At 38.2% G+C, this 72089-nt stretch overlaps 1 protein-coding gene across 1 annotated transcript; it reads left to right on the top strand.

The window, feature by feature from the left end:
* Positions 1–23085: 23085 nt before the first annotated feature.
* On the top strand, positions 23086–62713 carry TUBA1A (tubulin alpha 1a). Its single transcript, XM_020966139.2, has 6 exons — positions 23086–23167; positions 36945–37067; positions 58162–58354; positions 60413–60635; positions 60936–61084; positions 61536–62713. Exons 3-6 carry the CDS (start codon positions 58352–58354, stop codon positions 62514–62516), a joined length of 1356 nt encoding a protein of 451 aa, XP_020821798.1. The 5' UTR covers positions 23086–23167; positions 36945–37067; positions 58162–58351; the 3' UTR covers positions 62517–62713.
* Positions 62714–72089: the final 9376 nt, after the last annotated feature.

The raw sequence follows: 72089 nt of genomic DNA, 5'->3' as shown, positions 1-72089 counted from the left end.
TAGAACACATGGGTTTATATCTCAGATTTTTGAATTTTTTTTCTTTTCCCATAGTTATATCTTACAGAATTATATATGCAAAGTGCCTTAAAGGCTACTGACAATTCATAACAGAAACTCATCAGTTTTATTCTTTTATTTGGTACAACTTAATTGCATATAATTATTTAATTGCTCATTATTGTGTAGATTATATGTACACAGTACAATGAATATAGCCCTGGACTTAGAATCAAGAAGACCTAAGTTCAAATCCAGTCTCAGACATTTACTAGGTGTATGACCCTGGGCAAGTCACTTAACCTCTGTCCACATCTGTAAAATGGGGATAATAATAAATTCTACCCCCCCAGAGTTGTTGTGAGGATACAATGAGATAATATTTGTAAGATACTTTGCAAATCTTAAAGCACTACATAAATTCTATATTCTTCTTATTTTTAATGAATAATTTAGCATCATTATTTGTCAAATATAGATTTATTATCACTATTTAAAAGATATTGATATGTTTAATATGTATTATAATGTTTTGGGGCTGTAAATTCAAAAGGATGTCCTCAGGAGTGGACTCAGAGAATGAAAATAAGGACATTATAAGAAGAAAAGAAAGGGGGGAAAATTGGGAGGTCACCATAGCAAGGTCAGGGCTGGGAAAGCCAGAGTCAGTACTCTGTGAATAACCTTATCTACTGGATTATTCAAAAATATCAAATACCTTAACAATAAGGAACAGTCCTAGAAACTGAATTATATACTCCCTTCTGAGCAGGAGGAGGAATTGGTCAAGAACATAGAGGTCTAAAAGGGAAAAGGACTGACAGAAAGAAGACTGGAAAAATGTTTGGGGCAGATAGCGATAGCTATGACAAACACATCAAAGATATCTACCCTGCATCAGAAAGGTAGGGCTAAAGCTGGGTCCTGTGGCAGAGATCTCATGTGTACACAAAGACTGGACTAGTTCCAGGAGTGTGTGTGAGGGAGTCGGCTCATATTGGCTCAAGAAAGCTAATTGTTAAATTTTCAGCATGAATGTTTACCTCAGAAATCAGCAAATCCTCTACAAATTTGGATCTGATTTATTGTTTTGCTGATTATTTAGACTTTAAAAATGAAGGAGAAAATATTAATAATGAAGATTAAACTTAAAAGTGTGTCCTGCATACATTTACCTTCCTCTTCCCCAACCAGCCAGTTGTTAAACATTTCCCAGCACATTCCTGCCTCCTTCTCTTGAGTGTCCTGGGTTGTACAAAGAAGTCTCATCTGTGAGTAGGCCTCAGATAAAATACTTCGTTGCAAACAGCAGAGATAAATAAGTGCAAGAAAGGAACTTTTTCAGGAAAGTATTTTTGCTCTCCTGAGGGAGACTGTAGAAGTCTCTGCTGACTGTACAAAAGACCATCTACAGGGCTAGAGCACTTTTGACTGGCTGACTACATAAATAAATGAATGAAGCATTTATTAAGTACTTACTTTGTACAAAGCACAGCCAGGTCCTGATTAGTATGAATAATTAATCCCCTGAAGTGGTCCCATATATTCCAATTCACACTATATGGAATTATAATTATGTAAAATATGGAAATTGGTTCCAGCACAATGGAAATATGCAGAATAACATGATCATGTCAAAGGATTCATTGTTTGTACCACTGAGAACCTACCTGTGCTTCACTAATTGCTGGGGATACAAAAGGAAAAGTATGACAGTCCTTGCTCTTAAGGAGCTCACTTCTGTTTTTTTCAGGGAGGGAGTTTGGGGTTTTTTTGTTTTTTGTTTTTTTGCTTTTTGGTGAGGCAGTTGGGGTTAAGTGACTTGCTCAGGGTCACCCAGCTAGTGTCAAGTGTCTGAGGCTGAGTTTGAACTCAGGCCCTCCTGACTCCATGGCCAGAGCTCTATTCATGTACCACCTAGCTGCTCAAAGGAGCTCACTTCTAATGGTGGAGACAGCACAATGGAAGATTCAGTTGCAAGTCAAATGGAATGGTCCCATGGTCTTTATGGTGCAGAGGCAAAGCAGGTCATGTCTCTTCTTTAACGTCATTTCAACACGTAAAAATCATATCCGTTTCTATTGTTAAACCATTTGACAATGCCCAAGATTTTGGTGACAAGAACTTTCTTTTCTGGATCTTCAGTAGATGTGGTTGTAGAACCAATAGGAGTAGGTTGCATCTTCCATAGGCACTGGAGTTACCGTCATTCCCAAGGTTCTTGAGTTAATGGTTCTGGGCTATCTGCACCAGGGTCTGAAGGGAGATGGTGGATGGTTAGGTTCTTGATAGATTTTAATTGATATTTTGAGAAGACTCCTGGTGTTGGGACTGTGTTCCCAGAAGTGAGGAGAAGTCAGCTGCTTTTATATTGATGTTTGAGAGATGACTCTAGCTGTGCAAATATTTATCTATGTTTTTGTGTTATTATATATTACATTGTTAATAAATTATATATTAATAACTTTTATATTCATTTAAAATAGATTAAGGGATTTAATATAGAGAGATATGAGTACTACTAGGAAAGGAGTTTTTTCCAGTTTATTCAATAAATAATATTTAAAGAAGTAGCATGGAGTTTGAACCAACCAATTAATGAGGAAGAGGTTACAGTTTTATTAATTAATGAGGAAATATCTAAATACACTCCTGGGTTACTCTAAAATTTGTGATGATAAGATTAAATGTTAAATACAAGTCAAGTAGCAGGCTATGGGGAGACCTGCAAGTGACTGAGTTGACCCAGATCTATAAATCTTTCTACAATAGGATGATAAGATTTAGAGCTTTAAGAGACTTTAGCAGTCATCTAGTCCAACTCCTTTATTTTATAGATGGCAGTGAGGTTCAGATGTGTTAGGTGACTTGAATATTAAGTGGCAGAATCCAGGTTCTCTAACTCCCAATCCAGTACATTTTCCATAGAGAGAGAGATGGAAAATATTCATTCTGGGAAGTCTGGCATTACTAAACTGTATTGCCACTGTACAGCTCCAGGCCTATTGCTTACTTTCTTCTATATTAATTAGATTTGGTAGATAACTCTAGCACACTTTTTTCTAAGAGTAGAAGGGAAAGTAAAGGACCTGGGAAGCACCTTGTTATTATTCTACCACCAACCTAAATATGACCCCAGCAGTTTCAAAACCCTGTTCCTCCTGATTCTCCATCTTCCCTTTTATATACTCTGTAGACTTCTGAGCAAAATTAACTTCTTATAATAATTTAAAATTCAAAGCTTTAGAATGTTGTGAGCATGGAATAAGCAATGCTTCTATGGTGCATAACAATGAAAGTAACAACTGATTTTTTTCTCTCAGGATGGCAATCGATAAATTGGCAGAAAATAACAATACAATTGCTAAAAAGAAATAAATAACAACTCTTTTTTTAAGGAATGTTTTTATTCTGTCTTTTTCTCAGTTACATGTAAAAACAATTTTAACATTCATTTTTTAAGATTTTGAGTTCCAAAATTCCTCCCTCGTTCCCTTCTCTCCTCCTTGAGAAGGCAAGGACTTTTATATAGATTATGTATGTGCACAAAACATATTTTCAAATTAGCCATGGTGAAAAAGAGAACATAGGCCCAAAAAAAGGGGAGGCAAAAAAAAAATTTTTAAGTTAAAAAAAAAGTATGCTTTGATCTGCTTCAGACTCCATCAGTTCTTTCTCTAGAGGTGGATAACATTTTTCATAATAAATCCTTTGAAACTGTCTTGGATCATTGTTATATAGCAACTCCTAATGAAGGGCAATATCACTTTTTGTTTAATAATAGAACAAAATGCCTGTAGCAGAAAGAAGTCCAGGTTTGAATTCTGGCTCAACCACCAAATAGCTATTCTTTCTCCTGGTTTTCATAACTATAAAATGTGAAAGGAAGCATGGAATAGTAAAGGTACAGTTGACCTCAAAGAACTAGGTTCAAGTCCTACCTGAAACATACTGGCCATGTGCTTTTAACCTTTCAGTGCTCCAAGCAAAACTTTAAGACTAGAAGTTACAGAGAAGTAGACTTCTGTATTGGTGGATGTCTCCATTGGTAGAGGATGATCCTCCTAGAAATCACATTCCAGGGGTGGGGAACCTGCAGCCTCAAGGCCACACATATACCTCTAGGTCCTCAAGTATGGCCTTTTGACTGAATCCAAACTTCACAGAACAAATCCCCTTAATAAAAGGCTTTGTTCTGTAAAACTTGGACTCACTCAAAAGGCCACATTTGAGGACCTAGAGGACCATGTATCTACAGGGTACCCACCCTCTGATTTAAACCAATGAATTCATAGGTCTTGTTGTTTTGCTTTTTAAGATACTTTCATTTTTACTACTTCAAAAAAATGTTGTTTCTATTGTGCTATAAGAAATGATGAGCAGACAGATTTCAGAAAAACCTGGAAAGACTTAAATGAACTGACGCTGAGTGAAGTGAATAGAACCAGGAGCACATTGTACATAGTAATAGCAACATTGGGCAATGATCAACAACGATTGACTTAGTTCTTCTCAGCAATACAATGATCCAAGACAATTCCAAAAGACTCATGATGGAAAATGCTAACCACATCCAGAGAAAGCACTATGGAGTCTGAATGCAGATTGAAGCATAGTATTTTCACTTTTTGCCTTTGTTTTTGTTTTTTATGGTTTTTCCCTTTTGTCCTGTTTCTTGACTTGACTTGACAACTTGACAGCATGACTAATGTGGAAATGTGTTTAACATGATTGCAAATGTATAACTTATACTGGATTGCTTACTGTCTTGGGGAAGAGAAAAGAGAGAGAGGGAGGGAGAAAATTTTGGAACTCAAAATCTTATTAAAAATGAATGTCAAAAAGATGTTATTTGAAAAATAGTTGAATAAGTTGAAAAAGCATTGTAATGGGACTTGGGAAACGTGGGAGATTCTAATTTTCACTTTGCAAGCAAATCTTGCATCTTCACATTGGTGGACCACAGGATTGGACTAGATTATCTCTAAGGTCTGAGCTCAAGATAAAATGTGTAAAGCACTTGGATCACCTAGTTAAATTATAAGAGATTACTTACAGTGCTCAGGCCCCTTTCACATATCGGAAGCTACTTTAGGCCCCAGGCATTTTCTAAGTCAGTATTCTCCGAAAACTTAACTCAAAAGCACCCATCAATATATTTATTTTACTATGTCAATCTTGAGAACACATTAGTTTGAAGTAAAATAAATTTAATAGCATAGCAAAATGAGTGACAAGAAAGATCCATGCCACCATCCATCCTACTACCAGTGGAGGAGAGCACACATAAAAGTAATACAGATGATGAAAATATTCTCAGAAGGGCACATGTATGACCAGGGAACATGTAGCTAGACAAACATGTGAGAACATACTTGGCCAGAACAACTAACACTCTTGATGTTGTAGAACTAACAGCAATATCATTATGTTGTTCTCTGTTACCTATCATTTCTGATGCAGCTTTTCCATTGGCCAAGAGTCTGCAGCTCTTTAGTTCCATGGTCTCAAAATTTTTGGACAATGCACCCAAATCAGGAAAACACTCCTATATATTTACTAATAAATTTATATGTGTAATTATACTAATATATTGTATTAATTATAAAATGTACACAAAATAATTTTGGATAAGTATGAAATAAACATTTTAAAGCTGTATTTTATTCATTAGTGATATTTTTAAAAGGATTTTTGGTTTTGAAAGCAATGTGACTGAATATTCTACATTAAAAAAAAATCTGAGTGTTGACTTCTGGGACCCAAGATGGAGGAGAAAGCAGCAAATCACTGTAACTCCCACATATTCCCCTCCAAACAACCATAAAATAGCACCCCAAAACAAATCCTGCAACAGCAGAACCAGGAGAAAGACAGGGTGAAACAATCTTTTAGCCCAAGAAACTTGTAAGATTGGCAATAAAGGTCTATCTCACTCCAGTAAGAGGGGAGCACAATTCAGGATAGGAAGTGTCTCAGCAAGCCAACAGCAAGTCCCACCTCAGCAAACCAGCAGGAGATCCCGAGCCCCAGTGTGGTAGAGTAGGCAAACACCAACACCAGGAACCCCCACATACCTCGGCATAGCCAGGAGAACTGACAGACTCCAACTCCAAGAACCACCACATGTATCAACACAGCCCTGGGCAAACAGTAGATGCCAATCCTACCGGTGCCTAAACAAACAGGCAGCCACCAGCACCCAGTCACCACCACAGTGTAGCCCCAGGCAAATAGGCAGCTGCCAGGGGCCAGACCTCCATGTGCTTCCATGTAGCCCTGGGGAAGCACAGAAACACCCCCACCAGCCTTGCCACATGCCAGACACCAGCACTAGGACCCCAGCTCAGTACCAGATAAGCTGCCAGAACCCTACCCACCCCACCTCTTCAGCATAGCACCAGACAGCAAAGTCCCCTGTAGGCCTCAGGGCAACATCAGTGTAGCACCAGGTAAACTGCCAGGGCCTGCAGCCACTGACATAAGAAGCCTGAGACAGTGCCCCTTCCACCCTGAGAACAGAGCTTAAATTTAAAAGACAGGAAAAAAGGCCAAAAAAAGATAAGCAAAAAAACAAAACAAAAAAAAAAGAATCTGACCATAGAAAGTTTTTATGGTGACAGGGAAAACCAAGACACAAACTCAGAAGAAGACAACAATGTCAAAACACCTATGGGCAAAACCCCAAAGAAAAATAGGAAGTGATCTCAGGGTCTCAAAAAGAATTCATGGAAGAGCTCAAAAGGGAGCTTAAAAATCATATAAGAAAGGTAGAAAAAAAATTGGGAAAATGAGAGTAATGCAAGAGAATTATGAAAAAGGAGTCAACAGCTTAGAAAAAGAAAACAACTGCATAAAAAGTAGAATTGGCCAAATGGAAAAGGAGATACAAAAATTCACCAAAGAAAACAGCTCCTTAAAAAATAATTGTGCATATCCTCCAATCCAGCATTACTACTACTAGGTCTGTATCCCAAAGAGATCATAAAAAAGGGAAAAGGACCTACATGTAGAAAAATTTTAATAGCAGCCCTTTTTGTGGTTACAGAATGTTGGAAGTTGAAGAGATGCCCATCAATTGGTGAATGGCTGAACAAGCTGTGGTATATGAATGTAATGGAATACTGTTGTGCAATAAGAAATGAGAAGATTTCAGAAAAACCTGGTAAGACCTGTATGAACTGATGCAAAGTGAAATGAGCAGAACCAGGAAAACACTGTACCCATATCAGCAACATTGCGTGATGATCAACTATGAATGACTCAGTTCTTCTCAGCCACACAATGATCCAGAACAAGTACAAAGGACTTATGAAGGACTTATCTCTACATCCAGATAAAGAACTGATGGGCTCTGAATGCCGATTGAAGCATACTTTTTTCACTTACTTTATTCTTTTTCATGTTTTTTTCCCTTTTAATCTGTTTCTTTTTTCACAACTATGGCTAATATGGAAATATGTTTTACATGATAGCACATGCATAACCTATATCAAATTGCCTACCATTTTTGGAAGAGGGAAAGGAAAGGGAGGGGAAGGAGAAAAATTTGGAACTCAAAATCTTGTAAAAACGAATTTTAAAAATTGTCCAGACATGTAATTGGGAAAAAATAAAATACTATTAAAAAGAAAAAAAATGGGGGAAAAAGAAACAAATCAGGGTGAGACAGGAAGAAAACAAAAACAAAAATCCCTGTGTGTATTCTAGGGGCTAGAGCAAACTTCTAAATAATTATTTGTTAGTAATTAATCCTTTAGTTCATTTGATTAATGTAGTAAATTTTTTATAGTTCTGGATTGGAAGATATACACTTCAACAATTCAGTAATAAGTCAGTGAACATGATAAATTTTAGTTAGAAGTAGTATTTCTCTGTGTTTCTAGATACTTACCATGCACAATGCAAAAATAAGTACAAGCAAAAATGAATTATCTCTGATTTCAATTGAGCAGAAAGTTTTCAATATAAATATATTCCTCTTTGTTTATCTGGTTCTAATTAATAGATAATGTTATTCCTTTTTTCCTATTTGCATATTTTAGCTGTAGCTTGTGAACTTCTCTAAATCCTGTTGCTTCTCAGACCTCTCAGCCTAAACTGTTACGAAATCCAAAATTCCTTTTAACTCCTGTCATATCCCTTAGTCGCTAAAGTTGGTTCCTTTCAAAGCATTCTGGGAAGTCCTTTCAGCAAAACTGCCAAGAAACTGGGTGGAGATGTAGTGACGAGATTCTTTTAAATCTCTGTAATGAAGGTCTGGCACATGCCCTGAGTGCTTCAGATGGCTTCTCCATGTGGATGAAACTAGGGAGAAGATGGCTTCATTACACATGGAGAATGCTAGGAAGCTGTTTCTAGGAGAGTCATAATGATATATTTAAAAAAGCTTCAAACTGTGGAGCATGCGTACATGTTCTAAGACTGGTTCTGGTCATTTAACATGTTGCAGTGGAGGCTCTTGGATCAGCTCCAATTAAGGTCTCTTTAGGGCCTCTTTGCTCTTAGTAGAGGTTGATGATTATTGAAGCCTATGACTGTGGATTCAAAAGGCCCAGATGACTCCTCTGTATCCTTTTGTTCCAGAGTTTTGGTTTGTAGCCAGTGCAGCATCAATGCTTCAAAGAGGAAGGAGAGTCCTTCAGGACCCCTCATTTGGCATATCCAATAACCCCTCATTGGATGAACTTGGGGAGGTAATAGAAAGTTGAGGTTGTAATGGAAAGTATGCCCCCAAGGTGTGTGTGGGGTGTCAGATAATGTTTATACATTTATTCTGCCTATGTTTTTGAAGTAAATATCCTTTTGTGAAAGCTACTTGATGTTAAGTGATCACATGGAAGTTAAGAGCTAGTTACTGACCCTCTAAGAAATTGGGGAAAACAGCTGGCAGATACTTGAGTTGACTGCAGTGGAGAGAAGAGATATCTTCCAAGTTCCTCAGGTTACATGAGAACCCTAAGGAGGAAATGTAGCCATGAGAGTGGGGTCAGAGCACAGTCTACAATCCTGTAATACTCTTGATCGCCATGCAAATCAACCCATGAGTAAGACTGAAAAGGGCTGATTTAAGCTGGTGAAGCTAATTAAATTTGCTCTGCTTCCCCCAGGAACCAAAATCACTCCCTCTATATTAAAAGTCATACAGAATTTAAGAAGTTTACTAAATGTTGTGAGTTAACAAGGCTTTGAGTTAAGGGGTGCTAGACAGTAAAAATTTGTTTCCGGCATTCACTTTAAAACCATTCTTCATATGATAAAAAAGGTTTCTTTTATTATTAATCTATCAACATTATTAACAGCTACTTATTGAATGCACATAATTTAAATGACCCTATATTTGGGGGTGGGGTTCCTGGTTTTGGGGAATTTACAGCTGAAAGGAGTGTTCGGGGTCAGCCCTCATTAAAGGTCAGTCCAGTTGTTTAGCCTCAGGAATGGAACTGAGATACCCATGTAACATATGTCTTTTTACAAAAAGGAAGTTTACTTAATAATAGATATTCAGCAAAGATACAGCATTGGTTTAGATCGGGGTGAGGAACCTGCGGCCTCGAGGCCACATGTGGCCCTCTCGGTCAAGGGCCACACTTGAGGACCTAGGGGGCCACATGTGGCCTCGAGGCCGCAGGTTCCCCACCCCTGGTAGTTGGACGCAGATCCCCTTTTTTCTCCACATGCACATGCACTCAGACAGGACGATGTACTGACTCACACGACAGCACAAAATCCTTTGAGTCTGAGCCCCCAACTCCCTGCACACTGGGCTTTTATATTTAGGCAGCCAGAAAGTTATGCCAATGGTTTGAGTCTTAGGCTCCTGAACAAATTAAACATCAAGGATGGTTGCATTGCCTTTTAAGGCAAAAATTAACCTAGCCTGTATTTTCAGTTCCAAAGTCTCTCCCTCCTTCTTCCCCCTCTCCTACCCACTGAGAAAGTAAGAAAAACAAAACCCATTACAAATATATATAGTCATGCAAAGCAAATTCCTGCTTTAGCCATGTCCAAAAGAAAAGAAAAGAAAAATATGCTTCAGTCTGTACTATCTATATTGTGAGTTCATCAGCTATGTGGCAGTCACGAGTCCTTTGGAACTGTGACTGGTCATTGTGTTGATCAGAATTAATAAAGCTTTTAAAGTTAGTTGTCTTCACAACTTTGTTGTTATCGCACAAATTGTTCTCTTGGTTCTAGCAGGGACTTTCTAGGCTTAGCAGATAGTGCTCCTATAACAGGGAAACAATATGGATAAATACAAATTTATCAGTGGCATATACAATAATTCTATACATGATCTTTTTATTATTTTTTATAAGCAACATTTACTAAACAAGGTAAGAAATTTGATTCAATAGACATTTATTAAGCAATATACAGAGGCAAAAACAAACAAAAAAGTGGTTGTCCTGAAGCACCTCACATTATACTAGGGGTTATAACATGTAAATAGGTCAATAAATACAAGATAATTTGAGCAGGAAGAAAGCATTGATAACTAGGGGAGTCTGGAAAGACTTCCCTTACATAGGAATGTTTCTTTTTCTTTCTTCTCTCCTTCCCTCCTTCCTTCCTTCCTCTTTCTTTCTTTCTTTTCTTTGCCTCTAACATAATCTAAATCTGTGATTTTGTCAATGACATAGGCATAAAACACATGCTTATCAAATTTGCACACAACACAAATCTGTGAGACTTAGCCAACATACTGCATGTCAGGATCAGGATCTAAAAAGATCTTGACTCCAAATTGAAGCTAATTCTATGACATTTAATAGGGATAAATGTAAAGCCATACGATGGGTTAAAAAATAAACTTCAGAAGTGCCGCAAAGATACGACAAAAGGAATAGTTTCAAAAAAACCTGGGAAGACTTGTGTGAACTAAGAGTAAAGTGAACAGAACTAGGAAAACAATTTATACAAGGACAATACCATCGTAAAGAAAAACAATTTTGAACGATTTAAGAACTCTGATCTTTAGAATGACCAACCACAACTCCAGAGGCCCCATGATGAAGCATGCGACCCACCTTCTGACAGAGAGGTGCACAATGGGACATATATTTTGGGCACAGCAGATGTATAGATTTGCTTCACTTGACTTTACTTATTTGTTACAAGGACTTTGTCTTTTTTTAGTTTGAGTAGGAGAAAGGAGCTAGTGGTAGTTTGCAAAAACAAAAAAGAATAGGTAAAAAAAGGTCATTGAAGCATTTTTAAATGCTTAAAAGCACAGAAGAAAAGGAAGTTCAGAAAGAAACAAACAGGACAGCTTTGAAAATAGCAGGTTGAATTTATTGCATACTTTTATAGCAAATACTCTTTCGGACCTTACAGTTTTAAAGCCAGGCCAGGTACCTCTCCCTGTCAGGGTTTCAAAGGCAGTCCACAGGCTCAAGCCCTTGTTCCAGGTATGTTTCCCCTGCCGATAGTTGCCAGACATGAGATGCCCAGTTCCATTTAACCAATTAACATGAGTTAGCTTTTACAAAGGGATATTTATTTCAAAGATATAGACAGAAGTACAAACATTCCTCCCCCCAAATCTCAGGGGCAGATTCTCCCCTATCCCACCTTAGTCTCTGGGGAGAATAGACTCAAACCTAACATAGTTTTTACATAGAAGGAGTCCCACCACATTTGGATCCAAATTCAACATTCCTGCCAAATGATTCTTCATCTTACATACTACCAGGCTGGATCCCCAAGGTTTCTCCTGCTTTTAACTGCTCTAGCCATTGATGCTGGTCTGAGTGTAAAACCTGACATGGATTCAACTTGGAAACATACAGACTGGTGGGCTCCTTAACTCCTGGAGGCTCACTCACCTGACCTTTTGAAACTCAAAGGTGGGGGCATTCAGATTAATCACCTTCACCTAAAATGAAAGAACAAATGCAGAAGTAGACAAAGAACTGAGTCCCATATTCATGGGGCCTTAGAGCAATATCCCTCATCAGACATCATCAGCAGAGGAGTCAGACCAAGAGCAGAGGTATAATCAAGAAAGGAAAGGGCTGAGGTCAACAACACCTTTTGACAGCACTCCAAATTCCATTTCCATAACTACAGCCAATTAAAGAATCTACTGTCCACCATGTGGATGTGGTGGCTAGACTAGAATGAGTTATGCAATGTCTTCACATGCTCAAAAATCTCTATAAGGCATTTTATTATATGTTATCATGACTCTCCTTGAAGCTGGGTCCCCAGCCTTTAACTGTATAAATGTGTGTATGTTAATGCACTCTGTGTAAGCTCATAAGGATCATTGGCTGACCCCCATTACACTTTTTTTTTTAAAGCAAGCTTTATGTAGTCATGATTCCTGGCTTCATGTGTAATACTCTTTTTTGTTCTACTTTGTATGTGGAAATATACTCCTTTTGGGGGGATAGTTATTAAATTTAGAATTAAGTACAAGATGAGGAGGGCATAGTTAGCAGTTTTTCCTCAAAAAGAGCTGGGAGTTTTAGTGGATTGCAGCTCACTATGAAGTGTGTGTGTGTGTGTGTGTGTGTGTGTGTGTGTGTGTAGGAGCCAGAAAAAGTAATTCAATCTTGGGCTGCATTAGGAGCCATGTGGCTTCTAGGAATAAAGAGGTAATGATCGTTGTGTACTCTGCCTCAGTCAGAACATATTGGGAGAATTACTTAGTTTAGGTCTAGGTGCCACATTTTATGAAGGGCATTGATAAGGTTTCCATTGTTCTTTCCTGGTTTTCTTCCAACCTGTCCAGCTGCTCCTTGGTCTCATTTGCTGGTTTTTCATCCAGATCATGTCCCGTAACTGTGAATGAACCCCAAGTCTCTGTGCTCCATCTTTTTCACTTTTCTCTTTATACTATGTCATTTGGTGATCTCATTATCTTCCATGGGATCAATTAGCATCTCTATGCAGATGATTCTCAGATCTATTTATCCAGCCATAACCTCTCTCCCATCTCAAACTACCTATTGGATGTTTCAAACCGGACATCCAACAGACAACTTAAACTCAACATGTGCAAAACGGAACTAATCATCATTTAAAAATTTTTATTCTAAATTGAGACCTGAAGAAAGCTAAAGATTCTAAGAGGCAGATTTGGGTATGGAGGGCATTCCAGGCATGAGAATGAGGAGGGGAAGTAGGAGATGGAATGTCAAGTTTAGGGACCAGCAGATAAGCAGATTGGTTGGAAAACAAGGTACATGAAAGAGAACAATGTGAAATAAGTCTGGAAAAGTAGACTACTAAATTGTTAAAGGATTTAAAGAACTAAGGAGTTTGTAATTTCACCTAGAGAAAACAGAGAGCCACTGAAGGTTTTCAGGAAAGGGAGCATGGTCAGACCTGTTCTTAAGGAAAATTATTTTGTCAGCTAGGTGGAGAAGGGATTAGAGAGCAGAGAGATTGAAAGTTTTACACAAGTGATGAAGGCATGCACCAAGGTGATGTCTGTACAAGTAGAGATAATAGGTGTAGTTGTGAGATGTTATGAAGGCAAAATCAACAAAGCTTGGCAGCCAATTGGATATGGTGAGTAAGGTAAAAGGGGAGAGTTGATGATGACTCCAAGGTTGAGAACCTGAATGTCTGGAAGGATGGAGGTGCCCAGAATTAGTGTGGTAGAGGTAAAAGAGCTAGCCTACCACTTACTCTACCACTTACTATCTCTAGGACTGTGAGTTAAGTTACCTGTCCTCCTTAGCCTTCAGTTTCCTCAACTATAAAACGAGAATTGGATTAAATGAATTTGAGGGACCCTCTCAACTCTAAATCTGTGATCCTTTGGTTATGGTAAATAGTAAATGTTTTACATTAGTAAGAAGATAGATTTTGTGGAAGATTTTATGGAAGATAAGAATTTTTTAGTGAATCTGAAGGAAGAAAAAGATATAGGGAACTAGGGGGAGGCAAGCTGTTCAGTTAGAGGACGAAAGTGCAGTATCATGGGATAATTGGATGATTTGTCCGCCTGGAACAGATTGGCAACCTACTGGTAGGCTGGGAGGGTTAGGTGTGAAAATCTTTAGGTAAGGCCAATGGAAATATGTATTGAAACCAGCAGATAAGATTTGTATGGGTGATTAGATGAATGGATAGATTGGCTTCTTAGACTGGCTTTGCCATTGGATATCTATTGTAAAAAAGAAACTGGGAAGCCTCCCTGGGCAAAGAAACCAACCTTTATTAAAAGAAACAAAGGTGGGGTTTACAGATTTCCCAGTATGATCTGAGACCCTGAGATACAGAATTCACAGTTATTTATAGGTCTCTTGATCCATGTGTGGTACAACAAAGTCCCCTAGAAGCTGATTCATGCAAGATTGCATCCTGCAGGTCATTATGTCCTACCTTTGTGATATCCTAAGTTTGTACTTTCCATGATGTCTCAGTTAGCCCTTTGATGTCTCAATTAGTCCTTTACAGGACTTTCTTGCTTTGTCATTTTAATATAAAAATTAATGTATAGGCATGATTATTATGATTACATACTTAAGATACACACTTTATAATGATTAGTTATACTTCTAAGGTTACCTAACACAGGGATTTCCCTGGGATCATATCATAGTTTGGTTACACACAGATTTTTATTGTGTCTGGGACTGTGTTCTTAATATAAATCACACAGTTACTTCTTATCCTAATGGTTATTCCTGATAAGAGATTAGCAAGGCAATACAGAGCAAAGCACTCAAGGCATGATTATTGATCTTTTTCATTTCACCATGTGACCTTGAGCAAGTCACTTTCTTCTTTAAAACTGTTTTCTCATCTATAAAATGAAGGAATTAGAAGAGAAATTCAATTTCAGCTGTAGAAAGTTCTATGATTCCCTGTACGAGGATAAAGTCAAAATGGATACATGATTTAGATATAAAGACTGATACTATAAGCAAACTAGGAGAACAAACTTACCTGCCTGTCAGATTTATGAAGAACAGAAAAATTTATGACCAAACAAGAGATAGAGAACATTATGTAATGCAAAATGGATGATTTTGATTACATTAAATTGAAAAGTTGCTGCACAAAGCCAATGCAACCAAGATTAGAAGGAAAGCAGAAAGCAGGGAAACCATTTTTACAGCCAGCATCTCTGATAAAGGCCTCGTTTCTAAAATATATAGAGAACTGTGTCAAATTTATAAGAATACAAGTCATTCCCCAATTGATAAATGGTCAAAGGATATGAAGAGGCAGTTTTCAGATGAAGAAATTAAAGCCATCTATTGTCATATGAAAAAATGCACTAAATCACCATTGATTAGAGAAATGCAAATCCAGATAACTCTGAGGTACTACATCATACCTATCAGATCAACTAACATGACAAAACAGGAAAATGATAAATGTTGGAGAAATTGCAGGAAAATTGGAACACAAATGCATTGTTGGTGGAGCTGTAAACTGATCCAACCATTCTGGAGAGCAATTTGGGAACTATGCCCAAAGGGCTATAAAAATGTGCATACAATTTGACCCATCGATACCACCTCTAGGTGTGTTTCCCAAAGAGATCATAAAAATGGCAAAAGGACCCACATTTACAAAAATATATAGCAGCTCTTTTTGTGGTGGCCAAGAATTAGAAATTGAGGGAATGCTCATCAACTGGGTAATGGCTGAACAAGTTGTGGTATCTGAATGTAATGGGAGACTATTTTACTATAAAAAATGATGAGCAGGCAGACTTCAGAAAAACCTGGAAAGATTTATATGAACTGATGCTGAGTGAAATGAGCAGAACCAGGAGAACATTGTACACAGTAACAGCCACATTGTACAATAACTAACTTTCATAGACTTGGCTCTTCTCAGCAATACAAGGATCTAAGACAACTCCAAAAGACTCATGATAGAAAATGCTGTCCATATCCAGAGAAAGAATTGTGGAGTCTGAATGCAGACAGAAGCATGCTATTTGCTCACTTTTTTCTTTTGTTGTTTTGTTTTGTTTCTTCTTTCTTGTGGTTTCTCCCATTAGTTCTAATTCTTTTATACAACATGACTATGTGAAAATATGTTTAATATGAATGTGTATGTAGAGCCTATATCAGATTGCATGCCATCTTGGGGAGGAGGGAAGGGAAAGAGGGGAGAAAATGTAAAACTCAAAAGCTTATGGAAATGAATGTTGAAAACTAAAAATAAATAAATAAAATTTAAAATTTCTATAATTCTACTTAATCTGGCAGAAAACTGGTAACCAAGGGTGGGCTTTGAGAAGGCACATATAGTAATTTAGTTTTTTAAAAATAAATTTTTATTAATGTCTTTTGCTTTTTATATCACCATAATTATCACCAAAATGCTTCCCTCTCCCCCTTCCAGGGAGCCATCTTATTGAACAAATAGTATTTTTTAAGGAGGAAAAAAAAATCAGTACAACTGATTGATACATTGAATAAATCTCAAAACATGTGCAATGTGTAACACTTATGGACCTCCATCTCTACAAAGGAGTAAATTGGGAGTGTCCTCTCAAAGCTCTTCATTTGAGTCATGTTTGATCTTTATACTTTTGTTCTATCTACTTTTGAAATTTTGGTATGTGGTTGTTTTTTTCCATTTACATTGTTGTAGTTATTGTGTATATTGTTTTCTTGGCTGTGGTTACTTCACTCTGCATCAGTTCATTTAGATCTTTTCATGCTTTTCTACATTCAACATGTACATAATTTCTTATACCACAGTAATATTCCATTACATTCATGAACCACACTTGGTTTAACCATTCTTCAATGGATGTGCATCTACTTTGTTTCCAATTATTTACTATCACAAAAAGTGCTACTATAAAGTGAATTGAACAGAACCAGATTATAGAGTAACAGATATACTGTACAATAGTAAACTGTGAATGACTTAGCTATTCTTAGCAAAATAATGATCCAAAACAATTCTAAAGGACTTACAATGAAAAATGCCATCCACCTGCAGAAAAAGAACTGATGGAGTATGAGTGCAGATCAAAGCATACTATTTTTTACTTTCTATATTTTTTTCATGTTTTCGTTTCCCCCTTTGGGTTTGTGTCTTCTTTCACACATGACTAGTATGATAATGTTTTACAGGATTGAACATATATATAGCCTATATTAATTTGCTTACCATCTCAAGGACAGGGGAGATGAAGGAGGGAGAGAGAAAGTCTGGAACTCAAAAAATTTAAAAAAGAATGTTAAAATTGTCTTTACATATGACTAGGGGAAAATGATATATTATTTCAAAAATAAAAACAAAAAAATCAAATCTGGCCTTAGATACTTACTAGCTGTGTGACCCTGAGCAAATCACTTTTAAAAAGTGCTGCTATAAATATTGTGCTATATATGGAGACTGTCTTCTAATCAATGGCTTTTTTGGGGTGTAAGCCCAGTAATGGAGTCTCTGGTTCAAAGGAATAGACATTTTGGTCACTTTATGTGCAATCCAAATTGCTTTCCAAAATGGTTGTACTATTTCATAGCTCAACCAACAATGCATTAGTGTATTTATCATTCTATAACCCCTCCAACTTTGAGTATTGGCATTTTTTTCATCAACTTTGCCAATTTGTAGGATGTGAGATGAAACTTCAGAATTGTTTTGATTTGCATTTCTCTTATTACTAGTGATTTAGAGCAGAAGTGTCAAATAGGCAGCATAAGGGCCATACCCAGCTGCTTGACCCAGAATAAAATGTAAGTGGGAAATTTTTAACAAAATAAATAAAAATACAATAGAACATAGATAATGTTAATATGTGGTTTTCTAAGTCAATATGCAGCCCCTGTTTCTATTTGAATTTGACACCACTGATTTAGAACATTCTTTCATGAGGTTGCCATCTTACTTGTGGCCTAGGGCCCTGTCCCCTTGCCCCTACCACCACCTTTAAGGTGGAGTTGAGTAGGGAGAATATTTGAGGCATGGAGGACAACCAGATAAAATGCCAAGAGCTGAGAAATGGAGTGTCTTGTTCAAGGCACAGCAAAGAGGCCAGTGACACTGGTTGAAGAGTACATATCAGGGAGTAAGGTATAAGAAGACTGGAAGGCAGGAGGGGGCTAGGTTATAAAGAGCTTTGAATGCCAAACAGAGGATTTTGTATTTGATCCTGGAAGCAATAGGCAGCCATTGCAGTTTATTGAGTTGACATGGTTGGACTTGTGCTTTAGAAAAATCATTTTGGTGATTGAATGGTGGATGGAATGGGGAGAGCCTTAAGGCAGGCAGACTCACCAGCAGGCTATTGCAATAATCCAAGCGTAAGGTAATGAGGGCAGGTACAAGATGGTGGCAGTGTCAGAAGAGAGAAGGGGGCATATTTGAGAGATGCTGCAAAGGTGAAATCAACAGGCCTTGGCAACAAATTGTATATGGGGGAGTAAGTGATAGTGAGGAATCTGGGATGATTCTTATGTTGTGAGCCTAAGGGACTGAGAGGGTAGTGTTGCCCTTTATGGTAATAGGGTACGCAGGAGATGTGTTGGGTATGGGAAAGATAATAAATTCTGTTTTGAACATGTTTTGTTTAAGATATCTACTAGACATCCAGGTCAAGATTCTAAAGGGCAGTTGGAGATAGGAGATTGGAGGTCAACAGAGAGGTTGGGGCAGATTAGTTAGATTTGAGGATCATCAACATTGAAATGGTAATTAATTAAATCCATGGGAGCTGATAAGATCACCAAATGAAGTAGAAAAAGAGAGAAGAACCTCAAGGGTTAAAGGGTCTGAAAGGACAGTCTCATTCCTCATCATATTAAAGGAGAGGGGAGAGCTGAAATCTCACGAAAACTGAGCAAGCATGCTAAGAGTAGGCCATCCAAGAGTCCCAGCAACATCAGGTGGGAGAAGCTTCACCATGGTCACCATGACCTAGAAGGAAAGTACATGTACAACAGTGTGGAGATGCAGGAGCTACCATCCACCCATGCTACAGTCTCCAAACCAAAGCAATTTCAGCCACAATGCTGTGAGGAGAAAGAAGAGAAGGATGTCAGAGCTGTGTGACTGGGGCTGAATGTAAGCCAGACAGATTGATGCAGATTCCTTTGCCTGTTGTGCTGTGAAGACAGAACCCAGTGAATTTTACACTTCTATCCTCTGCCTCTCCCTCCCAGCCCCCATAAATTTTTTCATTCCCTCTTTAGGGAAAGATAAATCAGGATTAACAATTAAGAACCTGCTTACTTTTGGGTTTTGTCACTTTGTTTAAAATAAACCACTTTCCTTAAGACCACATGGTCATTATTATAATAGATTTTTGTATGTCCTTAGAGGCAGATGAGTGGCTATATATCCTAGGAGAGAGATTTTCATAACCACTAGAACATTACCAGCATGGGGGCTTGCAGCAAGACTGAAAAGAGGTTTTAATGATTTACACTGCATAACTTCTCCAAAGCAGAGAAAGTCCAAAGACCAGAAGAAACCTCTGCACAACATAGCCTTTAGGGTAGAGAGGAGATGGTTGGAATTATCTCCTCTGAAACCAGCAGCTTTAGGTACCATCAATCCCTTTGTCCATGGTTTAATGGAAATCCTTCCCCGGAATGATAGAGCCGAGGGCAGTAACTAGAAAGAAAGTTAGGCTTGAAGGAAAGAGTTGGGAACACCATGCTCTCCTGAAAGTGGAGGCCTGGAAAGAGAGAATAACTATTTCTCTGGTTCACCAACCTTTCACATACCCCACATCCTGCTAGAAGCACACACACCTACTATCAGAAAGTGTTAGATGTAAAACAAAGAGAGACAGTTGTTGCCTCTGTTTTAAAGGAGAGAAAACTGAGGCATAGGGATGTTGTGATTAGCCAAAAGACAACAAATGGGGAATCATAATCATCCTGCTGTAAAAGAATTTATTGAGTCTTAAATGATGTTATACCAGGCATCTTAGAGTAAGTAACATAGGGCCTGTACTATTTGGAGTTTATAATCTAAAATAGATAACACTTGGACAAATCACTCTTGGGATTCAGTTTCATTTTGTAAAATGATGTTGCATGGAGGGATGAGATGGGAGAAAAAAAAAGAAAAAGAAAAAAATTTTAATTAAAAAAAAAAAGATGTTTCATGGTTCCTGCCAACTCTAAAAATCTGCAAATGTAGGATTGTATACAGGAAACGTCATGGTAGAATAAAAACATCAGGCCAAGACACTGACCAGTGACAAACTATGATAGGTAACAGATCTGACCACAACATAGCACATTCTTAACTTTTTATGTTTCTTTCTTGTTCATCGGCCTAAAGATATGTTTATTGATCCAAAAATATTGAATTCGATTAAATAAAGGCTGTTAGTTTTCCTTAGGAGACTTAACACATAAGGGTGTTATGGAATCCAACAGGGAAGTAAAGAACAGCTGTATTTTTTTCTATTTTTCATCCCTCATTTTAGGGATGGAAGACAATAACTGGGTGGAAGTCAGAAAACAGCCTTAGACTTATGTGCTCAAACTGGAAGGCAGTAAAAAGGTTTCAAATCAATGGCCTGACAGAGAGAGAATAGGCAAGGGTGGGAGGCTTGCTGTGTTGGGAAGCCATCCAATGCCACTGCCCCACTACGCTATTTTTACTGATCCCTTAACCAGGAGCAAGACCCTAAGAACCGAGTATAACTGAACTATGAGGAAACTATGCAGTCTTGGAAACCACCAGATGAATCAAGGAAACTGTGACCAATCAGGTTGCATAGTTTTGGGAGGAAGAAGCTGTATCAGAGAAGTTAGGGAAGCCAGGGAAGTTTTGTTAGGAAAATGCTGGTCCTATCTATCACACTATTCCCTATTACTGAGAATAAAAAGTCTTACTTCCTTGTCCTGTATATTGCTCTTTCTCTTACACTAAGCCTCTATTTCTAATATTAATTTGATTAAGGCTCTGTTCACTTTCTGTATTTGGCATGTGTTTTCAAAAGAAATTAGTTTCCTTAAGATATTGCTCATTGTGCATGCATGCATGTGCATGTGTGTCCCTAAAGAATTAAATGTAAAGATGATGAGAAGAAGATTTTGGTAGGCCAAGGACATATAGTAAAAGAGAAAAATAGATTCTCTTTCTAATTGATGAGACTACCAGATGAGACTACAAGTGAGATTATATTAATATATTATTAGAGCTCCCCTGAAACATGGGAAGAATAAGTGAAGCTGGACCATCCTGGACATAGGATGCACCAGCAGTCTTCTGGTGAAAGGAGGTTTGATTAGTGAGTGGGAATTAGCCTTGTCTGAGGCAGTGGTCTCAGTCAACTACCTTTTCCAGTGTCTTCCCCAAAGCAGGTTTGAAAGATCCCCTACCCAGGGGAGTAGTGAAGGTATAGACTAAAGGGAAAGTCATAACCATGGGGATGCTCTAACAGAGAAACCAGGAAAGAGTACAGCTTCCTGCAGAGGAGCTAGAGAGAGGGAGTATCTAGGCCTTTTCCTTAGCCAAACAACTCTATCTCCAATCACTGTTAGAAGTATAAACACAAATAACAGAAACAGATGATCAGCACCTGTGTTTACTCAAAGGTGCCAAATTAAGAACACTGCCAAGTTTATATGACCATGTAATCCCTAGGATCAGATAAATCACAAAACCATTTTAATTCATCCTTAACACAATCCAAAGTGATGGGTCCTTTCTATTTATATTTAATTGTGATTCCTCTACTGCAGCTCTTTACTTTGGTTATGGAGTATGTTGGGAGTATGTTTGGGTGAATTGCCACTCCCTTAATCCCAAATCAGTATTTAACCAAGTGAAAAGGTCTTGCTGGTTCTGTTTCAGAGGAATAGTTTGGACCCAGTGAGATTACCTTGGCACCAAGTGTTGTAGAATTTTTACTCAAGTTACTCTAGATGGAGAGAGAATGACTAAGTGAATGAAAGGCAGGGCAAAAGGAGGAAAAGAAAAGGAGAGGAAGAGGCAGGAAAGAAATTTGAGAAATACTCATTTAAAAAATTTTAGACGTACAATTGAAAAATACACAAAGAACAAAAGATGGTTCATAGAGGGATACAAACAAGCAGGAAAATGTTGGTACTAACAGTAGTAATGAAAGTAAAGGCACATTAAAAGGATAAGCTTTTATCATGGACTCCTGGTTTCATGAACAATTCCCATTTTCTAGCCTTTGTGTCAGGAAATGTTCATGTGTTGATTATTTTCTATTTATAATTTTAAAAATTTAAAAAGAAAAATGTAAAGAAAAGGTAATAGGGCTCTCATTTCCCACGAAAGCGGGCAGGCTAACAATGTATGTCAAATACAGAGCTGGTTTATTTTCATCTAACAGGACACATAGCCAATTCCATAAATAGGCAAACAACTTTTCCCCTCTTTTTGGTGAGCCCTACCTCACCAAAGGAAAAAAAAGGTATCAAGGTAATCTTGCTAGAAGAAATTCAGCTCCTTCTGAACCCAAACTGAAGAATCTCCCTATAAACCTGAATTGTAGAGAAAGCTGCCTGTTATTTCTGAAAGTTTCGTTCGCGGTGTTGATAGGGTATGGTTGCCTTTTAAGTTGTGCTGTGAGTTGGTGGGGGGTTTTCCCCTTGTTGTAAACCTGCTTGACCAAAAGTAGCTTCCATTTTTCCCCCAGCACATAAAGTAGCAACCTATTGCTTTCCTTTGTTTTTACATTTGCGTCTCTCAGGAATCCAATCCTCAGGCTTATAGCATTTTCCCTGTTGTTGAGGCTTCTCCAAAACAGGAAAGAGCTGAGGTTATTGCAGCTGGGGGGGGGGTTGTAAGGAGAAGAGGGAAGGAGATCATTCCCCTTCTCTTGGACCTTCACAATTATTACTGTTAATACTAGAGGGTAAGAGCCCAGTTTGTCCTTCATGTTATGAAACTAGGTCTTTCTGATTTGTGACTCTTGCTTGCTCTGGGAATTTATTATTATGCAAGAACTCCTCTCCTCTCATGGGGCCAAGTGGCTTCTTACTCAGTTACTGTTTCTTATTTCTGCCATCTCTGGAGCTGAGTGTTTTCCTAGGGGAGATATGCTTTGAGAAGCAAGCTGCCCCCACTTTGGGACCTAAGTGTGCCTCTTTGTGTACCTTCTCTCTAATCTGCATCTCTCAGCATTATCTTCAGATCTGTCTGCTTCCTTTTTTATAGGTCAAATTGAAGGGCACAGCTCAGATCTACATCAGCCATGACTCAATCATGCACAGTGCACTAATAAATACCAAAGGTAAGTGTACATTTTTTGGGGGGGAATTTTAAAAAATTTTAAACTTAAATACAAAATAAGGAAAGAAAAACAACATTGCTACATGCACAGCAGACCGTAAGAGAGGATTCAATATAATACAATAAATTTCCATTTCAAGAAAACCTATATAATAAATACTTCACATTGTTTTCAAAGCTGCCCAGCTTTTCTTTGCTTCCTTGTTGATTTTCTTTTGTTCTCTGCTGTGCAATTTTTACTTTTTTTCCCTTCCCCCCACCCTAAAGAAGGCTGCAATTAAGTGTGGATATATATACATATACACAGATATCTATAAACATACACATATAAACACGTATACAGTTGTACTATGTACTATGCTTATTTCCACCTGTTATCTGTTTTTCTGAAGGTGGATAGCATCTTCCTTCATAAGTCCAAGTCTTTCCATGTTTTTCTAAATCAACCAGCTCATCATTTCCTACACCACAGCAATATTCCAACCCAATCACATCTTATCTAAGAGATTATCTATGAAAGTTTTTTTTCCCCCAGTTTTGTGCATTCCTTCTATTCTTGGCCATATAGGTTTTATTTATACAAGAAAATTTTAGTTTGAAATAGTCAAAATTATCCTTTTTACACTTCAACAATGCTCTCCCATATAATATAGTTTAAGGTCTGATACTACTGAATCTACTTCCTTTACATCTTTTTTCCTGGTTTGTTTAAAGTTGCTGACTTTTTGCTCTTCCCAATGAACTTTGTTATTATTTTTTCAAATTCAGTGAAATAGTTTCTTAGTAATTCAATTAGGATGATATTGAATAAATAGATTATTTAGGTAAAATTGTCATTTAAAAAATTATAGTGGCTTTATCTACCCATGAACAATAAATATTACTTCAATTATTTAATTCTGAGTTTATTTGCATGAAGTGTTTTATATTTATGTTCATATAGTTCCTGTGTCTCTTTTGACTCAGTTATTTTATATTGTCTAGGTATTTTAAATGGTCTTAAACAATATTGAATAATATTGCTGAGACGTGGTGTAGTTTCCCTATTTTTCATTTTTTAATTAAATCTACTTTAACTTTGTCTGAGATCATGATTACTATCCCTGCATTTTTATATACTAAATTCTACTCCAGATTTGAACTCAGGATCTTCTGACTTCAGGGCCAGTGCTCTATCCACTGTGCCAACTAGCTGCCCCTAAGACCTCATTTCTAAAATATATAGAGAAATGAGTAGAATTTATAAGAATATAAGTCATTCCCCAACTGATAAATGGTCAAAGGATAAGAATAGGCAGTTTTCAGAGGAAGAATTTAATTGGAACACTAATGCATTGTTGGTGGAGCAGTGAACTGATCTAGCCATTCTGGAGAGCAATTTGGAATTATGATCAAAGGGCTATAAAATTGTGCATACACTTTGACCCAGCAATACCACTTCTAGGTATGTTTCCCAAAGAGATCATAGAAATGAGAAAAGGACCTACATGTACAAAAATATTTATAGCAGCTCTTTTTGCGGTAGCCAAGATTTGGAAGTTGAGGGGATGCCCATCAATTGAGGAATGGCTGAACAAGTTGTGGTATATGAATGTAATGGAATACTACTGTGCTATAAGAAATGATGAGCAGGCAGACTTCAGAAAAACCTGGAAAGACTTCTATGAACTGATGCTGAGTGAAATGAGTAGAACCAGGAGAACATTGTACACAGTAACAGCCACATTGTTTGATGACTGATAACACTTAGCTCTTCTCAGGATTGCAAGGATCTAAGACAACTCCAAAAGACTTGTGATGGAAAATGCTATCCACATCCAGAGAAAGAACCATGGAGTCTGAATGCATATGGAAAGAACCATGGAGTCTGAATGCATATGGAAGCATACTATTTGCTCTCCTTTTCTTTTGTTGGTTGTTCTGTTTCTTCTTTCTTGTGGTTCCTCTCATTAGTTCTAATTCTTCTATACATTATGACTAATGTGAAAATATGCTTAATATGAATATTAAAGTAGCACCTATATCAGATTACATGCTGTTTTGCAGAGGTGGGAGGAGAGAGAGGGGGAGAAAATTTAAAATTCAAAATGTTATGGAAGTGAATGTTGAAAACTAAAAATAAATTATTTTTTAAAAAAGAATTCATCCAATTACTTCCTAAAAAAAAACCCAAAAGCTAACGCTGAATTCACCAAGGAATGTCATGGCCAAAATCCAGAGGAAATTCCTGGGAACTCGTATGACTCAGCACTAGAGTACAGCTTTGAGCCAAATTAATCTCCTTAGTGGCCACTAAGAAGGAAGAGCCACTGATCTGGTGAACCTTGAAAGGGGAATGACTGCGCTCCAATGCTTCAACTCAGCTCACTCCGTGGTCTTCCCCTAAGGGATACAAAGGAGTCACCCTTCCCCAACTCCAATGAAACTGGTGAACTGTGAGCATATATGGTAGCTAAAGTACATGAACTGGCTTAGGCAAGCCTAAGCTTGGGCCTTGGGCCCAATGGATTAGGAATGTATACCTCTTCTGTTTTTTGTTCTTTTCCTGAAAATAGGGCTGAACAATGATCCTGAAATGGACAATTCTAGCCTTGATAACATATTTTGAGTTTAAAAGGTTTGGTGATCCTGAGTCTCTTATTTGGAATTGACTTGATACAAGAGGAGCTTCTACATCTGAGTGAGTTACTACCAAGAGGATAAGCTCAATCCGTGACCTCACTTCACTAGAAGACAGGGATCTGGAGAGAGTTGATCAGACAGTAGAAATCCAGGGTGAAATATAAAATGCCAATTTAACAATCCTAGAAAATGCTTCACATTTAATGTTTTAAGTATCTATCTCCTGGTATGTTTTTAGCATACCTTTTGTGTAGATGAAATAAATAGTTGTCCCCTTCTCTAAAAGACACTTCTAGAAACCAGGAGGAATGGTGATAGGTTCCTTTCATATTATCCAGATAGTGACACTCTTGGTTTTTCAGTCATATTGTTGTGTTAGTCCTTCATTCTCGAAGACGACCAATGCCATCATGAAGATGATGTCTTGACTTGTACATGATTTAGATTTAAGTAAGGCAGAGCTGTGCAAACTCATCAGCCTCACTTCTCCTTTAGAGTCATCAAAATCCAGTGGCAAAACAAAAGTCAAGATGATTGGTGATGGCCAATGATTGATGGCAGTCATATAGCTAGTAAGTAATAGAGCCAAGAATCAAACTCTGATTCCAATCCAGCACCCTTTTCCTTCCATATGTTCCTGCATGACATTATCTTCATTCTCCCAAGTCTACCTTCCTCTGTTCTCATCAGGCTAGTTGCCTCAATTTATTGAAGAGGCCAATGCCTATCCCTACCTCCATTCACTCACTACTCCATTGTTGAGTTAATTAATGCCTTTGCTTCCACCCCTGCTTAAGCTTCTTCCCTTTCATGCCTTCTCCATCCTTCAGTGATCTCAATTACCTCTGGACTCCTTTAAATGTCTATTCCCAAGGTAACATTTGATTTTATTAGTGCCTTATACTACTGGCCATTATTTCATGTGTGTTGGTCATGCTTTTGCACCTACACTGTATACTCTTAGAAGGCAGGGGCCATATCTTATGTTAACTCCATGTTCTTCATACTACTTAGCATGGTGTTGGGCATGGAATGGGTACTCAATAAAAACAGTGCGATCATTTTGCTCTCTTTTAGTTAGTATTTAATATTTGTCTCCAGTGCCACATGAACAACAAACATAATTGACAATCATCTTGCCCTGAGCACAGGTACTTCTTGGTGGAGGTGGCCAGCTGCATACCAAAGTACCACAAAGCAGAGGAGAAGCTCATTAAAAGGCCAACTCCCAGATATAATCTATGATTATCTTCATTTATTTTTGTTATATGCTAAGAAGGAAGGGCTCTGTAGTGGTTAAAAAAGAAAAGAACTGGGAGTCTAGAGACTTGCTCCTCACCTCTGTGACTCCTTCTGAGCATGACTCCATAAGCAAGACTTTGCTTCTACACTAAGGAATAAATACCTACCACTCACTAAGTGGCTTGCCCCCCAGAAACTTTGATCTGATATTCTATTGCCTCCAGTAAAAACTGAATCCACGGCAGAACTCTTAGTAGTCAGATTATTATGGGGATGACCAATGAAAACTCCTTAGTATTGAATATCACTAATGATGATATCCAGAAAATACCCCAGGTACCTCCAGCTCTATCCTGCCACCCAATGTTCATTTCCTCTGAGAAGAGGAAACTTTTAATTCTCCAATGCTGTAAAGGACACATTTGGTGCTTCCCAGACAATTGGGGAATTACTGCTATTGTACACTCTTCTTCCTCCTTCATTCCATCAGTTCTCTCAAATGTAGGCCATTCACACTTGGGAGAAATTCAGTCTCTCTTCTGTTATGTGGGGGTCTTGTTAGTAACAACAATCAGATTCTACCATCTATCTTCTCTGCTCCTGCCAAATGCTTCTGGGAGAAATCATATTGATTGAGCTTACTGGGTCCACTATAAATGTATGTTAGCCAGTCTCATTTGGGCCTTTATTGCCTCATGCCAACCCTCTTTCTCTTTTCTGATTGAGTCTTCCCACAATGACTGTTCCAGTGTTTCTTTTCTCAAGTCACCTATACCACCATTTCCCTTTCCTCTCAGCAGAGGACCTGGCCTCATACTTCACTGAAAATCTCCCATCTTTGCTTCCTTTGCTGCAAGTGCAGAGATGAGGTCATCCTTTTCCTTGGCAATGCCAACTCCTTTACTTGTGCCCTTGTTCTCCTCACCTCCAGGAACTTGCCTTTTTATTTCTCTAATTTTCTTTTTTTTAAAAGATAATTCTTATTGATATATTTTGTTTTTATATCACCCAAATTTTTCTTTGTATTCCTCCTCTACCTCCTCCAAAAAAGCTCTCCTTTATAACAAAGAAGTTTTCTTTCCCTAATTTTTTAACCTCTCCCTATCCACTGGCTCTTTTTCTGCTTCCTATAAAAATGCCCAGACGATCTCCACCCTTAAAAATGTTTAACTTGGCCCTACAAAATCCCTCTTCCTTTTATAGCTAGACTCCTAGAAAAAATTCTACCTATACTCATTAGATACACCACTTCCCATTCACTTCTCAGTCTCATGAAAATCTAACATCTTTCCTTATTATATGACTGAAACTGCTGTCTCCAAGGTCACCAGTGATCTCTTTATTGCTAAATCCAATTATCTTTTTTCAGTCCTCATCCTTTTTGATCTCTCTGCAGTATTTGATACTATAGACCACCCTTTCCTTCTGTATACTGTCTCTTTCCTGGATTTTCTTCACACTGCTCAGTCATGATTTTCTTCCTATATGTACCTTCTCAGCCTCCTTTGCAAATTTTTCATCCACGTCCCATTCTCTACATGTGAATTTACTCAAGGGCTCTGTCCTAGGCTTTTTTTCCATCTCTCTCTTTGATCTCATCAGCTCCCAGAAAGTCATTCAACTATCATCTCGATGCAAATGATTCTCAAACATACGTATACATCCCTTATCTCTCTTCTGAGCTCCACTTCTACATCTCCAACTGCCTGCTTGATGTGTCTATCTAGACATCACGGACATTTTAAATTTAACTTGTCCAAAGCAGAACTCATTATCTTTCTCCCTAAATCTACTCTTCCTCCTAACTTTCCAGTTTCTCTTAAGGGTACCTTAAGAATATCCTTCCAGGGAGCTTGCATATTTGCAACCTACGAGTTATCCTTGTCTCTTCACTCACTCTCAACACCCCACCCCCCCATATCCAGGCAATTACTGAGTCTTGTCAATTCTACCTTCTCAGTATCTCTTACATCTCCCCTGTCTCTACTCACACACAACCATCCCAGTCTAGGTCCTCATCACCATTGGCCTGGTATATTTCAATAGCCAGTTATTAGTGCTTCTTCCTCTATAACTATTATTTATTTTATATATTTATATGTGCTATATGTGTATGTTATATATAACACACACATATGTATATGCTATATGTACACACATATAAGTATGTTGCTTATAACATCTGTATATGTGTATACATACATGCAAATATATACATATATGTGCACATGCTTATTTTATCTATTTGTATATGTGTGTATACATGTACATACACACACATATACATACACAGATCATACCCACATTATTTGTGAACATATTATATCCTTCCCACAGAATGTAAATTCCTTGAGCACAGGGACTGTCTCAACTTTGTATTTGTGTCTCCATCACCTAGCACAGTGCCTGATGCTAGTGCTTAATAAATGCCTATTAATTGCTCAATTTCTCTCTTAGAAAACCCCCTGGCATTTACCTCCAAGTAGAGCTGTGAGTTGAATTGGCTAGTAGGCAAAATGGCAATTAGCAGGGGGACCTAAAACACAATTGGGGATGAGAATCAGTTTCCGTAGTTTGAAGTGGCCATTGCCAATTGTCCTGACTATGTCTTGCCAGTAGACTCCGGATGACTGGAGAAAAAAGTGAGTCTAATGACTTTGCACAGCCCTGCCTCATCTAAATCCAGTTCACTTGCAAGTCAAGACTTCATCCTCCTGATGTCATTGGTCCTCTTCAAGATCAAAGGACAAACAATAACAAAAACCATAGTTTGAAGACCTTTCAGGCTGTTAGGGTATCTAAGGGTCCTAGGCAGAGATGAGTACTCAGTTAAATTTCTGTCCCTTTCACCATAACTAATACTTGATAATGAAAATATTAAAATACTCTCATTTCAAGCCATTCCATGAGAAGGGATCTGTTTGCAACAAGTTCCATTTTACTCCAGAGAAATCTTTGAGACTTCACAATGGAAGATGCAAAGGAGGACTGTAGTGTTATATTCAGAAGAGGGAATACAGGAAAGTGTGTTAAAAATATAAAGAAGGTAATTAATATGGAAGAGTGCTTCCAATTGGTTCTAATCAAGTGAACAGTAAATAAGTATTTATGTATCAAATACCATGTACTAGGTGCTAGGATAGAAAGATAAAAAATTGAAATAGTCTCTGTTTTTATACACACACACACACACACACACACACACACACAATTTTTAAATAGCAAAAACCCATTTTTTTCTCCCCTCCCCCAAACTGGAAAAAACACAAAACCCTTGCAACAAATATGCATAGTCAAGCAAAACAAATTCTTGTACTGGCAACATCCAAAAATGTTGGTCTTATTCTGTACCCTGAGGTGTTCCATCCATTCCCTCTCTGTGGGGAGGATGGGTAGAATGCCTCCTCAGCCACTGATCTTTTGGAAGAAAAAAATCTCTGCTTACATTCTATGAGGGATCTAGGCTGTTGAATTGCATTCCAAACCCATACCACAAGGCCTTTCCCCTCCTGTTACATTTGGATGGGCTCTTTTCCAATTTAAAAAAATTCAAAAAATAAGAGAAATATTAAAAAAATAGGAGTGCTTCTTTTTTCTGCCAGCATGAAGATTTAAGGCAAAAAGATCCAATGAGAAGATTGCCTTGCATCACACCCACCTGGGTTTTTTTTTCCTCTTCTAAAGACTTTTAAAGTATTTACATCATGCACTAAAAATGTTGATTTTCTATTGTTGAGAAGGATCATTTGAGTTTTATTTTAACCTTCCCCTGAAAATACGATGATATCATAATTTTTAAAATATATGCAGCTTTTAAACCCAGAGTGTGGAGCTGCAGCATACCAGAAAATATTACCAAAGTCTAAAAATATTGACCGCAAATAATTTGGTGCATATGCAACATACATAATAACTTTGTGTATGTATTACTTTGGGACACATTTGCCCACTGTTTGCACTCAATTTGGGGGTCTACAAAGAACAAAGACACTGCTCCTGAACAGCTGGCAGGGAGAAGCTCTCCAAGGCAGGCAAAGGGGCACACAGCAGAACAATAGTCCCATACAGAGGCAATGAATATACTGCTTCTCTCTGCTTGCTGTACGTTCCATTTCCCTTTAAATACTTATTCAGAATCAGGATCTCCTGTAAAGTCTCAATAATTCCCCTTTTCTTCAAGGCTGGGTCTCTCAATGTGATCCTCTGATATAATTTCTTGAGCAGGCAGTCAGTATAAAAAAAAAAGGATTGGGTCAGCTTTCTTTTTGCAGCCTTGCTTGGCAGCAAAATTCCTCCGGGATGTGCCTGTTGGCCCTTATTCAGCAGCATTCTCAACAATAAAAGCCTCTCTCCTGGAGGTCAGAAATCAATCTCCCACCTGCTTTCTTAACAGAGTGACTTCCATGTCCTTCATATTTGTGGTGGATTTAAAAAAAGACATCTCTAACAGGTTCACTGCTTCAAAGATGCTCCCCACTATCCTTTTTTAGCTTCCTTAAAGCAATTTTCTCCTCCCTTGCAACCCACATTCACATGGGAAACCTGAGGCACAATAACTTTCAACAGGCCTCTGAACCTGTTACCTACATATAGTCTCCTGTGGATGCTAGCTACCTTTCTCAAATTCCCTTTTCTGGGGGGGCTGGGGAAGCTAGACCTGTGATTCACTTCTCCCGATTCTAGACTTAGAGTTACCTGGGGCACTGAGAGGTTAAGTGACTTGTGCAGAATCGTACAACCCTATATACTGAAGGTGGGACTAGAACCCAGGTCTTTATTATGACTCCTGGGCCAGCTCTTCTATCCACTATACATACCATGCTACCTCTCATGGTTTCTTAACCCCATGGTTTCTAACCCCAGATAAAACACCCATTTCACAAAAACATTTGCTCAAGTCAGAGAATGCTTGTTTTCTCAGAAGCAGGGAGAGGAAGCTTTTGTTAATAGCCCTGGAATCCCACATGATCCAAAGGCAGCCCATGTTTGGATGCTGTCCTGATAAGCAAGAGGAGGACCACAAGCTGCCCAGGGCAGTTCCATGGTACCAAGCAGGTGCTCAAATGGTGACCAAAATAAAGTCAGTTTTCAGTCTGACAGAAACATAGCCAATCTATGTTGCAAAATACAATATCTCATCAATAGTTCTCAAAGTCACTTCAAAAACATTCATTAGCCTAATGTTATTGCTCTGAGGTAGACGTTACTCAATTCCATTTTACAGCAAGGGTATATGAGGTTGAGTGCTGTGTTCCCTGTTGAAGAGGAGTGAGGAGTCCTGAGTCAGTTCTCAGAAACTGCCTAAGCAAGTCCTTCCAGCTGAATCACTCTTGAATTGATTGTTCTGAGAGATCTGTTTCCTCTGGCATCAAAACAGGCCACTGTGGCTCCTTTAATTTATCATCCATCTTTTTTTTGTTGTTGAGAGCCTATAGTTCATAAAGGAGGCCTGGTATGACCACATGACAGATGTTACCTAAGGAAATCTGCTGTATGAACTTTGTCCTTGAAGAGGAAAATAGCTTCCTGTGTTTGTCCAGATTTTTCCTCTGTTGCAATGCCAAATGCTGCTGGAGAGATTTTCTTTATGTTTCCATGATTCTTGCATTTGTTCCTCATCATTTTGCATCTCTCTCCTCCCTCCTCCCTCCAGAACACACACTCTATTGGTAAGGTTTCAACCTATTCCTTTTTAAAAATTTTGTTTCCAATTAGAAACATTTTTTTCTCCTCTCCAACCTTCCACTAGGAAAAGAAAAACCACTGAAGCAAATATTTTTCAATTTTAATTTAATTTTTCAATTAACAAAATATAATAACCTATTAACAAACAGCAAGAACCTATTATATGCCACCAGCATGGTATCATGTTTAGAGAAAGGTATTCACATTCATAAAGAGATCAATACCTTGTGAATGCATTAACATCCCATTACTTCTGTTAACACCTCATTGCCTTATGTAACTACATCAACTATAGCTGCAGAAAGTGAACTAAATATGCCCCCCTTACATATATATTGTACTTTCATTATAGACATAGCAAATGCTCTTTCAGGCCTATGTTGAGAAGTCCAGGTGTTGGAGATAAATGTAAACATGTTGGCAACATAACATGGCTACATCTTAACTTTTCCTCTAGATTTGTGATCTCTTTCAGATATATAAAGAGGTGAGGAGGGTTGATTAGGAGAACCCTTGATGAATTGAATGAACCCTGCACTGCCCTCATCAACTTCATAACATTACAGGGCACAAACCCACTAGAAGGTGATGGATACCTGCCCCCACTAGACATGCTTCCCAACCTTTTGCTCATAGTGAACAGAGAACTCCTTTGATTGACAACAGTGACTGTCTGACTGGGTACTTGGAGTCCCAACATGCCTGTAAATTGCAAGGTGCAAGAGACTTTTGTTAAAAGAATTACCTTTTCCCAAGGATGTGATATAAAAACCAGTGACATCAATGAAAATAAGAAAATGGGTTTTTTGAATAAACAAGTGAGCTGGGATAACTAATTTAATATATATTGAAGGGACCCTAACAGAGTACCATATGGTCTTTTAGCTACAGTGTTCTTCAGGGGACTCAGATACCAGGACCCTTGCAGAGGTCTGAGACCAGAGTAATCTGCAAATACCCAACTGATATCTGTCAGGGCCCCAAAAAGGAACAAAACCAATTCACCATTGAGTATTGTGCAAAAGGATGCAGACGGAGACAGACTGAGGCCATCGTCTACATTGGAACACCTGGAGACTGAGACAGAAGCCAGGGATTTAGGGAAAGTGCGAGGCCTGATATTAGCCACCCCATCCAGAGTAGCAGTGGCAGTCGGAGGAGCTTCCAGACTCCAGAGGGGACTGGATCAAGAGTGCCTACATAACCCAGCTAAGAATGCTAGAAGGGACTAGAGCTTGGCTGTGACATAAAGTCCTAATCCAGCAACTGAGGCTGCAAATATGAGTAAACATCAAAAGACATTGAACACAATGAAGGAATACTATTGGTTAAAAAAAGATCAGGACGTAAATCCAGAGAGGATCTCCACAAGTACAAATAGAACCCAGGAGGAAAAAAATGGCATGGCCATATGAATTACAAGAGTGATTAGAAAAAAATAAATCAAGAAATTAAAAAGTAATTACATGGAGAAAAAACTGAAAGAGAATAAATAGCTTAGAACAGAAATTGGAAAACCTCAGCCAGATAGTGGAGTCCTTGAAAAACAGAATGGAGAAACTCAATGACTCTATAACTCGATAGGAAATATTAGGAGAAAACAAAGATTTTTAAAAAGAAGAAAATTTAAGATATCTATAATCAAAACAACTGAGCTGAAAAATAAGTTGAGATAATTTAAGCATCACTAAACTCACTGAAAACCACAATCAAACAAAAACCCTAGATACTACATGTTAGTAAATTATCAAAGAAACCTGCCCTGATCTATTTAGGGCAAAGTAGAGGGGAAAATGAAAATAGAAAAAACCTACTATCTTGTCCTAAAAGAAATACCAAACTAAAAATACCTAAGAATATTATAGCTCAAAACTGAAGCTTTCAGAGAAAATAAATACTTCAAGTAGCTGAAAGAAATTAAGAAACACAGTCAGGATCATCAAGAAAATTATGTCATATTCTAAAAGGTTGACAACTAAGAATAACTTGCATTGCAAAACGGAATATGATCCCTGGAGAGGAGAATGGAACATTAATGTAATAGAGAGGTCTTTCAAGTATCACTAATGAAAAGACTAGAAACTTTGAAATGCAAATATAGGAATCAAGACAAACCTAGAAAGGTAAATGCATTTATGCAATTGGAAAGAACTAAACAAAGATGAAATGCTTGCACATTCTAACAAAGAGACAATTGTCTCTTATTAAACTTTGTCATAAAATGACAATACTACCTAAATTAATTTACTGATTCAATGTCTTACCAATTAAACTACCTAAGAGATTTTACATATTACTAGAAAAAATAATTTTAAAATTCATCTGTAAATACAAAAGGTCAGGAATCTAGAATGTAAGCTCCTTGAGGGCAGGGACTTTGTCTCTTTTGTCTTTTTTTTGTCTTTTGTCTCTTTTTGTATTCCCAGCACTTAGCACAGTGCCTGGCACACAGTAAGTATTTAATAAATGTTTATTAAATTGAATTGAAAGAGAAATAATGAAAAACAAAATGGGAAGTATGTGGACCTATCAGTACCAGATCTTAAAATATACCACAAAGCAGTAATCATCAAAACTATTTTGGTGCTGGTTAAATAATGGAAAAAGTTCTCAGTAGAAAAAATTAGGTATGCAAGATTCAAAAGCTAGATATACTTGAAATCTATAATTATGCAGCACAGGTGTCAAATGAAACTTCCGACACTTTGAGATGAAAAAGGTTATTATCCTCATGTCCTGATAATCATAGGAAGGTACCATTGAAAATAAATGTACATTAAGAATATACATAATAACCATTTTGGAAAGCAATTTGGAATTATGCAAATAAAGTAACTAAAATGTTTATCTTGTTTGATCCAGAGACCCCATTACTAAGCCTATACCTCAAGGAAGTCATGGATAAGAAGAGAGTTCCTATATATACACCAAAATATCGCTTTTTGTGATAAAGAATTGGGGGTGGAGGAAGTAGGTACCCCTCAACTAGGGAATGGTTAAACAAACTGTGGTACATGAATGTAATGGAGTATTACTGTATTGTAAGAAATAATGAATATGATAAATACAGAAAAGCATGGAAAGGTCCACATGGACTAATATGTAGTGAAGTAAACAGAATTAAGAAAACAATATACACAGTGATTAAAACATATAAATGGAAAGGACAAACACACACACACACACATAGTGAATGCAGCAAAACTGTAAAGATCAAGCATGACTTAAATGAAGAGATATGAAGGATTCCTGCCCCCCCGCCCCATGCAAGCCTTCATGGTAGTGGGAGACCCACACATTATGTCTGGACCTTTATAATACATTGATTAGTTGTGTTATTTTTTTCCCTCTTTTCTTTTAATTTTGTCTTTAAAAAAACACTATTATGTGGGATGGCTCTCTGGGAGGAGGAAGAAGGGGGATACTGGGGATAGCTATGATGATGTAAAAAACAAAAGACATGAATAAAAACATTTTAAAAAAACAAAAGAAAAATACTTATAATAGACATAGCATATAAAGTATCATTTAACAGAGTGCTTCAGTGACCAAATGTCTAAATTATATGCAGGTGGAAGGGATGTGGAAAAATCTGCTGGTGGAGCTGTGAACTAGTCCAACCATTCTGGAAAACAATTTGGAACTATGCCCAAAGAGCTATAAAACTGGGCATACTCTTTGAGCCAACAATACCACTAAATAGGTCTGTATCCCAAAAAAAGGAAGAAAAGGACTTATATGTACAAAAATAATTTATAGCAGCTCATTTTGTGGTGGCAAATAATTGGAAATCGAGGGAATGCTCATCAATTGGGGAATGGTTGAACCAGCTGTGGTATGTGATTGTGATGGACTATTATTGTACTGTGAGAAATGATAAAGGGAATGGTTTCAGAAAAACCTGGGAAGATGTATATGAACTAATACAAAGTGAAGTGAGCAGAGCCAGGAGAATACTGTACATGGTAACTACAATATTATAACAATAATCAACTGCGAAAAATTTAGATACTCTTATCAATACAATGATCCATGACAATTTAAATTGGCTCAGGGGGTATAAGGCTCGGCTATTAACATAGCTTACTGGTGGCCTAAATACAAAAAAAATCTAAGGCACAAGGAGTCAGTAGCTCTTCCCTTGGACTTCTGACTGGCAAGCCAACAAGACCAACTCAGAAGCAGCCAGTTGATCAACAAGCATTAATTAAGCACTTACTATGTTCCAGGAGCTGTGTTAAATGTTTGGGGATACAGAGAGCAAAAAAAAGAAAAAACCAACCCCATCAATCCAGGCCTGCCATCAAGGAGCTTATACATTCCAATGAGGGAAATGACATATAAGTTACTAGGTAAGTACAAGATATATACAGAATAAATGGAAGGCAATTCACGAGAAGGCATTAGCATCTGGGGAGATTGGGAAAGAATTGCTATAGAAGGTAGTATTTGAGCTGAGTCTTGAAAGCAGCCAAGGAAATGAAGAGGCAAAGGTGAGAGGTCAGAACACCAAGGCTTGGGGACAAGCTATTGCAAAGGCAGAGACAAGAAGATAGAGTGGCATGTTTGATGTACAGTGAATAAGCCAACATAGCCAGAAAAGTAGAAAGGGGTCAGGTTACAAAGAGTTTTAAATGTCAAATAGGGGAATTTATATTTGATCCTAGGAGAATTAGGGAACCAGTGAAACTCATTGAGTGGGAAATTACATCATCAGACTTATACTCTAGAAAAATAACTTCGGCAGCTGAATGGAAAATGGATTGGAATGAAAAGAGTCTTGAGGAAGAGAGACCAATTAGAAAGTTGTTCGCAGTGGATAGAGCACCGGCCCTGGAGTCAAGAGGACCCGAGTTCAAATCAGGCCTCAGACACATAACACTCACTAACTATGTGACTCTGGGCAAGTCACTTAAACCCAATTGCCTCACCAAAAAAAAAAATTATTGCAATAGTCCAGGAGATTGGTAATCTCAGACAAAGCAAAAGCAAAAACAACTAAAAGGGATAATCAGGGAAACTACATATTGCTAAAAAGGTATCATAGAAAATGAAATAATATAAAAAATTCTTATACCAAGTTTCTCTGATAAAGGCCTTGTTTCTCAACTATATACTGAGTATAGAACTAAGTCAAATTTATAAAAATAAGGGCCATTCTCCAGTTGATAAATGGTCAAAGGATGTAAACAGGCAGTTTTCAGAAGGAGAAATCAAAAGCTATCTATTGTCATGTGAAAAAATGCTCTAAATCATCGTTGACTAGAGAAATGCAAATTAAAACAACTTTGAAGTAACACCTCACACCTATCAGAAGTAACAAATGCTAGAGGGAATGAGGGAAAATAATGAATTAATGGATTGTTGGTAGAGTAGTGAATTGGTCCAACCATTCTGGAGAACCATTTGGAACTATGCCCAAAGGACTATAAAACAGCAGTACCACTACTAGGTCTGTATCCCAAAGAGATCAAAAGAAAAGGAAAAGGACCTATGCATACAAAAATACTTATAGCAGCTCTTTTTGTAGTGGCAAAGAATTGGAAATTGAGAGAATACCCATCAATTGGGGAATGGCTGAACAAGTTGTGGTATATGAATGTAATGGAATACTATTGTGCTATAAGAAATGATGACCAAGCAGACTTCAGAAAAACCTGGAAAGACTTGTATGGAATGATGCTGAGTGAAGTGAGCAGAACCAGGAGAATGTTGTACACAGTAACATCCATGTTGTGCAATGACTAACTTTGATAGGCTTAGCCCTTCTCAGCAATGCAAAGATCTAAGACATCTCCAAAAGTCTTATGATGGAAAATGCTATGCACATCCAAAGAGAGAACTATGGAGTTTGAATGCAGATTGAAGCATACTATTTGCTATTTTTTTTCTTCTGTTTTGTTTTATTTTCTCTTTCTGGTGGTTCCTCCTATTGGTTCTAATTCTTCCTTACAACATGTCTAATGTGAAAATATGTTCAATAAGAATGTATATGTATAGCCTATATCAGATTGTGAGCCATCTTGAGGAGGAAGGTGGGGAGGGAGGGGGAGAAAAATTTAAAACTCAAAAACTTATGGAAGTGATTGTTAATAAATCAGAATAAATTAATAAAAAATAAAAGTACCAAATTTGGAATCAGAAAAAAAAAGAAACGATGAGAGGGATGTTTTCAGAAAAAAACATAACAAGACTGATATGAAGTGTTGTAAAGTGAAGTGAGAAGAATTCGGAGATCAGTGTGCACAGTGACATCAATGTTGTTATGATGATAAACTGTGAAAGACTTGGCTATTCTGATCAATACAATGATCCAAGACAATTCCAAAGGACTTATAATGAAAAAATACTATCTACCTCCAGAGAGAGAACTGATGAACTCTGAATGCTAATTGAAGTATAATTTTCTCACTTTATTTTTCTTGCTTTTTAAAAATATGATTAATATGGAAATATGGGTTTCTTTTACTTTGACTAAGTTGACTTTATTTTAAAAATTAATTTAACATTTTATTTTTTCCCAATTACAAATGTAAAAACAATTTTTTAGTATTCTTTTTTCAAATTTTAAGTTACAAGTTCTCTCTTTCCCTCATTCCCTCCCTCTCTCCCTTGTTGAGAAGGCAGGCAGTTTGACATACGTTATAAATGTATAGTCACACAAAACACATTTCCATGTAAGTCATTCTGTGAAAGAAAACACAGACAAAAAACCCCAATAAAAATAAAGAAAGTAAAGAAAAAGTATCTTTGGTCTACATTCAGGCTCCACCAGTTCTTTCTCTGGAGCTGGACAGCACCTTTCATCATAAGTCCTTCAGAATTGTCTTAGATCATTGTATTGCTGAGAATAGTTGTTATTCACAGTAGGTCATCATACAATATTGCTGTTACTGTATACAATGTTCTCTGGTTCTGCTCATTTCACTTTGCATCAGTTCATGTAAATCCAGGTTTTTCTGAAAGCATCCTGCTCGTCATTTCTTATAGCACAATAGTATTTCATCACAATCATATACCACAGCTTATTCAGCCATTCCCCAATTGACAGACATCCCCTCAATTAATGTGGAAATATGTTTTGCATAATTTCACAAGTATAATTAATATCATATTGCTTGACTTCTCAGCATGTGGGAGAGGAAGGGGGAGGGAGGGAGAGAATTTGGAACTCAAAATTTAAAAAGAAAAGAATGTTAAAAATAAATAATTTGAAAATTTTAAAGAAAAAATGCATGCAGAAGGATTTGCTGGGGCAAGGAGAAGGGCCACCTCTTTATATAAGAGAGGGGCAAAGGAGAAAACAGAATTGGAAGATGTCTGAATAATATGAGATAAGGAGGACAGAAAGAGTTTTTTGTTAATGTTTTCAACTTTTTGGTGAAGTATGAGGCAAGATCCTCATCCAGAAGACACTGCTGGGGAAGTAAAGCTATTGCCCAACTGAATCAATGCTGTAAATACTTTTGCTGCTATGCCCAAGTAAACCTCCTTTTGCTACTTTTCAGTTTCAATTTTCTTTTCCTCCTCCAGGCTTGTATTTAGCAAATGTCTCATTTCCCAGGGATAAGGGCTCCAAATCCCTCTTAATTCTAATGCTTTCCTTCTGTTGATTATTTCCATTTATTCTGTATACAACTTATTTGTACCTACTTGTTTGCGTGTTGTCTCCATGATTAGACTGTAAGCTTCTTGAGAACAAGGACTGTCTTTTACCTTTCTTTGTATCCTTAGCACTTAGCACAGTGCCTGGCACATAGAAGGTGCTTAAATAAATGTTTATTGTCTGATTAACCATCTAGTAATGGCTCTAATGACATTTAAATGGTGGAATACATTGAGAATATCTAGAATACATTTAGGATTTTTCTACCAAGAGTTAGAGTGTGATATTTCCCAAGTAGACTAAGCTAGTTTTTTCTTTAAAGTTACTGAAACTCTACTTGAGACTTGTCTCAGACTCTTGACATAGCTTCCTGATGACCAAGGTACAAAAAGCCAGTTCACAAGGAGTTAGGAGCTCTTCCCACAGGCTTCTGACCAACACACTATCATAGCCACTAGAGCAGTAGGGAAACTGGCCAACTGAATCAATTCTGTATCTTTGCTCACTGTCCTTTCCCTGCTATAGTTGAATAAACTTCCTTTTGTTAATTGTTATTTATTCTATGAGTGTCTTATTTCCCAAATGGGGTCATGAAGAGTCAGACACAACCGAAAAACAACTGAACAAAGTTAGCTATAAAGCTAGAACCAGAATCCTTATTTCCTGACACTGAGTTAATTTCCCTTTGCACTTACCAGAGAATCATTTATAAACTAGGTCCTTTTTAGGAGGGAAGCATTTATTAAGCACCTACTATGTTCCAGGCACTGTGGTAAGCATTTTACAAATATCATCTTTTTACACTTACTTCCAATTATTGCTAACATAGTTTTGTAAATATCTGTTGGAAAATGTAATCAGTCTACCCTCTGCAGAGAAACTAAAAAGTTAATGGAGGAAATCAAATCAACACTTGCACAATGCAGATTCTTGGTCTTTGGTTAAATGGATAAGTAGTTGTTTAGAAGGCTAGTCCTTGGGTGGGGGTGACTTGTGTAATGGAGACCAGCCAGACTAGAGCTAATGAGCGTTTACAATGTGCATGGGCTGACGGAACCCCTAGATGGACTTTGGAGTATTCTCTAACCTGTTCTAGTTTGCCATGGAGTAAGGAGACATACTTTTGATTGGCTACTCAGTAGAAACTAGGTTGCATTCAAAAGACACTAACTGGCCAAAGACAGTGCCTTGCTCTTTCCTACTGCATGTGTTCAAATGAAGAGACAAGGACTGATGTAAGCCTTTAGGAAAGAGAGAGTTCTCAGGCTTTTGCTCCTACTGGGATGACTGCCATGTGGTCTGTGAATGCATGACTCCTCTGTTGCTTTCTTCTCTATTGTACTTATTCTCCCTGCTTTTAGAAAGATGATGGCTATGACTCTGTAAGCTTTCAAAGGTCAGGACAGCAAACTCCAAGAGTCCATGTGGGGATTTCTGGGAAGGCTGAGCGTGGTTGGGGCAGCTTCTGAAACCCTGAAAAGTACCTTCTTGACTCAGTCTAGGAGAAGCAGAGAAATGGACTCATCCATCAGTTAGATGCTGTATTTGGAAGTAAATTTAGTGAGGCAAATGCTTTGTAGCAAATGTTTTAAGCTTGGGTCCACTCTTCTCAGGGACTAGGGTGATAGACAAGAGAGTGTAGCTATCACATCTGGGGGGAGAAATATTTTGTAACTTCTGTTCCTACCATATCTTTGCAGTAAATATTACTTTGTAAAAAACTAATGGATGTTAATTGATTAAATGAAACTGAGGCACTAATCGCTGGCGTTTAATGGGGGCAAGTACTTGCTCAGGTTGATATAATCAGAGAAAAGACATCCTTGCCCCTTCAGAGGTAACCTTAGAATCCTGAGTAGGAGATCTAGCCTTGTCCTGAGGGACCCAACTCATCTATAAGAATGGGAGCTGAAATAAGGGTATTTAGAGCCCATAAGGACTACATTTGTGAGACTAATACCTGTTTTTTCTGCTCAGGCTGTCAAGAAAACAGGTGATGGCCACTTTAATGAGGACTTTGATGATGTAGATTCAAGATCTTTTGTATTCCTGTCTAAAAGCATGGCAGTTGATTCCACAAAATGATTTACTGTGACCACTAAAAAGATCTCAAGGCAACAGCAAATTTTGACCAACTCCATCCCCAACCCCAGCCCTGAATCAGCCTGTATACTTAATATCTGTCTCTAATCCATTTAAAACCAGTAGTGCCAGATCTTGTTTAAATGAATCCAATCTCAAATGTTTCCTCTGTTCTATATTTAGGGAATATGGCTAACAGTTCCCATAAAGGAAACTACAGATGAACTGTGTTTGCTAGGATCCTCCATTTTAAATTGATTTTCATTTAACCAGGAATGGACTGTTTATAAGAGAGCCATTGGGGATAACTGACACTGGGTGCTTTGCTATGATTTTTATCTCTAGTGTTTCTGGCATTAACTCAGTTCCCAGGCAAACAGAGGCATTGAAGGCCTAGCAACAATCACTAGGGAGCTTCTCGGTTGCTAGCAACAATAAATACAATGCAGGCAAAGAGGAAACTCAGCCTTTCACATGTGCATAATGAAAACTGCAGGCTGGTTTCTCCTTTCTTATTCAACAAAGACCTTCAAATGGGGCACAACAGATTCTTCCTTTTTTCCTCTTTCTAATAGATAAGGTATTTTTTGGTGCCTCAAAGCCTGTGATTTACCCAACTTTTCTAATAAGGGCACCCAAATATATTCTGCCCTGTCTTGGTGTGCCAGGAGCCTGTCCCTGGGTATTATTTTTGGGTTAGAAATGGAGCCGGCAGTCTAAAATGGACTTTGGTATTCTAAATAATATGTAGCCTGGCAGACGTGCTTGGAATTATGCAGTAACCATAGGAATTGCAGTAGATTTCCATTCTTCTGAAAGAAAGCCTTCAGGAATATCATCTGGAAGGACTACCTTTTCTAAGTTCTTTCTTTGAAAAAAAAATACAGAAGCATAAAAAGAAATATGAAAATAGGCCATTGCCAATTTGCAGTTTCCTCATGAGCTGTTCAGGGAAATTAACACGATCGTTTTCTTCTTTTCATCTCAACACTTTACTTCCCATTGCCTTTATTTCCTTAATCCCCAGCCCCTCTCTTTCTTCCTTTTACATATGTCATTCATTCTTTACCCTTTTTTTTTTCTGTCCAAGGCAGCAAAACTCTCTGGAGTATAGTCATGTGATACCTAAAGTGATAAAGGAATACTGAAGTACCCACCAAGGTTCTGTCTCCTAGCAACGGACTACATATTGCTTAGCAACCTGTCTTAAGTGAGAATGAGGTTCACTGTGTGACATACCTCCTTCCACTGTAATCATCACTAAGGCTTATTTCATTAGTAATGGATTTGTTTAATAAAAGAATCTACTCTATAGACAGAGATAGACCTGCCAGAGGGGCACTTACTTCAGGCCTAACACTCTTGAGTGAATTACCCATACTGACTTTATAATCTGTATTGTCTGACAAATGGTTATTATTCCTATAAGCAGGTAAAGAGCAACATACCCTGGACTGATCCTTTCTTTTGTATGTTTGTCTTCATTCAACAAACATTATATGCTTATGTACAGAGTACTAAGTTAAACATTGGGGAATAAAAAAAGGCTTAAAGAAAAGAAGCATATCCTTCCCTTATGGACCTTGGAGTTTAAGAGGAGAAATTTTATACGTACATTTTAATTAGTTAAAATCATGACCGATTCTTTACATAAGGGTATAGGAACAGAAATTGGTACTGTTTCTTAATCTGTAAAATGTGAAGGTTGGGTCAGATGGCTTCTAAGGTCCTTCCAGTTCTAAATCTATAACTTAAGAACACTGGACAGAAAATCTAAAGGGTAAGACTAGCTAACTGCCCCTCACTGTGAAAGGCACCTTGAGAGTATCAGCACAGGCCAAGATCTGTTTCTCGTCTCTCCAAGTCTGAGGGGGAGATCTAGCCTTGTTCCGAGGGACCCAACTCATCTATAAGAATGGGAGATGAAATAAAGATATTCAGAGCCCATAAGGACTACATTTGTGAGACTAATACCTGGTTTCTCTGCTCACGCTGTCAAGAAAACAGGTAATGGCCATTTGATCCAATGATCCAACTTATCAAGGGGGTGATGAGGTCCAGGGAAAAACTGCCCAGAGTCATATAAACCTGCTTTGTTTCAGAATGCCAAATTATTCATTTATAATGAGGGATATGGTTTCCATAGAGACGCGAACATCTGCGTCCACTGGTTAGGCATCACATTCCCAGTTTTGAGAGTCTAGTAAACTGCAGAGTCTCGTTAAGTTATCAGCTGGTCATCTAGTGAACGTGCATTTTAAGCAACTATGGTTATATGCTTTTAAATTTTTTAAAATTATGAATTTAATAATCATTAGCAAACACAAACACATTCATATGCAAGGAACAAAAAAGAATGGAACCTTTGTTACATACGGTTTATTTTTTTAAGTGTACATTAAATCTTACAGGGTAGTAACACAGGTGCCCTGTTTTCTTGTGCTCCTTTCTGAACTTCTCTTTTTTTTTTCTGTGTATTTGTGAATGTTGCATTGATGTATTTTTATTTGCTTGGTATTTTTTTTTAACATTTCTATCACTACCCACTAACTGATCAATCCCTTCTCCCCATGTAGAAACCTACCCTCATGACAAGGTAGTCAAGCAAAACTCATCAATACCTTGGCCATATCTGAAAATGTATGCCTCACTCTGCAGTTGTATGTTCTTAGTGGCTATTTTAATCATCACAACTGATTTATCGTTTATTCTTCTCCTTTATCATGATATAGCTGCCACAAAAAGTTGGACCATGGTTGGCTGAGCAGGGCACCATTTTTCCGGTGCAGGACTGAGGGCACTCTGACCTTTTTCTTTCTAACATAAAATTTATATTCACTAGATAACCTGAAGATAATTGACTAGGATTCCCTGGTACTTTGATGCAGGGAAAGGTAACGCCCTGGCCAGTGAAAGAAGATATTCCACTTATTATGATTGCTATGCTTCCCTCCCTGCAATTGTAAAAGAATAAACTGGCATTCTAAAACAAAACAGCCTTATGTGAATTTGGTCAACATGAGCTAGTTTTTCTCAGGGCCTGATCGTTCCTCCATAAACTGACCTAACTCTCCTTTTACTTGACTCTGTGAGGATCACCATCATTCTATTTGTATCTGTCTTTACTCTGATCATTCCAACAAATTGCCATCTCCAAGTCTGTATTTCAATTCATAAGTAAGAGATGTGTTTTTCATTGCTTACTAAAAATCAGGGACAACAATTTAGGTAAGTCATAGTTGACTAGCTCCAAGGAAGGTGGTATTTTCTGACCTGAATATCTTTTCCTAAGCCTAGGACTTTTTTGGCCTAAGGCCATTTGTCCATGGAGGATATTCAATTTTGCTACTACACATACATACATACATACATATGTATGTATGTATATATACATACATAATACTTTAGGATTTCTGCCAGGAAAACCCCAAATGGGGTCACGAAAAGTCAGACACAATTGAAATGACCAAAGAACAACATAATGGGGTTCACTCATTTATAGTAAACACTTGCTCAGAATGCCATAAAAATTAGCATATCTTTACCTGGAGACTATATATATCCATATCTTCTATTGCTGGTGATATTATATAGACATACACATATATATATATATATATATATATATATATATATATACATATATATATATGTACATATATGTGTGTGTGTGATAGATAGATAGATAGATAGATAGATAGATAGATAGATAGATAGATAGATAGATAGATGTAATATTGAAGGGAATGGGATCTGAACCCCTAAAAGGAAAAGCCCTGGATTTTCCCACATGGCCAAATCTCTGGTGTTCTCCTGAGACTATAATCCTATCAACTGATCTTTCATTATTGCCTAAACCCAATCTCCTTACCTTAACTTAGCCTAGCCCTCCATTGTCTTACCTCCCTATGGCCCCTGGCCACTTCCCACAGTTAATCCTATCTAGGCTCCATACCCCTTGCCCTTATCGTCCAAGTCCCTGGAATTCTGTTACCTCACAGTCACCCCAGCTTACTGGCCACTCCCATCCATATCCTTCTTAGACCCCTTCTCCAGTCACCCCAGACTACTTGGCCACTCCTAGATCCTTCCCACAGTCTTTCTGTATATAAGGTCCATCCAGCCTCCATTAAGGTGCTCAGATTCTTAAAATCTGGCCCCGCTTGCATTAACCATACAAATGCTTAGGATCTTTAAGAGTCTGGCCAAAATGGCGGATCCTTTAAACCTCACCCATCCCCAATTGATGTTCTAATAAACCTTGTCTTTGGCTGAAAGAGGGCCTGGGTCAAATTCATTCGGACAGGACCCATGTGTCATGATTTTGGGGTCCCAGCACCCCTAAACCTCTAAAACTCAACAATGACCAGCAGTAGAGGATATGTAAACCTCCTGCACCCCCCACACACACACTGCTGACACAGAAGCACAAAGTAGGAGACATGACTTCCAACTTCACCACCTCTCCATATCCTTTTTGTTTTCTTCTACCACCCCTTAGAACATTCTCCAGCACTTCAGTACCTGCCTTACAATCTTCAGTTTCTACTCCTTCCCTTGCCATCATTCTCAGAGATTTCCATACAAATATTGGTGATTCTTCAAACATCCAGTCTGCTCCATAATTTCTATCATAACTTTACTTTAGCCACCCATTGGGATAGTAATACCTCAGACCTCAGAAGTCACTTAAAACTACTTTACCTTCAACATCTTGAACTCTGAAATTTCCCTCTGACCACTATTTCCTGTCCTTTTATCTCCTTTAATCCACCCAAACCTCTTCTTTGTCCTCTCTGTTTCAATAAATTCCTCCATCTTTTCTCCCCCCCCCCCAGTTCTTCAATCCTGTTCTGGCCTCTCTACCTAGCCTTGACCTATGACCAACCAATTCAATGATGTATTCATTCTCCTCTCTGGAGTGCCTTGATCTTCTACCCTTCTTGCCCCACCATGTTCCAACTGTAAGTAACTCCCACCAGAACAAGAAATAATGAGACTAAATTTACTGGGTCAATTCCAAAATAAAAAGGATCACCCTTCCCGTCAATAGATACTTATACTATGTTACTAACTGTGTGACCCTGGGCAAATCACTTAACCTCTGTTTGACTAAATCCACTGGAAAAGGAAATGGCAATCCACTCTAGTATCCTTGCCAAGAAAACCCATTGGACAGTTTTGTCATGCTATGGTCCATGGGGTCATGAAGAGTTGGACAAGATTGAACAATTGAACAATAAAAGGATGTATGTGTGGCTCTTTATAGGCCAAGTTAGCATAGTTTTCCCAGCTGGAAGGAGGGACTAAAGGCTCACGGAAGGTAGAAGTTGCAAGGAATGGAAAAAGCCTGGGAACTTTTGGGTCTTGAGGACAAAGTATGCCAATTAGCAGCTAGCTGATCATAAGTAAATCAAATCATAAGCAGTTGGAGCATTGTCTAACCTCAATGACCTACTTAAGGAATAATCTATCTGGACAGAATTTGCTGTTGTACTAGAACCTGATGAATTTATCACCGTCCTCTACCTCAATGCTGCTTGGTGAACTGGCATTACTTATTCTCATGTATTTTCTGCTGCTTTTTAAACTCTTGCTTATTTTCTGTCTTTTATAATGTGTTTTGTCTTCAGGTACAGACACACTGATTTTTATGGCATTCTGAGCAAATGTTCACTAAAAATGTTGCTGTTCAGTCCAACTCTTTATGACCCTGTTTAAGGTTTTCTTGCCAAAAATAGTGGAGTGGTTTGCCATTTCCTTCTCCAGCTCATTTTAAAGATGAGGAGGATGAAGCAAACAGGGTTAAGTGACTTGCCCAAAGTCACACAGCTACTAAGTGTCTAAGGCCAGATATGAACTCAGGAAGTTGAATCTTCCTGACTCCAGGCCTGGGACTCTATCCACTATGCCACCTAGCTACCCCAAACCCCATTATAGGTAAGGACAAAGGGGAATTCTTGGACCAATAGCCCTAGAGTTAACCACAAACCTATACTAAAGTTTCCCTCTCTCCCTCTCTCTCTTTCTCTCTTCCCCCCTGTCACTATTGTAGGATAGTCTCAACTGAATGGGAGAAAGCAAAGAAGACCTCATTTGTTCCCTCCTTAAAGTTACACAGAGAGAACACTCCTTTCTCTTTAAAATCCAGGCTTCTAGCTCACCAATAAAAATATCTCTGGTCTAGGGGAATATGATTCATTTCAGGTTATTAATCACTTCTCTTCCTTATCCCCTAAGGCTAGCTAAGGAAGCAGCGGTGGAGAGCACCACTGGTTTTGGGAATTCTTGGGGACAGCACATTGTTTGGTTACTTCACTGCTCGTAGATGAACCTTCTGTATTATTCCAGAGTATATTAGCTCCCAATTTCCATTATATAACAACACACAAATAACCATAGCATCTGCTGGTAGATAGAAAGATAGCTACATAGACATAAATAAATGGATGTATACATTATATATGCATATATGTGTGTATATTATATAATCTCACTAAATAGTGGCAAAAAGATGGACAAAAATCAAAGGAGGGGAAAGAGTAACTACTGTTGATATGTGTTTATCTGCCACAGGAATCTGTGTTTTTTCTTATTAACTCTTTCTGCTCAAACCTGGAAAGACTTACATGAACTGATACTGAGTGAGCAGAACCAGAACATTGTACACAGTAACAGCAACACTGTGTGATGACCAACTCTGATAGACTTAGCTCTTCTCAGCAATACGGTGATGTAAGGGACAATTCTAGAAGACTCAAGATGGAGTATGCTATCTATCCACATCCAGAGAAAGAACTATGGAATCTGAATGCAGATCAAAGCACACCATTTTCTCTTTTTTCTTCTTTCTCATAGTTTTTCCCTTTGTTCTGATTCTTCTTTTGCAACATGATTAATGTGGAAATATGTTTAATATGATTGTACATGTATAGCCTATATCAGATTGCATGCCATCTTGGGGAGAGGGCAAGGGATGGAAGGAGAAAAGGAAGGATAGAAGGGAAAAAAAATTTGGAACTCAAAATCTTATAAAACTGAAAATTGAAAACTAAAAAATTTAAATTAAAAAAATTTTTAAAATTAACTCTTTCTGCTCACAGAGAAGAGGTGAAGCATAAACTCCAAAGAAATAAAAGCACCTGCCCTTAATTGTTTTTAAGGGGAGGAGGGCCATCTCATCCAACCTGGTCCATTAGGCTCAGTACTCACTCATCACAGCTGTTCTCACCCCCATCTCAGCTTCATTGTTTCTTTTTAAAATTTAATTTCTTTCCCATCAACAAGCATTTAGTTTCTCTCCCTTAAATTGGAAAAATAAAAATAAAATCCTAATAACTTTTGGGGCATAGTTCCAAATTGCTTTCCAAAATGGCTAGATTAATTCATGGTACTACCAATAGTTCTTCAATGTTCCTGCTTGTCCACAACCTTTGTTGTTTTTCATCAATGTCAATTTTGCCAATCTGATGGGTGTGGGGTGGAACCTCAGAACTGATGTGATAACATTTATCTTTATATTTATGGAGCATTTTTTAAAATGACTATTGATAGTCTGGATTTCTTTCTTTGAAAACTAACCATTCATATCCTTTGATCATTTATCTATTAGAGAATAGCTCTTATTCTTATAATTTGAATAAATTCCTTTATCAGAAAAACTTGCTATAAAATTTTTTTCCAAATTATAGTTCCATTATAATTTTAGCTGTATTTGTATTAAAAAACTTTTTAATTTTACATAATCAAAGCTGTCCATTTTCTGTGATCTTCTCTACCCCTTGTTTGCTCATGAATTTTTCCTGTCCATTTAAATACTACTGTTATGTTTATTATATTGACTTGGTCTGCCCATGAACAGCTTATATTTCTTCAATTATTTAGAGCTGTCTTTATTTCCATAAAGAGTTTTCTGCAGTTGTATTCATAGAGGTCCTGTGTGCATCTTGGTAGGTATGTTATCAAGTATTTGCTACATTATGTGGTTAGGGTTAGTTAATCTAACTCTGGCAGCATTATTAACTGGCGGCCATTGCTGTCTAGCAACAGCATCTTCTCTCAATGTCTTTGAAGAGGAGAGCAGAGAAGAACAAATCAGATACTGTGTTTGACTCTGGAAAAGCCCATATGGCCTCAAGATGAAGGATGCACACTGGCCACTTGAACCCTGCTTCCTCCTCCTGTTCTCTGCAGTCTCTCTCCCAGAACTATTATCTAACAATACCAGAAGTCTCCATACAGTTCATGAACTCATAGGCCAATCAAATCCTGGAAAAATGCCTCAGTATCTATGGTTACTCTTAACTCAAAGCTAGATTCAGCTACATGGTTACACAAAATTATCCTGCTTAATGGTAAATGGATCTTCATTGCTGCAAGCAATCCTTCTATTAATCTGTTATTGATTCTAATACATACATTCTTTCCTCAGTACTCCAATTCTACTCCCTCCCTTCACATTTTCAGCCTGCAACTTTTACTTTACTGAACAGATTCAGGTCTTCATGGCTCTAAATTGCTTTATCTTTTCATCCATCTTTTGTTCTTCTCTCTAGTTCTAAAGTAAAGGGAAACCCTCTTCATTGCTATGGCTGTCCTTAAGTCCCATCCCCTCTTGCCTCCCAATTCCATTAACAATCAATTCAATTGAATAAATATTTGTTACATTCTTTATCTTTCATTTCAATCTCTTCTGATTCTTTGTCCTTAGATTATAAACAAATTAACATCTTCTTTATCTTAGAAAGCCCTCTTTTACCTTGCTACCCCCTTAAACTATCATCATCTTCCTTGACCTCTCTGAGATATTTGACACTTAACCATTATCTGCATCTTAATAATCTTTTTTCCTTTGGCTTCCATGGCATGGTTCTCCTATCTCACTGACTAATCTTTTGCTGTCTCCTCACCTTTTCCCAGCTCTTGGATATGCTCTCCCAAGATTGTTACTAGTCCTTTTCTTTTCCTTAGTAATCTCATCCATTCCTTTGACTTGTATTATCACTTTCATACAAATATACTGCCCACATTACCTTTCCCACTCCTCCCTCTTAGAAGAGAGCCTTCTCTCTTGCTTTCCTGAGAAAATAAAGGTCCTTTGCCATGAGTTCTCAAAAGCCCTCAACATCATTCTCCATTCTCTCCTTAACTCCAGGGCTCTGGTGAAAAGGTACATGTCTGTTTCACCAAGGTCAGTTCTCTTACTAATACCCTGGCAGATTTGCCCCTCCTACAATCACTTCCCAACATAGTCTTTAACGCCCCCTATCTACTGATTACTTACTACTGCCTAGAAGATATACTGATCTCTCCCCACCTTAAAAACAAAAACAAAAAATTCACTTGACTCTACCATCTTCTGAAGATATATCATCTAGAGATATATCATTTATGTCTCTTCCCTCCTTCTCAGTCAAATTCCTAGAAAAAAAGCTGTTTATACTTGCTGTCTCCACTGGTCTCCTGGCTTTTCCTTCAATAAGACACCCCATTTCCTGACTCTGTGTATTTTCACTGGGTGTCTCCCATGCCTGGAATTCTCTCCCTCCTCATCTCAACTTCCTGGCTTCCCTGGCTTCTCAAGTACCAGGTAAAAGCCCACCTTCTTCAAGTAACTTTTCCTGGTCCCCCTTAATGCCTTCCATCTGAGATTATTTCCAATATATCCTGTATATGTCATATGGCTCCTTTCCTTGTCCAATTATTTGAAACCTGGCAAGCCATGAGGCTTATACATGTACACTAGAGAGAATTTTCTGCATGTATGTCTTGGAGACTTTGATAAGACCTCTGAGCTGGTGGCCTGTGTAACACTATTCAGTGGTAAAATTATGTTATATTGCCTAACTTAGAAGAATTATTAAATTCATAATTTTAAAAAGATAATTTAATTTTTAAAAATTACTATTATAATTCCACTCTAGCCTTGATACCCAGATTATTGCAATAGCCTCCTAAATGGTCTCCATATTTACATTCTTTTAGCCTGCGCATCTCTGCCATATTAATCTTTCTAAAACACTGTTTACCTCTCTCTCTCTCTCTTTCTCTCTCTCTCCCCCCCGACTCATGTCTGTCTTTGAATTTGTACATTTCTTTCCCTACTTGAAACATGCTTTTCCTCTCTTCTAACTTCAACACTTCTTTTACAGTCACATTCAAGACCTGTTTCCTCCATAAATTCTTTCTAGGCAAACCCTAATTTATTGTAATCATATTCCCATAGAATTTTAGAGGTGGAAGGCCTTAAAGGTCATCTAGTCTAATCCCTTTGTTCTATAGTTTCAACATACTCAAATCCTCCCTTCCCCCAAGATTTCTATATTCCATTCAGGGCTAAGCCTAGGCAAAATTGGAAAAAAGGTCTTAGCACCTCCCAGCCTCCTCTTTCAACCCATACCTTACCTCTAGTTAAAAATCTGCTCTTAGGGGGGATCCAAGACCAAAAATTTATGCCTTGAATTTATGTTGTACCTCTGGGGACAATGAAGATTTTGTACCTTGAAATTAGAGGAATTTTTGAGGTGGGAGAGGTACAAGGAGACCTTTCTAATCTTCATATCACACTCTTTTGTTCTAATTACTTGAATTATTATGTCACTGGATTTTGGTATTTTTTTAATACAAAGTATGACTATAAACTAGTAAGTATGATTCCCTAAGTTACACAAGAAAATCAATCTCAATATTTCATGGTTACATATATAGTTGTGTCTTGTTTTTTTAAACTACATTATAAATTTCTCAAGGGCAAGGACCATGTCTTCTATTTTTTTATTCACTGATGTGCCTAGAATGGTGCTGGATATTTGTGGTGCTTAATAAATGCTTTAAAAGTATGTAACAACCCTTCTGGGCTATTGCCTCAAACTCACACTCACTGGTTCAGTTGGGGGGGGTGACTACCCCAGGTTCAAGGTACTCTGGGCATCCACATCCTAAAACAATAGACTACGGGCCTCTACTATTATGTTTACCTATAAAAGTTAACCAGGGGAGGGGCAGCTAGGTGGCACAGTGGATAGAGCACCGGCCCTGGAGTCAGGAGGACCTGAGTTCAAATGCGGCCTCAGACACTTAACACTCACTAGCTGTGTGACCCTGGGCAAGTCACTTAACCCCATTGCCTAGCAAAATACAAAATACAAAAAAAAAAATTTAAAAAAACCACAGTTAACCAGGGGACTCAATTAGATTAAAACAAAGCCATTTCCTGAGATGGCATTGTTAAGGACAGTAGCTGTGAAACATTGCTCTCACAAATCAGGAATATACCAAAGGACTTTAAAAATGCACATACCCTTTGGCCCAGTAATACTGCTACTAGCCCTGTATCCCAAAGAGATGATAAAAAAAGGAGGAAGGACCCACATGCACAAAAATATTTATAGCAGCTCTTTTTGTGGTGGCAAAGAATTGGAAATTGAGGGGATGCCCATCAATAGGGATGGCTGAACAAGTTGTGGTATATGAATGTGATGGAATACTATTGTGCTATAAGAAATGATGAGCAGGTGGGTTTCAGAAAAACCTGGGAAGACTTACATGAACTGATGCTGAGTGCAGTGAGCAGAACCAGGAGAACACTGTGTACGGCAACAGCAACATTATGCAATGATTAACTATGATAGACTTAGCTCTTCTCAGCAATACAATGATCCAAGACAATTCCAAAAGACTCATGATAGAAAATGCTAACCACATCCAGACAAAGAACTATGGAGTCTGAATGCAAGCATACTATCTTCACTTGGGGGGGGGGGTTGTTTTTTATTTCTCATGGTTTTTTTCCTTTTTATCCTGATTCTTCTTGCACAACATGGCTAATGTGGAAATATGTTTAACATAATTGTACATGTATGATGTATATCAGATTCTTACTATCTTGGGAAGGGAGGAGGGCAGGGAGGGAGGGAGAAAAATTTGGAATTCAAAATTTTATAAAAATGAATATTGAAAACTATCTTCACGTGAAAAAAAACAAATCAGGGACATATTGTGAGCACACACAAAGAACACCTTCACAGAGAGGCACACAGGAAATACATGTGACCAACACAACTCTTACTTCTAATACTGCAGGATGCAAATATCATTTCTTTTCTCATGGTAGCCTTACATTGTTCCACCCTGGGTACTGGTGTCTCCAAAGGGCATGTTGCTTCACTTGGCTGTGTGTGTAGTATGTCTTACTAAGAAATAACTCTGCTGCAAGACTTTTGTCAATAGGAGTGGGGAGAGAGATGTGCCCTCCTTCCTACCAAGGGGTGGGTCCTTCTTCCATGTTTGCTTCCTTCTCAAATGCTAGAGCTCATACTCATCAGATTTTGACACCTACCTTGACTCCTTAGTGTATCTTGACTTTTAAAAGATGGGGGAAGGAGCATGGCCATTCATTCTGCCAGCCAATAGCTAGCTCCACTCTAATTTCATTGAGCTTGAAGGAAAGAAACAAGCATTTATTAAGCACCTACTAATATGTGCCGAACTCTGTAGAACACCCCCAGCAAGGCTGAGGGCTTCTTCTTGAGGAATGAGGGCAGTGAGGTGTGTTGTCCCATGTGGGTGGCTGAGGGATAGAATAATGAGTGGAAAGTTTCCAAGTTATGCTTCAAGAATATGGCAATGCAAAAAAAAATGGTTGAGTCAAGTATTTATTGAGCACTACCTATGCCCAGCACTATGCCTAATGTTTTATAGACACCTATGCTCAGGGAATGACCACAGGACCAATTACTAGTGTAATTTCAGATACTCAAGGTGATCCAAATGGGTTGAAGGTCTTGTGAATACCAGAAGGGAGAAATTAGTTACCAGCATGTTTCTTTCTGTGCCCCAACTGATGAAGGAGTCTTTTTAACCTTGGTAGCCAGATGTAATATGTAACACTCCTTTTGGGCTACTCCCTCCAACTCATACTCACAGCTGGGTTGGGGGAGAAGTGACTACTCCAACTTCAAGGTAGTCTGTGCATCCACAGTTCTAAAACTACAGATCACAGGTCTATATCACAGATCTAGGTTACAAAATGGAGATATTTCTTTGGATGTCATTTAATACCTTAATACCTTATTGTCTCCCTGTCCATTATACTCTGTAACTTCATCAGCTGAGCTTAGAGGGAAGTCAGGGGTCTTGTGATCAACTCTCCTCCTCTCACTATAATATAATTGTAAAAATATTTCAGTCATTAATAATGTTAAGTTATAAAAATCAAGTGAAAACCCAGAGAGAGGTTTCCTCTTGCTTCATTTGTTCTACTTACAAGCATGAACCATAGAATTTGGACAAAAGGAATCTTACAGACAATGCAGTTCAACTTGCAGACAAAGACACTGAGACCAAGAGAATTTAAATTACTTGCCCAAGATTTCATAGGTAGTAGCAGACACTGCCTTTCCAAAGCAAAAAAAAAAAAATCTATTAGTGCAAGGTGGAAACTAGCACTAAAAATTACATGAATTTGCATAAATATTTTCTTTTATTTTGCTACAATCTGCACATTGAATAAGTGTGATAATGAGGAACAGAATAGATTAGATAGTTCCCTGCTCTACCATTTAAATATTTAATAGCCACCAAGCCTCAAATGGAGTCTCTTCCTGACCTAGATCTTACTGTTACTAATACAGAGCAAAAAGTTCATTTACATAAAGCATATAATGGCTCTGAGATAAATTTACAAAGAGTTAAATTCTAAGAATTCTCCATCCTTCTTATTGAACCCCCTGTAAACTGAACAAAGAACTGGGGAGATGGTGTGGATTTTTCCTTAATCTTTTGTATTACAAAACTAAATCAAATTCAGGGCGGTGCCCCTTTATCCACACAGGGGACGAGAATTGTGCGCAGTGCAGCAGTTCAGTAGCATTGGAAGTTATGTCACTCTCAGAATTACTCAAAGAAACACCTGAGCCAAAATATCATCTAATATGTGTCCTTTAATTTTTATTCTAATTGTCACTTGTATTTCTGGGATGGGGGGGTTGTATTTAGAGTATTCTATAGCTTTCCCTTGGTCTTGCCTTTTTACTGAAATATAGCTACAGACAAAGAAATGAAATCAAAATGAGATGCTGAAGCTATTCTTCTTATAGAATCTCAAAGAAACAGATAAAATAAACTTGTAATGTTTTCCTATATGTAGAAAGTTTGACCTGATGAAGAAAATCTGTGAACTACAAACTAGAAAAATAGCTGGTTGCCTTTCTTAGAATACAACCTGCACCAGCTGTCTCTCTTTGGCCCTTCTTTCTTTCCTCTATGCCACACCCTACTTGCTAGTCCTAGGGGAATGAATGGGGTCTGCAGAACACTGTAAATGATGCCCAGAGATCCAATACATCTCTGACAGAATGAAAAAAAGTACCTACTCAAGAAAAAAGCATGGCCAGATGAAGTGAATAAAATAACTAACCTCTTTCCTTTTTTGTTTTTCATCTGCATTGTCAAAGTAGTACCCTAATTTCAACACTAATTCTGCATTAACAGTCAATATTGACAATATATCCTTTTTACATAGCAAAACAACAACAACAGCAACAACACAGCACTCTGATTTCTGAGAAGAAGCAGGGACTGTCTGGGTTCTTTATGGGCTCTTGAGCAATTCAGAACCTATTGTTCAATAGCAATATGTACCTATAATACCAATAGCCAACACACAAATCCATAGCGCAAAAAACCCCCCTGATATTTAGCTAATTTGTGGAAGCTACAAATTTCAGTGTATGAAGGAAAATGATTACATAAATGCCAAGTTGTTCATTCCTGTCTGGTAAAGTATTCTTTCTGCATCCCACCTCTTGTCTTATCTGTGATCTCAGTTTTCCAGTACCTATTATTCTCCCAGCAAATAAAAAGATGGACATTAACTGTCCACACAGGACAGCTGTCACGCCCAATCTTTGTCTTATTTTCTTCAGTACTAAACCAGGAAAAGGTTGCTTTCTTTTAAGACACAATAAAACATACAATACATTCAAATAGAGTGCTATAAAAGGAACATTTTCTACTAAGTAGAAACTACTCCCTTTTCTTCCCATTTCAAAATATGTTCAGTAAACCTAGATTATTCTCTTACTGGATGTGTTTTGTTTGGTTTGGTGTGGGTTCCTGTGGAGAGTTCTTATTTGGCATTCTTAGATTAAATTCTTTTCCCATTTATACTTGTCTATTATTTTACCTGGCTATAAAATAAGGCTCAGAAATACCTTGGAATGATTTGGAAATAATTCTGCAATAAAGTTAGAGCTATTGTTGCAACTTAAAAACAAATAATCTTCTTTCCCCAGGTCCTCCCAAGCATCATTTCACTTCCCCTCACACTTCATTTTTAAATCTTACAAAAAGGTTTCAGCTGTCACGCTCACCTAATGACTACTGCAGTTTACTTCCTAAAAAAGGGAGAGAGGCCTGAGGCCAATTTTTTGTCCATTATTTTACTTCAACACAGACATTCTGCTTTTCAAGTAAAGAACTAATCCTCCTACAAAGGTGGCTTCAACTGTAGTTTTGTGGTTTAATCGGTATAAACTCATCCAACCACAGTCTTCTTCTTTCCCTTCTTCCTCCCCACCCCCACCCTCCTGCCACTCCCTATGATGGATGCTTGCTTGGCTAACTGCTTTGCTTGGTCTCTTTGTCTGAAGGATGCAAACAGTCTATGGATGCTAGAGAAAAAGGGGTGGGGAAGAGATTACCTCATCCCATGTCGTGTGCACCAATCACAATTCTCTGGTCTTGGCTTCTCCGGGCAGATTGAGGGGTCTGGACCAACTGGAAAAAGCCCTAGCCCATCCCCATGGTGACAGAATTGTATATAGGGAGCTGTGTTGGACCATGTGCAGTAGGTTCTCTTACATCGACCGCCTAAGAGTCGCGCTGTAAGAAGCATCAACCTCTCCTCTTCTTCTCACCCATTGACTCAGCAGCCGCAAAGCAGCAATCATGGTAAGGTGTTCTCTCTCCTTTCTCGTGTCCCCCCCCAGGGGCATTAGCTCAGTGAAGGTGGCTGATTGTGCTACTTGCGAATCTCAAGTCTATTTTCTTTGCAGCTTCTTAGCACAGATGCTTTGTTTGTGCCTGTATCAGACTTCTTGCCCTTAAGCCTTAGTACGCAGACATGGCGGTGCGGACCAGAATTGAGGACAGAGGGCTGGAAAACCAGGAGGAAGAACAAAGGAGAAGGGAGGGCTTTGGGGGTAGTGGTTAGAGACATTTCAGAGCCGCATAGGGCTGGTCACTGCAGGCCATCTGCCTGGGATGATGCAATGTCCTGAGGCTGGGAACCAGCGATAGTTCTACTGCCTCATGTATATTTATGTGTTCGTGTTACTTTCAGGCTGGCTGCTCCCATCCCCCTCCCCTTTGACTGCAGTCTAGGGTGGGGCGGGGTGCGGGGGGTGGGGTGGGGACAGGGGCATTGGACATACTAAGCAAAGAATAGGGTTCATAAAAACCAAACCAACAAAAATGAGAATATGTCATGTAAAAAAAATACACATTTCCCATGTAAAGTGCTGGTTTCTGTTAGCGCTTTTGGTAGAGAGCAAGGGTGGAGTAAGGGGGCGGAGTTTTGTCGGGTTTTGTGTGTGTGTGTCTATCTCTTTGGAATTGCTATGCTCTTGAGCAGGAAATCTTTATCATTATTATTATTGTTTTTGTAAAAAAAGTCTTTTAATAAATTTGATTAAAGATCACATAAAAGTAGCCTTTTTGCCCCCTTTCCCCCCCCAAAAAAAAACACATTGTGAAACGTCTTGGAAGCTAATCTCAGTTCAGCCTGGCAAACCCAAAGGGTTTTCTGCCTTGACAGCTCACCCAAAGCGAACAAGATGCTCATTTTTCAAACCAGGGTAAAGTGTGGTCCTTTCAGGACCCTGGGGAGCTGTCCTGTCTCCTCTTCCACCCGTGCAAGAAATCATGTCAGTCAATAGACAGTAGAAATGGGTGCCCTAAAGAAGATGGAGACAAAGAGAACTCTCTAGTGGATGTGATCAGAATATTCCACGAAGGCAGGATATACTGAAATGCACCACAAATTTAAAACAAAATAAATTTTTGAGTTTGGGAAGGATATAGGAATTCTGACTTTAAAAGCTTGTCTTTTCTAAGCACTTGCAGAGAAATGTCTGGAAAATATTACATGGGGAAAATTAAAGACAAAATAAAATACTGAGGTGGACAAAGAAGAATTACATTTTTCTTTCCAGTTCCCTCTTTTCTGGCATATAATATGGAGGGTCTCTTTTGTTCTGGTGCCACTTCATTGATTCATTTCAATTATTCATACACAGGGTCCCAGAAGGGGTCAGAAGAGAAGGACTGGCAAAATAATATAATGAGATCATGCAGCCAGTTGCTGAAATTAGAGATGGCTATGTTAAATAATACAGTAGGTGCAAAGCAGACACCAGGAGAGAAAATGCAGCAATGCAGCAAAGGGACAGTTAGCTTTTATTGATTTTAGCTCTCATTGAGTCTGGTGTTCCCAATTGGGTGTGGCCTCCCCTTTTCAGTAATAAAACAGATAGCTAAACTGAAATATCAAAACCCTGCTTAAATGGGGGTCCCACTCTTAAGGAGAAAGGGGTAGGGTAGAAACTAAGCTTTCTTAGATCTTGGTAAAATATTCCACGTAAGAAAAATAAGGTGTGGTGGACCAATTATCATATAATCCATAATTAAAATCCATAAACCCTTGACCTGTGCTTATTCTCCAACAAAATATTTCCAAAATTTCCACAAATTATTATTTTTATATTATTTTTTCACAATATGAACAATGGATTTGGACAATGTGCTGCTGCAGCCAATATAAAGCACTGTTCAGGCCACACCCAACTACAACATTAAAGCAGATTGCTTTCTGATACTTATATAATAAATATCAATTTCACAGGTGAACCTGAAGAATAGCAATACATTTTTAATAATACTAAAGAAAAGTTACATATCTTAATCAAGTCTAATTTTTCAATTTCTTCTAATTTTTTTGTTTTTCTGCAGCGTGAGTGTATCTCTATCCATGTTGGCCAAGCTGGTGTCCAGATTGGCAATGCCTGCTGGGAGCTGTACTGCCTAGAGCATGGTATCCAGCCTGATGGGCAGATGCCAAGTGACAAGACCATTGGGGGAGGAGATGACTCCTTCAACACCTTCTTCAGTGAAACAGGCGCTGGCAAACATGTCCCCAGAGCAGTGTTTGTAGATCTGGAACCAACTGTCATTGGTATGTTTAATTACAATTCCCTAAATCCTCTTGAAATTTGAAACTGCCAATGTCAATTTATAATGAACCAATCCTAAAATTAAACTTTATTTTACATAATTCCATTTGTCTGAAATGAGACTATTTGTAGGCTTGTTTCCAGCTTTGACCATGTAAAACCTTGAGGAAACCTTTTTAAACAAAAACAAATATCTCCTTTCAATTGTTCACCATTTGTCTTTATCTTGGCAGTTAATAAGTCAGAATGACTCTTATATTGGTGGTTTTACACTTTCTTAATTTTCTCTTTCTATCTTCCAGATGAAGTTCGCACTGGAACCTACCGCCAACTCTTCCACCCTGAACAACTGATCACTGGGAAGGAAGATGCTGCCAATAATTATGCCCGTGGGCACTACACTATTGGAAAGGAAATCATCGACCTGGTTCTAGACAGGATTCGGAAGCTGGTATATTTCATCTCAAAATGGTTTGGTGGGGCAGGGGAAGGAAAGAAGAGAGGTAGCTTCACAACATTAAAAAAAAGTTAACATATGAAATAGAATGAGGTGATTGATCCTCCAGGTTTTCTTTTTATCAGTATTGTAGACACAAAGAGGAGGAAGAGATTGAATTGCCATTATCATTTTAACAAAAAATTGAAAGTTTTTCAATTAAGAAAAATGCTAAGTAAATATAGCCAAGGAGAGATAGCAGAGGGAAATTAAGACCATTCCCCAAATCAAGGAAATCACATATCTAAGCACCCTTACCCCCAAATAGAGATAATAACAGAAAAATAAACATTTTTTGAATAAGATCTATGCCTCCAAAGGAGCAGGCATAGTCTATAAAAATGCCTTCTTGTGTTTGCAACATAACAAGAATCAATTATCTATTTCTTTGTTTCCTTTCTAACAGGCTGATCAGTGCACAGGTCTTCAAGGCTTCTTGGTTTTCCACAGCTTTGGTGGTGGGACTGGCTCAGGTTTCACCTCTCTGCTGATGGAACGTCTGTCCGTTGATTATGGCAAGAAGTCCAAGCTGGAGTTCTCCATTTACCCAGCCCCTCAGGTTTCCACAGCTGTAGTGGAGCCCTACAACTCCATTCTGACCACTCACACCACCCTGGAGCACTCTGACTGTGCCTTCATGGTAGACAATGAGGCCATCTATGATATCTGTCGCAGAAACCTTGACATTGAACGCCCAACTTACACTAATCTGAATAGGCTGATAGGTCAAATTGTGTCCTCCATCACTGCCTCTCTCCGATTTGATGGTGCCCTGAATGTTGATCTGACAGAATTCCAGACCAACCTGGTGCCCTATCCCCGTATCCATTTCCCTCTGGCCACATATGCCCCAGTCATCTCTGCTGAGAAAGCCTACCATGAGCAACTTTCTGTAGCAGAGATCACCAATGCTTGCTTTGAGCCTGCCAACCAGATGGTGAAATGTGACCCTCGCCACGGTAAATACATGGCTTGCTGCCTGCTCTACCGTGGTGATGTGGTTCCCAAAGATGTCAATGCTGCCATTGCCACCATCAAGACAAAACGTACCATCCAGTTTGTGGATTGGTGCCCAACTGGCTTCAAGGTTGGCATCAATTACCAGCCTCCCACTGTGGTTCCTGGTGGTGACCTAGCCAAGGTACAGCGGGCTGTGTGCATGTTAAGCAACACCACAGCCATTGCTGAAGCCTGGGCTCGCCTGGACCACAAATTTGATCTGATGTATGCCAAGCGTGCCTTTGTCCATTGGTATGTGGGGGAGGGCATGGAGGAAGGAGAGTTCTCTGAGGCCCGGGAGGATATGGCTGCCCTGGAGAAGGATTATGAGGAGGTTGGTGTGGATTCTGTTGAAGGAGAGGGTGAAGAGGAAGGAGAAGAGTACTAAAGTATCACAGGGATGCTGCTTTACAGGGAATCATATGTGTTTCAAACACTGACAAGTTTTTGGTTGATCAGTTAATTTGTACGTAATAGTATACACTTGAATGTAATTACTGTTCTTTAAAATGTGGAAATGTTGCTTAAGACCCAGGCTGGCCAGTTATCTGATGGGTTTTGAATAAAAATATTCCCTGTCTTAGATGATTAGTGTCTTGTGTTTTCTATTTTGGATGTCTGAAAAATATTCTACAACCAAACACTAAGAAACACTAAAAGGACAGCTGTGACATGTGACTTATACTCTCAATCCTCATCTTTCTTGACTTGCCATTGTGAACTATCCTTTTCTTACACCTTGGCCCCTGGGAGATGAAGGATCTGGACTACATGGCTTTTGCTTCCAGTTCTAAATCTGTAATCTGATGACCCTCTTAGATATTCTCTCTTCTCTGAGTTATTAGAACACTGCTTTCCCTTGGTTCTCCTCTTACCTTTCTGATCACTCATTCTCAGGCTCCTTTACCGAATCATCATAAATATCATGCTCCCTTCCCCAAAATTTAGGAACCAAAGTTCTATCCTGAGCCCGTTTCTCTTTTCTCTCTATACTTTTATTGTCATCAATTCCTATGAGTTCAAGTATTATTTCTAAGCAGATGACTCCCAGATCAATCTCCTCCCTTGAGCTCCAGTGCATATCAACACCTGAATACTGAACTGGTTGCCCAAATACATGTCCAAAACAGAACTTATTTTCTTCCTTCTAAAACCAATTCCTCTTCCAAACTTCCTATTACTGTTGCAGGCACCATCATCCTCCTAGTCACCCATATTCTCAACTTCAGCATCATCCTTGACTCCTCACTCTGATTGACCCGCATATCCGGAAAGTTGCAAAATCTTAATATTTTTTATCTCTACAACATCTCTTTAATCCATTCTTTTCATGTTGCATCTATTCTCACTACACACTTTGCCAACACTCTAGTTCAGATTCTTATCACGTCTTGCCTAGACTAGTGTTTAATCTCCTAATTGGTCTCTTTTCTTCAAGCCTCCCCCATCTCCAGACCATCCTTCACACAAATGCCAAAATAATTTTCCTAAAGCCTGACCATGTCACTACCCTACTTAAAAAATTCTGATGTTTCTCTATTGCCTCTAGGATCAAATATAAGATCCTTTATTTAGGTTTTAAAGTTGTTCACAACCTATTTTTATAACCCTATTATATATTATTTCCATTCCCAAATGCTATACTTTATCCAAACTCCACCAAATATGACACTCCATTCTCCCAGCTCTGCCATTTGCACTTGTCCCCCATGCTTGGAATACACTCCCACCTCTTTATAATTACTTGTTTCCTTTAAAACTCTATTCAAGCAAACCCTTTTAAGCAAAGTGTTTCCTGATTCCCCCTTACCCCAAGCAGCTAGGGCCCTCTCCCCCAACAACAACAAAAAAAATTAGGTTGCTTTTCTGGGCAAATCACTTACCCACTCAGTTTTCTAGGGAACTCTCTAAGATTACAAATTGCAGACAAGGTGACAGCCCATGCCATTAAAGGGAGTTTCCTCACTTGGAAGTTCATTATTCCAATGAGATCATAGGTCCAATCCCTTCCCCTCAAATATGAACTCCTTGAGGCCTAGGACTTTCATTTTTGTTTTTATAGCCTTAGTGCCTAGCACAGAGTTTGGCATATAAAAAGTAGGTTCTTAATAAATGCTTGTCAATTGACCCTCTGCCCAGGACCTCAGTTTCTCTGGGACTGGAATTAAGCATTACCTATTTCAATTTCCCTAGAGGCTAGAGCCCTATGCCCGAAACTGCAGTCCCTGATGCTTATCTTCTGCCCTTTGCCTTTTGCTAACTCTAACCCTCATTGCCTTCCACATTTTGGTGGATCTGTCAAATCCTTATGTCCCTGCCATTCCTTGATCTGGGCAGTCCATCAACTGACCACACCTTGGATCTGATTCATCTTTTCAGTACTCATCTCCTCATACTTTTGACCCTTCCTCAAGATGTCCAGTGACCTCATGCTGCCCAGGACCTCTGGTTAAAGCCAATACTGACACTCCTCTTGCCCTGGACATACCTCTACACCCTCCCTCTCCCCTGTGAAAGTCTTTTCTCAGATAGCTGTCCCATTAGAAAAGGCCTGAAAAACAAAGTCTCATCTTAAGATGCAGTGCATCTTAATCTAAGGGTCTCAGAGAGATTTCAGAAGATCCATGAACATGGATGGGGAAAAATTACATCTTTATTTTTACTAACCTATAACTGAAATTTAGCATGTTGTTCAATTATTTTAAAACATTCTAAGAAGGGGGCCTTTGCTAGACTGTCAGAGGGCTTCATGATACACAAAAGGTTGCAGAGCCCTTACTCTAAAGAATTGATGACTTATTATGGTTTTTATTTGTTGTTCTTCCTACAAGTATTTGTCATTTTGAAAGATATAATGCCTTTAACTTCATACTCAAGGGAAAAACTTAAGGCTATAATTTTAGGCATCAGCAATAATGCAGTGAAGTGTAAATTGGGAGCTAGGGACTTTATCAGTGTACCTTACGTTATAAAATGGAATTCAGATATATTTTCTGCATAAGATAAGCTTGGCTCTGCCCTGAGACAGCAAATTTTTACTACCTTCTTGTATCAACTAGTCAATTAATGAACAAACATTTAGTACCTCCTGTATGCCAGGATTTATATTAAATACTAGGGATAGAAAGAGAAAAACAAAACAGTTCCTGCCTTCTAATATTCTAAATAGGGTGACAACATGCATATATGTAGGTATAGACATGTGTAATGAGGATGTTCTGGCTCCCTCTCCTATAGCCAGGATGCTGCACATAATAGTTCAGTGTGAGGAAGCAAACCTCAGGGCTTAGGATATGTCTCTTCTCTATTTCCCCAATTGGTTGTGTTCTCCCTATTGTCAAGGTACTGTAACTAGTACCCTGGTTCCATTTAACCACTTAACATCAGTTAGCTTTATATTTACTTCAAAGATACAGCAAGGCAAATTGCCAACTTTCCCCTCAATATCTCTAGGATATACTCTCTCCTACTCCCATGTTGGCCTCTGGAGTAATAAGCTTAGTTCAATTCCTACGTAGTATTGGCCCCAGTATGGCTTGCCTGCCAGGTAAATCGTTCCATCAGCCTGGGGTCCTGAAAGACCCTTATGAATATCACTCCCTGCTTCTTTTCATGGCCTTGATACTGTTCTGGCTACAAAGCCTAGCAGGGATTCCAATGCCTGAATTACTGTGGCTTGCTCTTCTAAACTGTGAAACACCCAAGGTCAGAGACTCCGCTCCCTTCACATAAGATGGAAAAAAGTAAACAAAAAGATTAAAGAATGAGGCATGTTTTTTGGGACCATATAGCCTCAGAGGGGTAGGAGGCCCTAAGGTTCTACCCCTTACAGTATAGCTTCTCTCCAGGTTCTATAAGAAGTGTCATCAGGCTCCCACAGATATGAATGAAGCAAAAAGAGGGCTGAAGTCACCTCAGGCATCTCCAAGACACCAATAGCTTCTGCTATGCAAACAACTGAAAAAGCTTCCTCTCAATCATGTGGTTAGCCAATCAGAATCGGTTACAGAATGTCTACACAGGCTCCACAGTGTCTCTAAAGTATATGTTACCACAATTTTCACAAAAGCAAGCTTCCTAGAATTTTCCACATGGAGAAACTGCATCAGCCAAGCAAACCGATGGGGTCTGTGCATGTGCCAGACCCTCCTCCCCCCCACCAATTATATACATTATATACAAATCAAATATCAGGTGACTTTAAAGGAGCAGGCACTATAAGTGGGGGGGGGGGGAGGAGACTAGAAAAGGCCTCCAGTAGTACATAGAACTTTTGAAGGAAACCTGGGATTCTGGGAGGCAAAAATGAGGTAAAGCATGCTAGGCATGGAAGATAGTCAGTGGAGGGGTCCAGGATAGTGACATGAGATGATCATTATGTGAGAGAGACAATGGAAATAAGGGACCAGGTTGTAAAAAGCTTTAAATGTCAGAGAACATTATATTTGATCCTAAAAGTATTACAAAGCAAGTGGAGTTTGCTGAAAGAGGAAGGGGTAGAGATTGTGTGACATGGTCACTGCACTTTAGGGAAATCATTTTGCTTATGTTTAGGATAGACCAGAGTTGGGAGAGATCTGAGGCACAGAAACCAGATAGGATGTTATTGTAATAGTCCAGATGAAAGGTTTGGAATTATCGTACTGACTATGTGAGTGGAGAGGAGGGAAGCATATCCAATAGATAATATAGGATAGAAACAATAAGACGTGATAACTGTTTAGCTATAGGGCGTGAACAAGAGTAAGAAGTCTAGAGTAACAACAAATTTGTGAAACTAATTGACTAGAAGGATAGTGGTATCTTCAACAGAAATAGGGAAGCTCAAGATGGGGTGGGTTTTGAGGAAAAGCTACTGAGTTCTGTTTTGCACATTTTGAGTTTGAAATGCCTATGGGACGTACATTTGGAAATGTTTAATGAGCACTTAGCTTAAGAGAGAAACTAGGGTTAGAGATATTTATCTGAGAGTAGAGAAAGGGAGGGACAGACAAAAAGGGATAGAATATTAGAGAGGGAGGATAATATCCTGCTGGAGAAGATCAGAAGGGATGGGATCAACTGAACATATAGAAGGGTTGATTTTAGTGCGGAGGGTTACTTCAGAGACTGGAATAAAGGAAAAAATAGTGAGGGATGAAGTCAAAGGGTTTTGAGATGAGGAGAAAGGCAGAAAAGGAAGGTCATTGGATGGTGGTCTCAATTTTCTCTATTAAGTATGAGGCCAGGTCCTTAGCTGAGAAAGGATGGGTTGGGGGTGTTGTGGGAGGCTTAATGGAAAAGAGAGGGACTTAGCACTGCTGCTGTAGTGAGTATGGTAGAGAATCAACTGAAGAGGAATAAAAGGATTACCTTGTGAAGGCCCAGTTGAGATGGAATAACAAGTTTATTGCATTGAATCCAGTCAGCATGATTAAGTCACTTTCTTCTAACTCTGATCAACAGTTTTTGAAGAGAGAGATGGTGGGATGAATTCAGAGTTGGGATTTGGCAAGGCACAGTAGAACAAAGGAGCAAGAGATTCAAAAGTAGAGGATAAGCATTTATTAAGTACTTACTATGTAACAGGCACTATACTAAAAGCTAGGGATATAAAGAAAGATTAAAATACCATCTCTGCCCTCAAGGAATTCACATTCTAATGGGGGAGACATGTAAGTAACCACCTACTTAGATATATGCAGAGTAGAGAGAAGGTAATCTCAGAGGGAAGGCAGCAACACTGGGGAGTTGATTTGAGGAGGATTAAGGCCCAGGGAGATATGGCATGATAGGAAGTTATGGTCAGACTTCAGATTTCCTAGTCATGGAAATGGAACACTTGTTCATGAGAATACGGAGGAACTAAGAGGTTAGTGTGTTTGAGAGAAGATCAACATATATGTTGAAGTCCCCTAGCATAAGGGCAGGAATTGGGGTGAAAAATACTGTGAGCCAGGCCCTCAACACATTGAAAAAAGAGGAAGAATATCCTCAAAGTTGGTAGATAGTCTCTAGGAGCTGACTGGGTGATAAACTGGATATAGTTATCCTCAAAGGATAAAATATTTCTGCATGATACATGATAGCAAGAGAGAGAGAGAGAGAGAGAAACAAAGAGAAAGACAAAGACAGATACAGAGAGAGAGAGAGTGAGAGTGGGTTTGGAAAGGTGGCAATAGGGAGCAAAGAGTATTGACAAAGTGGTAACAAAATAATCTTTACATTTCTATTATCTGTTCACTTTTCCTTTCTTGGTACTGGCATAAAGGACAAATTGTTGTCTCAAATGATTAGATTAAAATGTAGAAATCTCCATGATATGAATCAACATCAACTAATTTCAAGTAGCAAAATCAAATAAAACAATAAAGATTTATCTAAATTAGAATAAATCCTGGTTGCCGTGGACTTGATTCATGGTTCAGTTAACATAGTTCTGTGGCCTCTTACTAATCACATGATACCTCTATCTAATTTCTATTATTTTGGTCAATTACATAAGTATCATAACAAACTTATTCATAGGAGATAGTAAGGTCCCTTATCAGAAAAAGACTCTTCCTTTCTACTGAATTGAATTTTTATTTATTGAAGAACAACAATGAAGAACACTACGCATGCATAGTGATTTTTCAGAACACAGAGCAAAAAATTCACATGAAACATATTTGTTTCAACAAACACCTACTATGTTCTAGGTGCTAGGACTATAAAGACAAAAAAAAATATGACAGCCTCTGTCCTCCAGAAGCTTATCCTATATTGGAAGATAGGGCTGCAGCATGCATACAAGTAGGTGAATACAGAGTAAATGTGAAGCAGAGTTTAGGTATCAATCACTGTAATGTGTAGCCTAGATGACATAATCACTCTTCAGCCTGTTGCTTAACTCGTAGTTACTGTATTCATTCTAAAGTAATGCAAGAGTATATTTGGATAGTTTCTTATTATTTACTAAAATATTAATACCTCACTCATTAATCACTTAGCTCTGTACCCCGACTCTTGTTTACTAAATATTGTTTATTAAATAAACTGGAAAAAAAACCCTCTCTTCCTATAAGCAGTTGCTGATTTCTGATAAATATCCAAGTTCCTAATCTCTTATGTTTAAGAAAATATAAAATATAATCAAAGTTACCTGGTTATACAAAGTATTAAGATGTAGTCAATACTAACCCAAAGACATAAATAATTATTTATGTTTTATCTGTGAGAAAGATCACAGCCCCTAACTATTACTGTTACTCTTGAGTTCTCACTTCTGAAACATGCTTTATCATTATACTCTCAAGAGTGTAGCCAAAGTCTCCTAAAAATCAACTTCTTATTAATTAATAAGATAAGAGTTAAAAAAACAGCTCTTTCAGGAAAGAAATTTTCTTCATTCTTTTTTCTGTCTTCTCACAGTTTCTCTCAAGACATAGTTTTTAACAGTTTCTCCCAAAAGACAGCTAAATGTAAACTCTTTATAGATAATTGTGAAACTCAATTTCTTTACAGATGGCAATTATAACTCACACTATTTACAAATGATAGTTAAAACTCATCTCCTCATAGACTCCTCATAGGGCAAAATTAAAACCTTACTCTTACCACTGCTTTCTCAAGGAATCAAAATTAAACTGTTATTGTTCAAGATTCCAAAGCCTCTTAAAAATACACACACACACACACACACACACACACACATTTATTGTTTACTTTGCTGTCACTTCAAAATAATCTCTCTCCCTTGGAATCCTCCCTTGAAACAAAGATAAAGTTGAACAAAACAAACCTTTTAATTATGTCTGACAATATATTCTTCATTTTATACCTAATACACATCTTCCTTTTTTTTTCTTCTCTTTTTGGTGGGGCAATTGGGGTTAAGTGACTTGCCTAGGATCACACAGCTGGTAAGTCAGGTCCTCCTGATTCCAAGGCCAGAGCTCTATCCACTGCACCACCTAGCTGCTCTAATTTAATGCACCATTTTTCTTCTAGAGGAAAGAGGTATGTTGTATCATCAGTCCTAAGGACTGTCGTTTTTTCATATCTGTATCTCTATCATCGAGCACAGGATCCTACACAGCATAGAGACCTAATACATGTTTGTTAAACTGAATTGACCCAAGTTGAATAGGCAAGGCCAGGGTCTATTCACTCATTCACTCATTCATTTTTTCAAAAACATTTATCAAGCACCTCCTAGGAGTAAAGTACAATTCTTAGCTAGCACTGGGGGAAACACAAGTTTAGATAAGATACTGTATCTACTCTCATGGATCTCACATTCTTGTGGAAGGATGAGACACAACCACAGACAACTCTAATACACAATATTACCTGGTAGGCCTATTAAAGAGATAGAAAACAAGATGCTATGTGAGGGCATTCCAGGCATAGGAAACAAACATGAAAGTATAAGGCATGTTTGGGGAACAGAGTTCTTCCAATATGGCTAGAACATAAGAGTATATGGAAAAGAATAATAAATGATAGTGTCAGAAAGGCAAAGTGATATCAAATTGTGGAGGGTCTTGGACGCCTAGCATAGCAATCTGAACTTTACTCAGTAGAAAATACGGAACTATTGACAATTAGGCAGGGGATAAGTAGGAACTGGTCTGGAAATTTCCTGAGTCAAACAGAGGCTGGGAGCCCAAGGACACTAAGTCCCTCCCCTCAGGCACTGTATGTCCTCAAACTTCCTTCCTTTCTATCAAAACCTCTCCAGGAGGCCTCTGGTAAACCCATTCACACTGAGGAGTAATGGTGGATAAGGATAAATGTCTCCCCTTTCCAGAGCCTCTTCAAGGTACAGTAACAACATCTATAGCATCTGTGAAAGAAGCTACTGCAATTAGTGTCACATATACAAAGTAACAGGAACATGAGGAAAAGAAGAAATTACATTACAGAGCTGACAGGGCAAAGAAATCAGGAAGCTTATGTTACTGAGTCAGATTTGGTGTCCAGAAAAAAAAAGAGGAAGAAATGAGCACAGGAAAGTTGTTTTATGCATAAAGATTGTAGGGAAGAATCTACAAGAGTGAGGGTAGAATTAGTAAGATCAATATTATTGCAAACTTAGTCACTAAGAAATTTGACTAAAGCAAATAAAACAGATAAAGTATTATAAAGATATAAGTATTATAAAATATCTTATTAATTGACTGCTAGAGTAGAGATTATAGAGTCCTTTCACAGATTCTACAGAGATATAAAAAGGAATGGTTTTATGGAATTTGGGGGCTGAGTAATAAAATTAATAGCTAAAATTTGTGTGGTATGTTAGGACTGCAAAGCTCTTTACACAGATTATCTCATTTGATTCTCGCAACAACCTTGAGAGGTAAGTGCTATTAATATCCTGATTTTACATATGAGGAAATTGAGGCTGAGAGAGGCTAAGTGGCTTGCCCAGGGGTCACACTGCTAGTATCTGAGCCAAGATTCAAACTTAGATCTTCTTGACTCCAAGTCCAATACTCTATCCATTGCACCACCTAGCTGCTGTAAGAAGAACTATGTTGAGTACCAACTTCTGCCACTTACTAGAATGCCCCTAATCTCTCTGATCCTCAGTTCTTTCACCTGTAAAATGGGAATACTTCTGCTACATTTTCTGTTATGGGATTGTTGTGAGAAAAGCATTTTCCAAACAACAAAGCTACTATATAAATTTGAGCTATTAATATAAAGTTTTATAAACTAGCAATATGGCAAAATGTCTGCCTGTACAAAAAAAAATTATTGGATTGAAACAAAAAGGCAGAGCTTTGAGGGCCCATAATGTAAATGTGTAGCAGGTTCTAAAATGTCTCAAAATGTGTAAAAGAGGTCATAAATCATAAATCAAATTACAATATATAAAAACACTATACAATTACAAAGCTGAATAAATACAAACAAACAAAAAAGGAACAAACTATCAAACAAAACGATGTCATCCAAAGCGTTTTTTCTATACTTCAATGAATCTATGATCTCA

Source organism: Phascolarctos cinereus, unplaced genomic scaffold (assembly GCF_003287225.1).
Source record: "Phascolarctos cinereus isolate Bilbo 61053 unplaced genomic scaffold, phaCin_HiC Scaffold_1;HRSCAF=81, whole genome shotgun sequence".
In the NCBI taxonomy this organism is placed as follows: Eukaryota; Metazoa; Chordata; class Mammalia; order Diprotodontia; family Phascolarctidae; genus Phascolarctos; species Phascolarctos cinereus.
Note: the sequence above shows the minus strand (reverse complement) of the source record. Positions and strands in the feature narration are given on the sequence as shown.

What these genes read in the sequence shown, in the direction of transcription:
- TUBA1A (XM_020966139.2), top strand. An exon ending in TCTGGAACCAACTGTCATTG is followed by an intron (nt 60,636 to 60,935) that starts GTATGTTTAATT and finishes TCTATCTTCCAG; the next exon opens with ATGAAGTTCGCACTGGAACC. An exon ending in TAGACAGGATTCGGAAGCTG is followed by an intron (nt 61,085 to 61,535) that starts GTATATTTCATC and finishes CCTTTCTAACAG; the next exon opens with GCTGATCAGTGCACAGGTCT.